Source organism: Dreissena polymorpha, chromosome 7, assembly GCF_020536995.1.
Source record: "Dreissena polymorpha isolate Duluth1 chromosome 7, UMN_Dpol_1.0, whole genome shotgun sequence".
NCBI classification, from domain to species: domain Eukaryota; kingdom Metazoa; phylum Mollusca; class Bivalvia; order Myida; family Dreissenidae; genus Dreissena; species Dreissena polymorpha.
The window spans coordinates 56,699,310-56,771,398 of NC_068361.1; the positions used below are offsets into that span (position 1 = coordinate 56,699,310).

At 34.8% G+C, this 72,089-nt stretch overlaps 3 protein-coding genes and 1 long non-coding RNA gene across 6 annotated transcripts; 2 read left to right on the plus strand and 2 right to left on the minus strand.

Moving 5' to 3' along the window:
• Nucleotides 1-2,783: 2,783 nt before the first annotated feature.
• Nucleotides 2,784-16,395, minus strand: LOC127838394 (vesicle-associated membrane protein 4-like). The gene is made up of 6 exons (XM_052366110.1): nucleotides 16,002-16,395; nucleotides 14,576-14,622; nucleotides 12,035-12,183; nucleotides 10,352-10,431; nucleotides 8,085-8,136; nucleotides 2,784-6,772 (listed from the first exon to the last, which is right to left on the minus strand). Exons 1-6 carry the CDS (start codon nucleotides 16,065-16,067, stop codon nucleotides 6,732-6,734), a joined length of 435 nt encoding a protein of 144 aa, XP_052222070.1. The 5' UTR covers nucleotides 16,068-16,395; the 3' UTR covers nucleotides 2,784-6,731.
• Nucleotides 16,396-22,734: 6,339 nt separating this feature from the next.
• LOC127838951 (nmrA-like family domain-containing protein 1) lies at nucleotides 22,735-30,545 on the minus strand. Of its 2 annotated transcripts, none has more exons than XM_052367087.1 (4): nucleotides 30,393-30,545; nucleotides 25,372-25,904; nucleotides 24,405-24,598; nucleotides 22,735-23,983 (listed from the first exon to the last, which is right to left on the minus strand). In XM_052367087.1, exons 2-4 carry the CDS (start codon nucleotides 25,895-25,897, stop codon nucleotides 23,789-23,791), a joined length of 915 nt encoding a protein of 304 aa, XP_052223047.1. In that variant the 5' UTR covers nucleotides 25,898-25,904; nucleotides 30,393-30,545; the 3' UTR covers nucleotides 22,735-23,788. The 2 variants fall into 2 exon arrangements, with proteins under 2 accessions (XP_052223047.1, XP_052223046.1); XM_052367086.1 differs by lacking the exon at nucleotides 30,393-30,545 and adding an exon at nucleotides 26,757-27,127.
• A 1,257-nt stretch (nucleotides 30,546-31,802) lies between these two features.
• LOC127838934 (uncharacterized) lies at nucleotides 31,803-35,499 on the plus strand. The gene is made up of 3 exons (XR_008030043.1): nucleotides 31,803-32,211; nucleotides 32,695-32,855; nucleotides 33,504-35,499. It is a non-coding gene; the product is annotated as an uncharacterized LOC127838934 (long non-coding RNA).
• Nucleotides 35,500-36,785: 1,286 nt separating this feature from the next.
• On the plus strand, nucleotides 36,786-46,075 carry LOC127839207 (testis-expressed protein 30-like). Of its 2 annotated transcripts, none has more exons than XM_052367478.1 (4): nucleotides 36,786-36,913; nucleotides 40,289-40,535; nucleotides 42,685-42,733; nucleotides 45,428-46,075. In XM_052367478.1, the coding sequence occupies exons 1-4, from the start codon at nucleotides 36,891-36,893 to the stop codon at nucleotides 45,931-45,933; spliced, it is 825 nt and encodes a 274-aa protein (XP_052223438.1). In that variant the 5' UTR covers nucleotides 36,786-36,890; the 3' UTR covers nucleotides 45,934-46,075. The 2 variants fall into 2 exon arrangements, with proteins under 2 accessions (XP_052223438.1, XP_052223439.1); XM_052367479.1 differs by having other exon boundaries at nucleotides 36,852-36,913; nucleotides 40,139-40,535.
• Nucleotides 46,076-72,089: the final 26,014 nt, after the last annotated feature.

A 72,089-nucleotide genomic window follows, 5' to 3' on the forward strand; every position in this document is an offset into this window, starting at 1 on the left:
GGATCAATGCCCGTTCGCGGCGCATGTGATCTTACCAAGTCGGCAGCATACCCGACAGATGTTGTTTTCTCTGGGTACTCAAGTTTTCACGAAAAGCAAAATATCACTTCAACAGCAGATGCCTGTCACTAAAACACAAGTAGCTGCAAGTTGCAGCCTTATTAAAAATTCATCTCAACTTTCGTGGATCTAGTAATTTAATTAGGTAGGAATGCTGGGACAAACTTCGGGTCCTTAAATCATACAGCCTCGTATGCGCAATGACCTCATAAATTTAAAAAAAAAAGTGTGCATTAACCATATTTACGAAAAGTTGCCTCCGTTTTAATACCCTTAAACGGATGAACATACAATAAAAAACCGCTTTTATTTAAATGTGAATGGAAATAAATACACGACATTTAGGGATTTGTTGACGGATTCTCGTTATAAAGAACATTGTCAATGAATCTGAATGCATTTATCACTTTTAACAAATTCATATTCGATTCATTCGGAATAATATTCAATATTATCAAAGCAGCACCTTTGAATATTCGAAATTTTTAAACATACCACCGCATTTTACATGCTTTGAGCGTTTATTCGATTTGTTTTCAAATTATCAATGAAACACATTATTATATCGTTTTGTTTTAAACATAATTTCTTATTGATTTTATCCCTAAATGAAACGATATATTTACTACATTATTACAGTCTATTAAAATATCATCATTAAAGTCGTGTTCTGAGAAAACTAGGCATAATGTATGTGCGTAAAGTGTCGTCACAGATTAGCCTGTAAGGTCTGCACAGGCTAATCAGGGACGACACTTCCAGCCTAAACTAGCTTTTTGCTAAGAAGAGACTTTCTTTAAACTGAACATATCAAAAGCGGAAAGTGTCGTCCCTGATTAGCCTGTGCGGACTACCCAGGCTAATATGGGATGACACTTTACGCACATGAATTAAAGGGATCTTTTCACGCTTTGGTAAATTGACAAAATTGAAAAAAGTTGTTTCAGATTCGCAAATTTTCGTTTTAGTTATGATATTTGTGAGGAAACAGTAATACTGAACATTTACCATGGTCTAATATAGCCATTATATGCATCTTTTGACGATTTTAAAACCTAAAAATTATAAAGCGTTGCAACGCGAAACGATTGAATAATTTGGAGAGTTCTGTTTTTGTCGTTAAATTTTGTGAAACTACGAAGATTGCTTATATAAGGTATAAAATACTTCAAGTAAATGTACTCGGCGGAATAGCTCAGTAGGCTAAAGCGTTTTTACTTCAGGACTCTGGCAGGACTCCAGGGGTTACTGGTTCGAAACCTGGTCCGGACAATGTTCTTTTCCTTTTTTAAATTTTATTCTTGATTTTTTACTGGAGATTTTACGATCCAATGTTTACATTTATCGATTTAAAGCATTTAATGAATAAGTTAAAAAATGCAAAAATCTGTGAAAAGGCCCCTTTAAATCCTCTTTTCACAAAACACGACTCATTTGAAGGACACTCGATCTGATCATGCATACAGGTCACTGCCAGGTATATGTATGTTGTTATGGTCTCGAATGCAAAGATTGGAAACAATCAATGCGTCAAATTCATGCTAATGGAGTTCGCGATGTTTGTCTATACGTGCGAAATTAACGCACATGTTTTGCCACTGTTTTCTCACCACACGATGAAAACATTGACAACGTATGCCTACTACATTGGCAAACAGTTACACACAGGCCGAAACTTGGTGATAGTGCACCTTCGACATTTCTTGTTTCGTAAGTCGCCGTCCCTACATAGCGCTTAACTGTCATATGCGACGGCTCTAAAACGCTTTCATCAAAAGAAAGCGCCACGTGCGTTTAAAAAAAAATAAATCTTCAACCTCGGGTAAAACGCCATCCGCGCATTTTAAAAAGATTCCTTTTTTCGAAGACCCAACTACGTTCTTTCCCAATCAGTAATCGATTACTGTACTTATTTGCAATATCCTACTCGCTTATTTTGCAACAAATAAAAACGCTGCTTTCATGGTTAAGATACCCATTTAGCAAGGAAAAGGTCACAGTATGAAAGCAGCATAGACAAATATTAAACTCATACAAGTCCTCTATAGATGTTTTCGAATACTCGTTTTTTTCTGCACACAAACAACACTCAATCCATCGTTATGAAATCACTTAGAATGTCACCGCAGGGTTAAACGCTTATGCATCAGAACCTTTACCAGTTCTTTATTGAGCGGTAAACAACGAACGAGTACATTTTACTAGAATTTCTTTCACCGATGAATGCATACTACTGAGTGTTTAAATGCGTCGCGTTCTGAGAAAACTTGGCATAATGCATGTGCGTAAAGAGTCGTCCCAGATTAGCCTGTGAAGTCCGCACAGGCTAATCAGGGACGACACTTTCCGCCTTAAATTGATTATTGGTAAGAAGGGACTTCCATGAAACTAAAAATACCATAAAGCGTACTGTCGTCCCTGATTAGCCTGTGCGAACTTCACAGGCTAATCTGGGAGATACTTTACGCACATGCATTATGCCCAGTTTTATCAGAACGCGGCTCATATTATCTAATCAAACGGTCTAAACATGGACAATATCAAAGTATTTCTTTTTTAAGTCGGACAAGCTAACTCAGTTTGAAGAGCGCTGGTCCCCAAATACCAGGATTCGCTCTTATGCCATTCTCCCCTATTTCTGATTCCAGTTGGCAGTTACTGTCACGAGCTCACGAAGGTGTCAGTTGGTAAACCGGCTGAACAACTGAGAACAATCCAACAAGACCAATATCATAGCATTTATTTCCACAATACATTTACCCTTAATAATGAAGAGCATTTGTTCAATAAATAATGAATAAATACATAACAAGAAATAAATATAAACAGAACTTGAATTGAATAAACATTTAATAAATATTTACAAAATTTAGTATTTTGTATCAACAGCCCCACGACGGATATATTATGTATAATGTTAAGAAGCTAACAACAGCTTTCATGTTAAGAAGCTAACAACAGCTTTCATATTAACAATCTCCTAAAGCTACATTTGTACAAATACAAGATATTATGCACGTAGGTTATTACCACGGACTCTAGATGACATATATACGCTCCATGTTGTTATGCATAAAGTGACTTAAACATATATTAGTAACACTGGTACCGAATGCATCACAAATACATGATTATAAAGACAAATGAAGTATGGAAAAGGATAAATATATGATTGTCATGAATTTAAAACTTCTTAATTTTGGAATGTCTTCTAAGTAATTTATGAATAATAAATATGGCATCCACTGATGAAAGATATATAGGCTTTTTGGAGAGTGATAAACACAAATAATGTGATGACAGAACACCATTAAGTAAAACTTTTGAAACACAGGGAACTGACAGCTTCCGGTACAATTAGCTGTGTTAAACTGCAATTTCATACACGAACATAAGTTGGTCAAACACACAATGTTATGTTTTGTCATTGGTGGCTATTGACAGTTTTCCATGATCACAATTTAAAAATGACATTTTTCATAAACAATATAAAACTGCTGACAAGGGACAAGGAAACATAATGGAATGACAGAGTTGTTTAAAAAACATCATCAAATTAAGTAAAAACTATATTATCTAAAGTGTTGGACCAATATATTAGAAATATATGGGTACAAATAACAACCAATACATTAGAAATATATGGGTACAAATAACAAGTTCATATAACTCACAACTAAACTTGTCCCTAAGAATATACATGCCGTACAGTAGCCAGGATTTTATGAAATTATAATTGAAGTTGTGTTCTTTTTGTAGTCCAGCTACATAATATTAACACTGTTTGTGTTAAAAATATTCTTAAAATATATGAAAAATGTGAAATGTTCTCTTATAAACTATACTTCTTGTTTTGGTTACTTTAGCTTTTAATCAATTATATATGCCTTCACCTCTATGAAGACAGTCAAAAGCACAGAACAAGGGCCTATAAACATGAAACTAGAGAACAAATATGGCTCAGTATGCATCAAAACATGCATCAAGCCTTAAGACAATAAAGGTAAATCTTGACACATCATAGAAAACAATACAACAAAAACACAATGACTCATACACTTATAAACAATAGAACAATATCAAATTTTCCAATTTAATTGTAGACTTCATCCAAACATATCAGTATCATTAATTTTTATATAAAATCACAACCCTAAAGACATTTGCTTGAAGCAGACACAAAGATCCTAGATATGAACTTCAGGTAAAGTATGTAGGCTCGTATTACTTTTTTTCGTTAGATATAAAATCTAACGAATACAAAAGTAGAAAATAAGTTTAGAAGAAGAAGAACAGAATAAACAATTATAATTTTATTTACTTGCAAATAACCTCTGTACAGCAGACAACTACTTCATGTACATGCAACATGTACACTGTTGGGAAAACCCAAATTTTCTGTGCAGATTTGTTCACGAGACACAGAGACACAACTTCGGTTGTGCAATTTGATTTAAGGTGCCATAACGATTGTTTGGAAATAGATATTTGTTTTTTAATATTCATATTCCGGTTTAAAGATTGGAGGATAATATGTTGACATCAAAATCCTATATATCTATTACACCTCAGAGATATTTGTCCTTGTATATCTATAGGACCGGTTTCAGTCTGTAAAATGGGATAGAGAAACCTAAGAGTATATGGACCGGTCACTATTTTTTGTATATTGACCGTCGGGGTTACGCACCACTAAATTTGCACTGTGTGTAAGGGTTTTTATTGAACAGCGTAGTATTTTGCTGTAACTGTTAGTAAAAAACATTGACGTCTGCTGCCAGATTCACAAAATTAACTGACAACAAATAAATAGAAATTTTAGACAATAAAGATTCTAAAAGCACACAATGTGCAACTAAGTATGCAGTCTCAATGTTCAGGGCATATTTAAAAGAAATGGATTATCTGCAGGACTTCTAAAACTCAGAAAAGGAAGAGGTCAGTGGTTATTGACAAAATTTTACACTGCACTAAGAAACAAGAATGGTGAATTTTGTAAACGTTCATCTTTGCTGGCAATAAGACTTGGATTTGCTAAGCAACAAGCGAAATTCACAATAGACATCATAATTTTTTTTATAAAATATATACATGTAATATAAAATAAACAATATTTATTTCTGTTATTTTTAAACATTAGTTGTCATTTATTGCATTCAAGATGTGCATTAAATGTTTAAAAAGTAAACTAGCTTTTTTTTTTTAAGTGAAAACTACAACATTATTCAACAAGGGACAAAATTGTCACAAAACCAGGTTTTCATTGTGAAAAAAAAATCTGATAAAGGGAGAAAACTCAAACTGAACTTTTGAAATGACCAAAAAAAAATAACCCCCTTTGTAAGTTTTTTTTTTTTTTTAAATCTATTTTTAGTCGTGGCGACCTTGACATTGGAGATATTGACGTGATTCTTTCGTGGGACACACCGTCCCATGATGGTGAACAAATGTGCCAAATGATTTTAAAATCTCACAATGAATGACATAGTTATGGCCAGGACAAGCTCATTTATGGCCATTTTTGACCTTTGAACTCAAAGTGTGACCTTGACCTTGGAGATATCGACGTAATTATTTCGCGCGACACACCGTCCAATGATGGTGAACAAATGTGCCAAATGATTTTAAAATCTGACGATGAACGACATAGTTATGGCTCGGACAAGCTCATTTATGGCCATTTTTGACCTTTGAACTCAAAGTGTGACCTTGACCTTGGAGATATCGACGTAATTATTTCGCGCGACACACCGTCCAATGATGGTGAACAAATGTGCCAAATGATTTTAAAATCTGACAATGAACGACATAGTTATGGCCCGGACAAGCTTATTCCGCCAGCCCGCCAGCCAGCCAGCCAGCCCGCCCGCATTCGCTAATCTAATAACCAGTTTTTTCCTTCGGAAAACCTGGTTAAAAATAAATTAACCTGCATTTCTTACAGTATAACAGGCCCAACATTGCGGACGTTCTGCAGGGCTACAAACTTCTGATATTCTATCCATGTTAAGGTACTAAACCATAAACAATCGTACAACACTGTACAATGGTACAGGGGACACTCTTCGGTGTAATATAAGAAATAGTAAACTCCACTTCCGTCCCAATGTGGTTTGTGGTTGCCTGGCTGGTCACTATAATGCCATAGAGACCTCAGTGGGGTTTACTATTTCTTAAATAATTTTACACTTGTATGTTAGCTGAATATTACAGATATTAATATTAATATGAGAAAATGTAATCAAAAATTAATGTCAGCAACACAAATATAACAGCTTGCAGTTTAAAAACAGGTTGATGAACAGACTCTTAGGAAACAATACTTTTTTTAAAAGCATAATTATAAACAACAAGCAAATAATACATAACAAAAACAGCAGAATTTAAATTTATTAAAGTATAACACACTAATTGTTGTACCATAACCATGCCACACCACTTTTTATGTACCAATAAACTGTTGGCAGGCTTAGTTATTAACAGAAAAAAACATTTAAAAAGAAAATCTCGTTTTTAAAAATACATAACAGGATTAGCAGTAAATACACCCCATTGAAATAAACAACATAATACATCTACACTAATTTTGTATGATTTGTTTAAGGGCTAATCTACAGTTCTCCTTCCATGAGCAACCATAGCTGTTGGTGTAGGGCAGTTCTGCAGAAGGATCAGGGATTCTTTTTCTTTGTCTGTGTAATGATAATTGGAACTGAAATAGCAAGCAGAAACATTTGATTCCCTCTTATTTGCAATGCACATTTTTAGTCCCCATGTATACCATTTATTTTTATGAAGCTAGTAACACTGACTTCACCGTTTACGCTATTCTTGTAGATGGCAAATATATGAAGCATAAAGCTTTTTTCCTTAATTTCTTTTATGTTTTATTGCACTGGACCTAGTTCTGAACTCAGCTGAGATTTCATTGGGAAAAATGATGCTACCCAATTTCATAAAGATTTGGAAATAAATGAGCTGTCTAGAGTGTTCACAAGTTTGTTTCCTTAATTTGATTTAGTCATCAATTGTTTTATCCCTAGTGATCCAGTTTTGAAATTGATCAAGAGATCATATGGACAAATATTCTGACCGAATTTCATGAAGATAAGGCCAAATAAGTGAGCTTTAGAGAGTATGCAAGCTATTTCTATACTTTGACCTAGTGACTTAGATTTTTTCCCATGTCACATTGTTTACAACATAAGCTGAGACATCATTGGTGCCAATCTTCTGTTACATGATGAGTAGACAATCAATGTGACCTAGGGTGTTCACAATGTTTTACTATAGCCATATGAGGAAAACTATCCTTTCCCCCCAGGTTGCCATATTTTTTCAATGGACAAGACACATTTTTTAACTTTACTGAGCTACAAAAAAATCAAATGTTCTGAGAAAGTAATTGACGATATGACAAAAATATAACATAAAGTGTGGTCACAAGTTTTAAATATAGCCTTACAAGGTGAACTGCCTGGTTCCCTTGCGGTTATGCTTTTCAACAGACAGGGACTATTTTTTAAGGGGGCCGAGATATCATCAGCACAAACGTTCACAAAAATGTTCATGCATATTGGACAATACATGTGACCTCTATAGTGTTTACATGGTTTCACTTAAGTCATACAAAAAATTGTCCTTCTCCTGGAGGTAATGTTTTTCAACAGACCAGAACCATTTATGAAACCAGTCAAGATATCTTAAGGACATATGTTTCAAGTTTCATTGAGAAAGGGCAACTAATGGGGCCTAAAAAGTATACACAAGCTTTTTATTTAATTTGACCTATTGAACTAGTGTTTGATCCTATGTAACCCAGCTTCAAACTGGGCCAAAATATCATTTAGACAAAAGTTCTGAGCAAGGTTCATGATGATTCACAATAGACAAATGGTGATCAAAGATCTAACCTTGAGCATGTTGTGCTCAGGTGAGCTGAAAACAGCAACAGATTCATATGTAACATAATTTACACAGTTTAATATATATGAGACTGTATAAGCCAGGTCTATGATACTTACTGATGACAATGGCCAATATGATAATGATAACCAGCACCAGAATCATCCTCATCTGAAATTACATAACTATATTAAATATTGGGTACCTTTTTGCACAAAATATATGCTATCAAGGAAATCTAGTACAAGGATTTGTCATCCATAAGTGTTTATGTCTCATTGATTTCTCTATTTATATACTGAAACATGTAGCTTGACAACCATAATACCAGTTTTGAACATTATAAATTTCACAGTAACTGCATGCTTTAAGTGTGTCCTATATCTACTCGTTTTTGAATTTCACAAGACAAATGGCAATACATCATTTAGTTAATGGGTCTCTATTAAACCCCAATACAGTACAGGCATAAATAATTATATATACATTTATTTTACAGAAGTGTTCTTTTCAGGCAAAATTTTGACTTTGTCATCAAAGTTTTTACTGAAATTTTTGTTTCACATATATATTAAACTTGCAATAAATTGCTTGACAATTCCTGGTCTTTGACACATTCTGTTAATAATATCCCTGTGTGTTGGTTGTTATATTTCAAAGAGGAAAAATATAAAAATTGATGAAGTTGCTTCTTTCAAATATCAAAATAATCCATTCATATTTTAAAGTATGTTGTATTAATTATACTTCTTATTAGTTATGCTGAGCACTTGTTTCTATTTAAATCATTTTCAAGTAAGTAACACTCAAAAATAAATTACGCGGTTAGATGAATCAAACATACAGATTTGTCTTACCCGGTTAGATGAATCAAACATACAGTTTTGTTGACATTTATATTTCTGACAGTTACAGCTGTTTGTGTTGACAGGAACTAGGATGACTTTGTAAATGTTTTGCGTTACAAATAACCAATAAATGTGGCTTCTAATGTGGTAACGAGGTTATTCTTAGATATGAGCCTGCTATGAAGATTTGAACATGGCCTTGATATTGTCTATGTAAACGATTTGACCAAATTTAATAAAATTTGAATCTTTAATATAGCCTTAAAGGGATCTTTTCACGCTTTGGTAAATTGACAAAATTGAAAAAAGTTGTTTCAGATTCGCAAATTTTCGTTTTAGTTATGATACACGTATTTGTGAGGAAACAGTAATACTGAACATTTACCATGGTCTAATATAGCCATTATATGCATCTTTTGACGATTTTAAAACCTAAAAATTATAAAGCGTTGCAACGCGAAACGATTGAATAATTTGGAGAGTTCTGTTTTTGTCGTTAAGTTTTGTGAAACTACGAAGATTGCTTATATAAGGTATAAAATACGTCTACTAAGTGTACTCGGCGGAATAGCTCAGTAGGCTAAAGCGTTTTTACTTCAGGACTCTGGCAGGACTCCAGGGGTCACTGGTTCGAAACCTGGTCCGGGCAATGTTCTTTTCCTTTTTTTAATTTTATTCTTGATTTTTTACTGGAGCTTTTACGATCCAATGTTTACATTTATCGATATAAAGCATTTAATGAATAAGTTAAAAAATGCCAAAATCTGTGAAAGGGCACCTTTAAAGTGATAACACATGTCTTTGAATCATTAATATAGCCTTTAAAGTGATAACACATGTCTTTGAATCATTAATATAGCCTTAAAAGTGATAACACATGTCTTTGAATCATTAATATAGCCTTTAAAAAGATAACACATGTCTTTGAATCAATAATATAGCCTTTAAAGTGATAACACATGTCTTTGAATCTTTAATATAGCCTTTAAAGTGATAACACATGTCTTTCAAGGATTTGAATCTGTAGCCTTTTTCAACCAAGTTGATTCGAATTAAAACATAAAAGAGATGTTGTCAAGATCAACGGTCAAACCAAATTTCATTAAGTTTTAGAAAAAATAATGAGGCTTCTGAAGTTTAACTTTTTTTGTTAAGATTTGACCCTAGACCAAGCTTTTGACCTCACTTAAACCAAGTTTGAAACTGGTCTAGATATTGTCGAACGTTCTGACCAGGCTAATTCAATATTGAGTTTTAAATTTTGTTCTATACTTCAGAGAGTACCAGGTAACTTTAAAAAAAAAAATTCCCTGGTTAAATATTTTTGAGATGAAGTGCTCTAGATTCAAACATGCATAGATATTGTCAAGTTAAACATTCTTATTGAGTTTTATTAAGATTGATCCTAAATGATGGCCTCAAGAGAGGCAAAGAGTTAAAGTTTACAAATCACATAACAGATAAAAATAGTTCAGTTACCTTGCTCAGGCGAACTAAAAACAAACAAACGTCATCTGGAAAAAGAAGCAAATGTGTACCTTGCAATTTTTCCACCACATGTTCTTGTGTAATGCTTTGGCTCGACTTCTAAACATGTCGGAATTATTTGCAAGGCTATCTGGAAACATAAACAACATGGTGCATTCAATCAATGCTGATGCCCTCAATGGAAGCTTTTTCAGCTTGGATTCATTGGAACATTGGATAAGTCTTAGTATAAACAGAGGTAAACGTCAAGGTGAAAATGAGGTCAGGTGATGTGGGTGTGTTGATAGTGTTCAAAGAAACAATCCAAGTATCAAAGTTTTGTAGGAAGCATAATGATGTTGAAAAACAAGCGCCTCATTTTTTATTTAGCAGGCAATACAAACTTCAAAAGTAAATAAATGTCAAGGTTTAAAGTGTAAATGGTAAAGGAAATGAGCAGATAGTGTTAAAGAAATCATTTATGCATGCATCAAAGCTTTGTAGGAGGCATTATTGATATTCAAAAAAAGGCGCCATTTTGGGTTAATCAAACATTTGGACCTTCTAAATTTGTCTTGGTCCAAAAGAACAGCTTTGCCAAAGTCATAATTAGGTCAGGTGTTGTGGGGATGTGTATAGCATTGAAAGACATCATGCATGTAGGAAGCATTATTTATGTTAGATGGAATGCATTTTGGGCTAACCAAGACTTTTGACATTCTGAAGTAACAAGTAGTACCGGTATAATTCCAAAAGTGGATCCATGTCAAAGTGTAAATTACTTCACGTGCTGCGGGTGTGTTGATTGTATTCATATATAAGCTATTTTGTCTCTATAGGGTGAGATCTAGGTTAACAATCATTGCAGGTTGCTGTTAAATTTGGCAGAATGAAAAGGAAAAGTCTTGTGACATTTTCAGATAATTGACATGCCCTCGTACTTTGAATACTTTTTGTTACAAGGACATAATAGCTTTCTCAAATGATCAAGGAACCCAACCCATATAGATTTATGTATGTACTTAAAACATATCTGTGCCTGCAGGAAACAAAGGTTGGCCCATCTTTGACTCTTCAGTCAATGTTTGTTGGGAAAGAATGAATTGCAAGATTTAATTCAGCAAAGTATGATATGTAATACCCTTGAATAACTTTTTGTATAACAGTATACATGTATTTCATGAATGTCTAATTATTATCCACAATTAAGTCACTTTTAAAGTTCAGTTAACATTTTTATTGAAATGCTTTTGGAAGCGTCAAACAAACTGCATAGTCAAATTTTTTATATATACCCCTGCAGCACACAATTTTGTGTGTCGATAACTGGAATTTCCATGCTAAGTTCCACACAATTTCATTCTTATTACCTTATTTTATGTTTCAGATAAAGGGATAGAAGGCAGGAAAAAAAAAACATGTGTAAAGATTTTTTTTTAAATTAAGTTCCTAAATACATGAACACATGTTTTTATATAATAACATAAACATTATAAATACAATTCAAAAATTGCAGGACAATCCAGCCCCCACAATAGACTTTGCCCTTTTTCTAAAGAAAATTCTGGGTAAGGGCTTTCACATTTACAAGTATATATCAATATATAGACATTTATTTGAAATTATGATATTTTATTTCAGACTCGAAAACAACAATAGGCACTATTAAAGTCTTCAAATGTCATTTTCCAAGGAGTTCAGTAAAAAAAGTTGTACATGCACACTGGAAAATGTTGCCTACAGGCCGCACGCACCTGACTTGTCCTGCAGGTCTTCCAGCCTGTCCCCTCGCTCTATGACTCGGGATACATTCTCCTTCATCACCCCCACCACCTCATCCACCTGGCCCCTTAGACGACCTATCTTGGGGTCTGGCAGTGCTCTTGTGTTCACTCCAGGGCCGCTGAATGTATATAGGAGATGATTATAACAAACATGCCTCCTGTTTTATAAATCTATGGCCTAAAACATCTGCATGGTTTTATATAACCTCATTAATATTAATGGTGTTGGTCTGACATCAAAGGTCTTGAATGCCATGTAACTTGATGTTGGGGTCAATTTTGGGGTCAATTTTAAGAAAGCTTACTAGTGAATACTGCAAGCACTGTTGATTAAGCATCAATGAGTTACCATAGCTTTATAGAGTCTAGGATGTATGAACAAGAAATGTGTTTGTCAGAAACACAATGCCCCCTACTGCGCTGCTTGATTTATTTATTTTTGTTTTTTTATTATATCTCTTTAAAAAATATTACTACCCTTGTAAAAATAATCTGTACCTGCCAAATGATAAATATAAATTATCTCCCTTTAAAGCTTGTTACAACCCTTGGATTTTTTTTTTCACATTTGACCTTGAAGGATGACTTTGACCTTTCACCTATCAAAATGTGCAGCTCCATGAGATACACATGCATGCCAAATATCAAGTTGTTATCTTCAATATTGCAAAAGTTATGGCCAATGTTAAAGTTTTCTGACGGACGGACGGACAGACAGACAGACAGTATAAATGCTATATGCCACCCTACCGGGGGCATAAAAATATCAGTTTAATACACTACATTAATTGGACTTTGAATGATTCTTAAGAATTCAATTATGTTTCGTTAAATTAAAATGGGAGATTGCTTCAAAGGTACTGTAGGATGTCAGGCTAATCAATTGTTATATTTTTCTTGACCATTATATAAGGGTAAAATGATTACCTCCAACCTCTTGAAACAAAGCAAAGTTAGCTTATAGGGAGAAATATTTTCGCCAAAGTCACCCACTTTGCAGACGCCTTTTAATAATTTAAAACAAGGGCTGTTTGTAAAACATGCATGCCCCCCATATGGGCTGTCAATTGTAGTGGCAGCCATTGTGTGAATACGTTTTTTGGCACTGTGACCTTGACCTAGTGACCTGAAAATCAATAGGGGTCATCTGCAAGTCATGATCAATGTACTTATGAAGTTTCATGATCCTAGGCGTAAGCTTTCTTGAGTTATCATCCGGAAACCATTTTACTGTGTCAAGTCACCGTGACCTTGACCTTTGACCTAGTGACCTGAAAGTCAATAGGGGTCATCTGCGAGTCATGATCAATGTACCTATGAAGTTTCATGATCCTAGGCGTAAGCCTTCTTGAGTTATCATCCAGAAACCATTTTACTATTTCGGGTCACCGTGACCTTGACCTTTGACCTAGTGACCTCAAAATCAATAGGGGTCATCTGCGTGTTATGATCAATGTACCTATGAAGTTTCATGATCCTAGGCCTAAGCGTTCTTGAGTTATCATCCGGAAACCATCTGCTGGACGGACGGACAGACATACGGATGGACAGACCGACATGTGCAAAACAATATACCCCCTCTTCTTCGAAGGGGGTTATAAAAAGAATATTCAACAAGAGCACCGCCTTGCGGCTGCAGACCGCTCATCTAATTTCTTTTTAAAGGTGAAGGGACTCTCAATTTCAATCACAAAGGAGGGGGGGGGGGGGGTGGAGTGAAAAGGGGTGTATAGTGTGGGGGTGTGGACATTTATTACATTATCTTCCCAAAATGCGAAAAAAAATTCGGGGGGGGGCGGGGGTGAGGGGGGGGGAGGGGATTCTTGGGTGCGATGGTTGGACGGTATTTCAAAAATATAATAATAAAAATAAATAATTGTTTCAAAAAAATTAATTTGGGGGGGGGGGTGGGGGGGGGGGTATAGCGTGAGGGTGTGGTGGTCATTTGTAAGATGATCTTAAAAAAAAAAAAAAAAAAAAAAAATGGGGGGGGGGGATTGGGGGGGGGGGGATTCTTGGGTGCGATGGTTGGACGGTATTTCAAAAATATAATAATAAAAATAAATAATTGTGTTTTTTAACCGTTTCAAAAGGGCCCATAATTCCGTCCAAATGCCAGTCAGAGTTACATAACTTTGCCTGCACAGTCCCCTTATGATAGTTAATAAGTGTTGCAAGTATGAAAGCAATAGCTTTGATACTGTAGGAATAAAGTGGACCTAAACACAAAACTTAACAAAATTTGCAATTTTCTAAGTATAAAAAGGGCACATAATTCTGTCAAAATGCCAGTCAGAGTTACATAACTTTGCCTGAACAGTCCCCTTATGATAGTTAGTAAGTGTTGCAAGTATGAAAGCAATCGCATTGATACTTTCTGAGAAAAGTGGACCTAAACGCAAAACTTAACCGGACGCCGACGCCAAGGTGATGACAATAGCTCATAATTTTTTTTCAAAAAATAGATGAGCTAAAAACAAATAATCAGGAACCTTATCATCAATGTCATACCTTAAGAAGAAATCATCTTCTTCAGATTCTGCATCTAAAAGAGCTTGCTGTAAATAACAACAAAACAACATTATGTAAGTATATTCCCTTGATTTGTACAGTTTCTATATGTCCTTTAGGGTTGCATAATGACATTGACAGAGAGATGTCAAATGCTCTGATTTCAGTGTTGCACTAAGAAACACTGCTCACAGTTTATTAATATTTTACTGATGTTAACAAGTTTTAGAGGCAAAACATTACCAGCTATGTTTTTTATTTGTCCGTTTATATCATTCAGGAAAATTGCAATAGGCGATCAACTTTTTAAAAAGATATAAAGCCACATAAATACCCAAAATCAACAAATATTTTGTAAGTTCACATGAGCTGCCCCCAGCCTATCTCGCATTTGCTCATAAATGTTCGTATATAGTTGCGGGAAATTCACATGGAATATATTCTCACACAAAGAATAAAAGCAAGCATTTTGTATCTTGTTATATCTATGTAACCCAATACCAGACCACATCTAGCATTTAAATTTTGACTATTTCTATAAGCAACACTTGATGTTTTATGGGTTTACTTTATTTTAATAAATATTTTATTAAATATTCGTTGATTTCGAGTATTTATGTGTCTTTAAATATGAATGTCAATTTATGTTTTGTAAGCCTACTTTATAACCTTTTATGAGTAAAGCAGTTATCTAGTTGCAATAATTCAACTCTCAGCTTTATGACCCAAAGGGTTGCTGACAGTTGCAAAGCGCCATCTACATTCCAAAAGTGCAAAATTTGATCACCAATGCAACTATTCCAGATTTCAACATAAAAATGTCAAAAAGAATAGTGTGTTACTGTTGAAACATTGTCTTTTTTTAAAGCGTGCATACAAAGGATTGCCATTCAGGTTACTGGTAAATTTAATGTGTTTTTGAAGTTTATTTATGGCTTTCCTTAATTGGTCACAAAAGACGTCTGTTTAGTGATGCGAACTGATCAGCTGCAGAAAACTTACTGTGTTTATGAAGGGGTGCATATGGACTCCCAGAGCGATCACAGCAAAAATTATCAAAAGTTCTGGGAGTCAGTTTATATAGACTAAGAAGGTATCGGGGGTCACCCTAAAACCTGTTTGCCCTAGGTTACCCCGAGTTGTTTGGCGCTGGGTCGTTTCGCCCTTACAAGTGGGTCGTTTCGCCCTAATCCAGGGCGAACGGTTATTAGACGAAACGACTCATGGGCGAAAAGGTATTAGGGCGAAACGACCTGAAATCGACTCAGAACTTATCCAACTTCAATCAACTAAAATTGCAATAGCTTCAGTAAACTTTTCTAGCTTTTGTTGATGCAAAACAGTCCATTAGAAGTAGCACTACTGGAAAATGTATTAAGTTTAATTGGATCTTTAACAATCCAATATTTTCATACACTGCACGTACCCTTTCAACATCTCTGGAATTGTGTCTGTCAGAACCGTCAGGATTTCTTGAAAATTTTGGGGGCATTTTTGATTTATTTCAGACTATGGTATTCGTTTTCAAAGGTGAATTCCCAAAATGACTTATATCAATAAATACTCAAGTTATTAATTTTCTCCGTGAAAATTTAAATGTCACTTGAGTTTCACGACAGGACAGACTTCTGTCAGCTGAAGATAATTGGGGGAAAGCTTGTAACGTTGGACTTCTATTTAACATCAGCCATATTCAGAAATGTTACAAATCGCAGACTTAATCTACAAATCATTTGTTATATTGGTTAACAGATTTGTTTTTGCCGGAAGTGACAGGTCTACAAAGAGTTTGCTTGCTTTAGTGCAAGTGGTTACATGCGACTATTACAAATATGCGCGCTACATTATTTAGGTCACACTATACTAAGCTCTCTCATTTTAGTTTAATGAAACGGTTAAAAAGCTTGAACTTAACATGTGTCCTGATTTATTATAATTATAAATAGAGTTTAAATGAACAAAACAACAACCAAAAGTTTTAACTTGCAAAACTTGATTTTTGTAATGAAAATTGGCTTGTAACCACAGAGGATAATCGATTTGATGTTGTGTTTTTTTCGGCGTGCTGTATTAAGCCAGCTTTTCACCTGACCTGACCTGACCTTTGTAAGTGTCCAATAATATATATATATAATTATTGTTAAATTAATCTAAAATAATATTTATCATTGTATTGTTGAAAACACATTAATAATCTATTATTGACATATCTTAATTATATTGCTGAATATCTTCATTTTACATATTTCTATTCCACTGCTCTTTATACATTTACATGTTAACATGTTGACATGAATATGGAAGTAAGTACTAAATATGAGAACATAGCCTTTATTATAAACGCTTTTGCGCTGGTAATTCTCTGTATAAAGAGCAGTGGAAGCGAGGCCTCACTTTAATGCATTGCATTTCCAGGGGTTTTTTTTAATAAGAAAGTGACGCCGATATTCGGCGTCTTCCCCTACCAGAATTTTTCCCCTTAAAATACAATTTCCCCACCAAAAATATCATTTTTCACCAAAATATAATATTTTCTCTCAAAGAATTGTTTATTTTCCTTGGGGCATTCGACAATTATCAAATTTGCACCATGTACAACGAATTCGCGCTCTCTCTCTCCAGACGAACACACAACATCTGGGAATCCCAGTTATTCTAAATATAGCTCTTAAATAACGTCATGTAAACTGGGCAACAAATCGTAATAATCATGTGACTATTTTACTGGATACCGGTCTTGCGCGAGAAGGGTGTTTCGTCAATTAATTACCGGAAACCAGTCAAATTTTCATCCGGGCTATGTGCAAGCCGAGGTATAAACGTGAAAACAGAAAAAAAATGTCTCACAATTAGCGTTCTTACACAAACAAAATAAAACATTCGAACTCGGAAGATACTGAACGCATCGAGGCATTTTTTAAGAAAGAATCATCGAAAACCGTTATAACCCAGCAGGATTCTGAGGTAATCAACATCGAACATTGTGAAAGTGAAAGTAGACAATCGGCAGCTGCCGCTCCTTTCCCTTCCAATACTGTAGCAAATCAAGATCGTCAACCCATTCATCATGAAATTGAAATCACAAAATTGACATCGTCCCCCGGCCCCAGTACAAAAATATAGTTGAAAACATTTCCCATTATTAGATCTACACCTGCAACTTTATTAAGGACTTTGACTTTAATACCTGTTAAATGTGTTTAAGAACAAAAAGGACAAAGACAAGTCTCTTTTGATGAGTTATAGACATTGAAATGAACAGTTTTTATTTTTTCCCCTAATATCTCTCTTTCGCACTCTTTTTTTCCCCTTTCACCCAGCGTCCAGCGTCTTCCCCTTTCTCTAAAAAAAACCCCTGATTTCAACCCGCGAGGTTTCGGGTCAATTCGCGGCCAGTGTGTGAAAGTCAGTGTTTATATACAGTTCATCACCGCAGTTCGCAGCCAGTAAAATAATCGTTATATAATAAAGACTCTATTCGTGAACTAGGTGACCTGGAATTTTCTTTAGAATAGAAATATGTTAAATGAAGATATTCAGCAATATAATTAAGATATGTCAATAATAGATTATTAATGTGTTTTCAACAATACAATGATAAATATTATTTTAGATTAATTTAACAATAATTATTCCACCATATTGACTATTGTATTAAGCATGAGCGCGATGATTCTCGATACTGTTAATAATCGAATCATATAGCAATGTCCGACAAACCACTAAAACAGGTTTGTTCGAAGAACGCGCCTATAAATACGGATACTTCGCGTGTGGCCGGGTGATGCAGCTAAGAACTGCACAGAAAAAGACATTCGCTATCATTGATCTCATTCATTAAACTATCAACGCCGTTTATCTTTTTTAAAGATATTTCTTGTTCATATTTAAGTTCCCATTAATTTCTGCATAAATCAGAGCTAAAACGAAATAAAAACACACTAAAGGGACCTTTTCACAGCTTTTTGCATGCATTGAAGTTTGTCATTAAATGCTTTATATTGATAAATTTAAACATTGGACCTAAAAAACTCCAGTTAAAAAAAAACAAGAATACAATTAAAAAAAGAAACAAAGTAACCCTCAACTGGGCTCGAACCACTGACCCCTGGAGTCCTTGAGTAAAAGGTCTTCCGCTTAGACCACTCGGTCATCCACGCTCATGCTATGAGGAGATGCATTTTTTACTTTTTATAAGCGATCCTCGTAGTTTCACAAAATATAACGACAACAACAGAACTTTCCTAATTATTCAATCGTTTCGCGTTGCAACGCTTTATAATTTTCAGGTTTTCAAATCGTCATGAGATGCATATACTGGCTATTTTAGAGTATGGTAAATGTTCAGTATTTCTATTTCCTCACAAATATCATAACTAAAACGAAACTTTGCGAATCTGAAACAACTTTTTTTAAATTTATTTTGTCAATTTACCAAAACGTGAAAAGGCACCTTTAATAAGAAATTTCGGTACAGAGGAACTCCTAGGTTGAAAATTTAGACACAGTGGTACTAATTTTTTGAAATTCAGACAGAGGAGTATTCCTGTTCTTATATTCAGGCACACTGGTTCCCGGGGGGGGGGGTAACTTACCAAATTTTAGGGTAGGGGTGTCCCACTGAGATGTGACCCATTTTTATACCGGAACTCTGATAAAGTAGACCCATTTTGATATAATTTTGTAAACGATACCATTGAGAAAGTGGACATCTGCATCTGCATGCGAAACAATAGAACCCGTGCATTTGAATTGTCTAAAAGTGCCTTCAATCCTGTTTGGTCCCTCTTCTGTTAATAGGTCCACTTAAAAGGAAGGGATTGCATACCAAGCTTCGACATCATCATTAACACCCGTTTCAAGTCATCTATTAAAAGCTTTTGATTTACAGAAATTATCTCCCCTTTATCCATTTATATACAAGAATGAAATTTATCATACCCATTTTGATACTGATACTTTCAAATCTATATGCATTTATATACAAGCACATTTCTGATTTCAATACCCATATCTATACTAAGATGCTCAAAATCATACCCATATCTATAATTTTAGTCGAAAAACACCCCCCATATATTTGGCACACCCCTGTATACCCGTATATAGGAAGTCACCCCCCCCCCCCCTCCGGGCACAGGTGACACTTAAAAGCACCTGGGGAAAGGCCAAAGTAGAATATCTGTATTTGTAAATAGCGTTATTGATAAAGAAGACAACACCTTTTGCGGTTTTATATTAGTCCAAATAAGCAGGAATCTCAGTATCTGTTGTTCATTTAATCATTTAGTAAATTTTTTTAATATATACAAGGAATACATTACAGTGTAACACATGTTTGTGTAAAAAAATGTTTTTTTTGTAGAATGGCTTTTATTAAGATGGATTCAATATTTTGTAATACGGCAAATGTGACCCTTATAATGTTCACAAGCTATTAATTTAATTTGACATAGTAACCAGATTTTCCCGATCGTGACCAAGTTTCGAAGTCGACTGAGATATAAGATGGAAAGATGTTCTTGCCAAGTTTCAATTATAATGGCCAATAGAGTGTTCACAAGCTTCCTTCTTAAATTTGACCAAATGACGTGTATGTTCACAAGCGTTTCTTAAATTTGACCCAGTGACCCCATTGTTGAGGTAACGTGATCAAGTTTCGAAGTCGATTGAGATATAATGGAGAAACTGTTCTGACCAAAGTTTAGGAAGATTGCGCAATAAATCCAGCTTTAAGAGTGTTTACAATGCAAATATTGACCACGCACGACGTACGGCAGTGAACGAACGACGGACAAAAGGCGATTGCAATTGCTCACCATTAATACATTGCGCTCAAGAGATGTTAACGAGCATCTTTTTGTCTTGGATTTGTTGACGATTGATCAGAGGCCGAATTATCTTCAGACTAACAACACTCATCAATGACTGGTGCATGGTGACTTGTTGGCGAACGGATGGAATCTGCACCCGATTGTATAAACAGTTAAACCGGCGGTTTACCACATACCGGCGGTTAAAAGTCGGTAACATGTTGGTTACTGGTCGGTAAGCGTTTGTATAAAATTTGGTTAGTTATACCGATCGGTTAAAACCCAGTGAAAACATACCCTGTTTCCCTAGGTAAGTAAGTACAAGTAACCGAAAGGTAACTTACACAAAATGGCCGCGGCGCGCAACATTATAAAAGCTAACCATCGACGACCTTCACAATTTCGACGAGTAAACAACAAATTGCAGCGACTGACACTTTATTTGACTTAATTTACAGGGAAATACGATTTCCGACTTCGGACGACGAATTTAAGGACGCACAGAACGTGTTTCTTATATTCTGTTATGGGTATGCCGTGTGTGATCCGATGCATCAATGGCGCCCATGTTAAAATCATTTCTCCGAGAACAGGGAACAACAAAAGTACACACAAAAAACAAAACACGTTCGAACTTGTATCTTACCTTTAATAATCCTTTAAAATCCATAAATAATCCATTTAATTCAATAATTGACGAGTTTGCATCTGGGTCTTTGATAATTATTTTAGCATAGTTAAATAAAGACCCTTATGCCATCATATCATTATATTCAAATGAGAACTCAATAAACTTTCTTCTTCGTCACACGCTACGTTATGTACTCTATGTACATTACTGCTGTTAAAATGAACCGGAGCAGTTTATAAAATGTGTCGTTATCTGAGAAAAATGGGCATAATGCATGTGCTTAACGTGTCGTCCCATTTTAGCCTGTGCAGTTCGCACAGTCTAATCAGGGACGACACTTTCCTCTATTATGACATTTTTTGTTAAAATGAAGTCCCTTCTTAGCAAAAATCAATTTTTGTCGGAAAGTGTCGTCCCTGATTAGCCTGTGCGAACATATTTAGCTAATCTGGGACGACACTTTACGCACATGCATTATGCCCAGTTTTCTCAGAACACGACACAAATAATAGCCGTTGGTGAACTCGGTTGGATTTGCAGATTTCTGCATACAAAGATATATATAAACTTGAACAATGTTTTATTTGTCTAAGGTAAATTCCCTTATTGTACAAGAATGTAAGAAAGTTTTTTTGTAGACATAAGCCAAATTAGTAGAGTAGTCTAGCATGTTACGATGGCCATGTATATTTTTTTTTTACATCTAGAACAACTAGAAGAATAGACGTCTTGGTAAGCACTCTCTTGCAGTTTGGAAGCACCAGGGATTCCGCTAAATGATGCAAATCCCGACATCATTATCAATTTGTCCCTGGTCATTATGATGAACTCATTGTTAAAATTTACACCTTATTTTATTGTGAATTCATTTTTAAATGAATTTGATAAAAAAAAATACATTTCGCTGTTTATAGGCGTGACACTTCGCGCGAAAATTACGTCATTAGAAAATGCATTGTGGGAATGTTTTGGTAAAAGTTACCGGTGGTTAAATTCCGCTATGCGCGGTTAGGTTACTTTGCGGTATATCGTGTTTATACAATCGAGTTACCTCGAAGGTTACTATACCTGAATAACCGCAAACTTACCAAGGTTTGAATGTTACCGAGCGGTAACTTTTACCAACGTTAATACAATAGGGTGCTGGTTGTAGATGCTCGGTTACCGGTATTTGCAATAATATTGCACTAAAAATGTCCGGACAGAGGAAGCCTTAAGGGTAGCGCTTTTTTGTTGGACCTTTTTGACCTACCTTGCTTATTTTAATAAACGATCCATCGTGTGGTTTCGGAACCCAGTACGAACACTTATATAAACACTATATATGAAATAAAACGATACTTTCAGCTTTCATGGAGTTTTTGCGACGATTAAAGGAAGTCTCTTCTAAATGAAAAATCAGTTTAGCGGAGAATGTCGTCCCTGATAAGTCTATACGAAAGCTACAGACTTATCTTGAACTATGCTTTATACTTTTCGCATTAGGCCCAGTATTCACAGAGTGTGGCTTAATTCAATCGGCCTTCCATTTACAAAATACATAATTCAATTGTTATATATTGCATAGTGTATTGTATGCGTACATCTATCTGGATGAGCAGCTGGATACTATTAAAGAGAGGATACCAATCACTTACGGTATGTCACATACAAGTATGACATTGTGTCTTTTAACAATAGACTCAATACTGGGAACATACAATGCAACACTTGTGTTGGCAGTGATTTTTTTATTGTAACAACCAATATAGGCACTTAATATGTGTGCTCAAAATTTATAAATATATGTGAATATTTACGTAAATTACGATGTTATGCATTTGTAAGAAAACACTGATTATAGCGGTACTGACAAACAAGATGGACACATTAATACTGATAAGCAAACTAATCATTCAAAGAAGACCAAAGCACCGAAGATTAATATGCGACTCGTTCTGGGAAAACCGGGCTTAATGCATGTGCGTAAATTCTCATCCCAGATTAGCCTCTGCAGTCCATGAGGGCTTATCAGGGACGACACTTCCCGCTTTTATTGAAACTTTCATTCACGTGTAGCGAAAAGCCAGTACAAGCGGAAAATGGCGTGCCCGAAAGCCGGTGCGGTACACAGGCTAATCTTTGATTACACTTTAGCACATGAACTTAGCCTGGTTTTCCTAGAACGAGACTCAAATACTGAAAAGGGATAGCAGACCAAGTAGCTTCTCAATTACATACGTTGTAAGCTTAAAATACTTTATATTCAAATTGACGTTTTAAATCCTCATTTTCTCGACCAAGGTAGGTACGCGAGAAAGAAATATGTTTTTCTATGGATCTTTTATCTGTCACGTGTAGAGCGCATTGTTTTACGTTGCTGCACGGTTTGAGAATCTATTTATCAGCAGATAAGAGAAAGGAGCTCGTGATCGATGTAAAGTTATCAATAAGTAATCATCTAACATAAAACAGATGAAAACGAAACCAAAAATGCTTATACAAATAAGTTTACCTGACAAAAGTAGTGTGTTCAAAATATCGTATACAAATAACGTTGTCACGAATTACATAGTATGTTTCAAACTAATTTACAGATGTGTTTCGCTATTTACTTGAACTGAAGACATGTCTTGAATATTTTGTGAATCCTAACAATACAACACAGATTAAGAATGCGCACACTTTCCAGACAACATGTCTCCACAATGCGCTGATAAATTCCACAACTGTCAAGACCACCGTGGGGTGTTTGGAAAATTAATCCATTAATCGGCTGAAAGTCCTCATTCAAATTTTGCTAAAGCTGTCAGCAAGGCGTCGCGCGTTGCGCTGCGCCCAATCCCGGAAGCTCTGGACCCCCGGGTGGATCTCTTGCGTGTGCTGCAGCTGGTACCGCTGGTCCTTCCGCACGAAGAACTCGAACATGTTGCCGAAGTCAACTGACCAAGGCTGGCCCAGTTTCTTGTAATCGTTAACCGTAATCTGCATTTAAAAAAACGTGCACGTAAATGTACTATGAAAATTTTAAAGTAATGGCAGAAATATTGTTAGTATAATATAGTAATTAAACATATGATGTATTTGTGTGATCAGGTTATCTGTACACGACCGTGTTTACATATTGGAACGCGAATATTTTCTTACATTCAGGAATAATTGATAAATATCCTATCTTTCGACAACACAACATTGGTATAATTGATCGGTCCGCTGAGGTCCTTGTTTAATCATTTTACGTGTTCATTTCATACGAATAGGTTACACGCCATCATCACTGGACAAGCATGCAGTTTAATTAATTCAATATGTCTCCGATTGCATTGGTTGTATTTTATAGATGTTTCACCAGAAAAAAACAACATTTGCTGTGCATGTATAAAACAGTTTGAGAATATGAACTTACGGGTTTGTCCTTGAACAACATTGGCGGCAGAGCTCGGGTCAGTTCCGCCGCGATTTCGCGTATGGTGATTTTTTCTCCGCACAGCGACAGGGTCTTGTCTAGGTAGGATGGTGTGTTACAGAACACCGTTCTGGCAACCTCCCCTATGTCTTCAACGCTGATCAAGTCTAGAGGCGTCTCTCCCATTGGGATTTCTAGATAAGAAACACAACACATGGCGTGTATTGGTCAAGAAGAAAAAACGCGGGGTACTTCGATCTTACAGATCTGAGATATAATATTCAACATAGATGTCTCTGTATTCAGGTATCGTATAGGACAGCTTTAACTGCAGCATTACGAAATCGTAAAAATTAACAAATGAACATATTTCCCTAGCATTTTATTCAATCACCCTAACGTGAAGAATCGTTTAATTACTGATAAGGAGATGTATTTTCCTTGGTTAAATTGTATGTTTTTGTTGTCACATGCGCATATTTGTGATTAAACATTAAATTATTATTTACCTGATTAGTTTGTATGCAAATTTGTAAGCACTGCTAAAAAGATTCTTACTAAGTATATAGGCCAGAATGTAATCATTAAATTATTATTTGATTGTTTCATTAAATTAAAAGTATATACAATTAAATTGCGTGTAGACTACAACGAAAAGAAGCGTTCATGAAGCTGTTGACATTAAAATGACGGTTTTCATGTTTTGTCATAGATTTCGACATGACATAGCTGAGTCTATAACGTGATTATGTATCCACTATGAAAATTATATTCGGAAATCCGGTCGAAGCGGTGTTACGGATATGATGTCCAACTAGCACTCGAGTGGTCCCGAGATCGATATCATTTGAAAGTATTTATTATTCCAAAAGAAATGCACCCGAGAGTTTATATTAAAGATTCTGATGCAATCGAGTGGATATAATTATGTTAAAACCTAATCGTTACATCCTTATCTCTAACTTACCTAATACACAGTTGTTTCCTTGAACCCGGCGTGGCTTAAGGAAGTCGTAGAAATTCTCGTAATAACAGGGAACCAGAAAACACGTAAGCGGAAGTCCAATGGATTTGAAATAGTCTTCAATTTCTGCTTTGGCGACTAGATGGCGAACTTCGATACCTTTTACACGTGTTGTGTGCAACTGAGTACTATATACCACATGAGGAATTTTCGCTAGAGCGCATGCGTCAGCGATATTTTTTCCTCGTCGTTTTTCCTTTTCTATACAGTCTGGTTCGTTAAAGTCAGTGTATGTCACCACGAAACAACCATCGGAGTCGTTAAGCGCCATTTTAATACTGTTCACGTTGTCAAGATCACATTGAAGCACCGTGACGCCGCTGTTTTTCAAATCGTCAATTTTCACGTCCTGTTGGACATCTCGCGTAATCCCGCGCACCACGAAATTCGCGGGATCTCGTGCTAATGCGCGCGCAACAGCCCCGCCCTGATGGCCTGTGGCACCGAATACTGTAATGGTCTTTGGCATCTCGGACCTTAAACAAAGACATTAATCTCTAATAGAAATATGGATCATATTTAACAAAAACGACAAAGTACAATTGCTACACAAAAGCTTAAATCGTACTTGTCGGTGGTTTTCGTTTGACAATACTGAAAAACAGTTTGAAATAATTATCAGCTAGATTGTTATTGGCTTCTATTATAGTTGTTATCAATAGAAAACACGTGTTCATCTTGATATATCATGGTAACTGGTTTCATGTTCTAAGCTCATGTGACCTTGACATCTGATTGGTTGACCTCTAAATTGATAGGCTACTTCCTTTCCTAAAAATTACCATTTAGATGGTCGCAGGTCAAAGTATTACATTTTTATACCGTGCGGGACCAAATTGCATATCAATGCATTAAGTCTCTATATATATATAACTGTAATCGTATGGGCTAAAATCAACATGCACTCAGGAATGATGTATCTATAAGCGGATAGTCGTTTTAACTATAATCAACTACCCTCTGTTATATTACAAGCAGTGCTGAGCAATATAATAAAAAAAACCTGCACGAACAAACCAGATATCCGGTTTTTCACAAATGCATGTATTTAAGTAAACATTCGAGACTCAAAATAAAAAAGATCAAAATAATATATCGATAATAATTCTTCACCAATCACCAACATGTTCATATACAAGTTCAACTAACACATAATGTTATCTAAATTGAAACTAATCTCCCAGGTTCTATTGGAATTGAGCACGTGTTGAAGACTCTCAATGTTATTTCAAAAGATGTAGCCCGTTCTTCTTGACATTATACACTGTGTTTGATAACATTAAAAAGTTGTTCGTTATAAACGTTGATAAAAAAAATAAACAGCTTACGTGTTTCCAATGTTCACCATTTTAAAATGCATATGCGGCTCCAATTCCATATTGTCTGCTTAAGATCAACACTTGTGTTACAAAACGAAAATTTGAGACTGAATAGATATATACTTTTAACCACACTCAAGAATCTTCATACTACTAGGTCCTAGCGAAATATTAATGAACCTCGTTCCTTTTCAATGCATCAAAATCACGATTGATAAAACCCAGTGGATTTCAATAGAATTCAGTCGCTATACTTTCTATAGAGTATCGATCTTTGCTTTGTACAAATGCTAATTTTCGAGACGCAGACTCGTTTAAATACAAGGTACAATTTTCACATTCTAACCTAATGCGTCAGCTTGACTGTACATTATTAAACTACTTATCTATTTCATGCTTTGATTAGGTATGTTGTTTGCGCGAACAAAATCTAGTAGATGACCCTTGGTAACTTGTGTGTAACGATCTCGACAGACTTACAAACCCAGCCAAAGATCTTATAGCACGCAAAATTCCAACGTTTCTGTCTTACAAAGTCGATAATATATTTGGTTTTTGTCCACTGATTGATTATATTGCCTCGGTCACACTGTCACGAATCATAGCTACGAATGAGCTACGATTCAATCGGCTACGAATGACTACGAAATTGTCAAAATTCGTAGGCCGCTACGATTTCAGTACGGAGCACAACGTATCTACCATGAAAATGTTCGAAAACGAACAAGGAAATGTACGGACCGCTACTGATTGACGCGATTTAGTACGGAGCGCCACGAATCGGAACGATCAAACTACGAATCCGCTACGGTCTGGTACGATTAAGTACGATGCAACGCGAATCAGTACGATCTAACTACGGATCCGCTACGGTCTAGTACGGTTAAGTACGAACTAGAACGGTCCGCTACAAAGCAGTGGAAATTGCGACGGACTTGTACGGACAGGAAGGAACGAACTACGATTGAACATTGCGTCCCCAGCATCTTGTATTGTCATACACAGAATGCCTCAAAAAAAGAGAACATGCAAGCGGCAGCAACAGCGCGTAACAGAAATAATAAAATCAGCCGTGTCAGGGGAAGAGTCCAACTCCTCCATCCAAAACCAAGAGCCAGGTCGTCTTAAAACCAGTCCCTTAAACACCACCTCCTTTTTCTTCTCTGACCTGATTTATTATGCAATTATTGATGTTCAAATATAGATTATGCTTAGGAAAGTATAATTAATTTTGTATTTTATTATGTCGGCTATTAATTTAACAATTATTAAATCACGTAAAAGTAAGAGAAAGATTCAAAAGGCATATGAGGCAGACACTTACCGGCAAAAAAATTGCATTACTACTACTAGTAAGTTCAAATTCTAATATTTTCAAAATACGTAACCTTTAGGACAAAGCTATACTAGTTATACGATATTGAATCATTATTACCTCTGTGCATGTCGTCGAGCAACTCGACTACGGCCTCTGCATTTTGTGCCAAATCAATATCCAAGTGTAACAAATTTATCGCAAACGCAATTTGCTGGCAGTTCATGATTGTGAACTCAACAAATGCAAGTACGGTTGCTTTGTAATTTCAATGATGTATTTCAGTAGCAATTTATTGTAGTGGACTTTACATGTCCGTACTGTTTCGTGCTGAAATGTAGTACATCGTACACGATCGTGCAAATTCCTGCCTATCCGTAGTACAAGGTACTATAGAACCGTGACTTTCCGTAGTATAGCCGTGGAATAATCGTAGCTAATACGTAACGTAACCGTACCGCTCCGTAGTTCTTCGTATCACTCCGTAGAAGTCCTTGAAAATCTTTGGGCTTACGAAAAGGTACGGACGACTACGGTGTCGTTACGAACTATTACGGATCAGTACGGTTTAGTACGGACTGCTTCGGATACGCTACGGTCGATACATTCGTAGCAATTTTTTGAACATGTTCAAAATGTGTCAAGAGTGACTACGGACATCCAAAAACTACTACGACTGATCACGGATCAAGTACGGAGAGCCATGGTCCAGTAAGGATAGCTACGAACTGTGAAGAAAAGTATTTGTAGCTCGTTCGTAACTCTGATTCGTGACAGTGTGACCGAGGCATAACCTTTCATATATAACGTTTCGTTAATGTATAAACGAAGGGATATATACAGTGAATTCACACTTGCATTCTCTGCCTTTATTAGGTAACATATCATTCTACAGTTGACCGCACCGTAAAGATAGACTAGATATTGAACTTGTATGCTGAAATGCTATTCCAAATTCAAAAGTATGCCTGTCAAGAATGACAATCGTTTGTATTTACAAATTAGTGCCACACCGAACGTTGTGACCCGTGCATTATCGGTATACGTGCATGCGACTTTCCATGAAATGCCGATTGAATAATGATTGAAGTTACAATATGTAAAAAATAAATAAACCTTTCTCACAATTTTAGCATTGACCTATAAGTATGACCTTGACCTTGTAGGAAGTAACACATGGTCACAGTCATTTCTATAGTTGTCTGATAAATGAGGCACACACGGTCTGCGCTATCTGCATAATACTCATATGGGAAAATTTACCTTTAAATTAGACATTGAACTTGACCCTTAAGTTAGAGATTCTCGCTCCAGATTGAAAGCATTTCTTTTGGCAACTTTTTATAAGCTTGTCCGATGAACGAAGATGTAACTTTCCGGATGAGATTCATCGTTCTCATATTAGACCTGTGACGTTAATCTTGGGAGACAGGGGGTTGCACACGATATGCCATCATCCCCCGCTGCGCATGTGTTGTATGTCATTATACGATTGAATGGATGAAGTTACAGTTCCAACCCGCCGCTGTATGACCACATTCGACGCTTGACCTCGAAATCTAAGACTATGGAACATGGGTCTAACACACAGCACGCAATTCCCACACGATGAATACTTATGCAAGTTATTTTGCGTGATGAATGATCAAGTCAACATGGTTTAATAAAATACTTTAGGTAAGCACTGTGTATAAGTAACACAATGTAACACTTGTCTAACAATTATTTATCTGCATAACAGGCAAATATAACATTAAGGGCAGTTTTTTTTACAGGAACACAACGTTTATTGTTTTACAATAATTAACTCTCAGTAAAGCGTGTCCAATTTCCAGTGAGTTAGCTTAGCAAAATAATAAGACAAATTAATAAGAAACTTCCAAAACAGATATACACACGTAACTTCATGCCCGATTCTATTATAAGATGAATACCATACGCCATGCAGAGAGTTATCAAATTATCTTCATTTAAGATCATTATATTTATCGTTATTTGATATACATAAAATCAAAGACCTATATATAGAGTGTATTATAGGTCTTTGATAAAATGTATGTCGAAGTATTGATGCCTCTTTTGCGCCTACGTATTGCTACTATCAATACAGCGTTTAAATTGCTTTCCTCTTGAAAAGAACCCTAAACATCATTTAATTCAATTTAAAAGACGAACGAGATAGCCGTAATCGATTTATGCGAGTCCGAATGAGTGGAAATCGTTATTTAAATAAGCAAATAATTTTTATAAGCGACCTTATTTAGCCTAAATACAAGCATATACGGCAGTCAAGATTTTAGATATGTTTCAAACAAAAAAGATTTACATACCTTTTAAACTTTGTATAGCCTTTGGCCCGAGATCAGAATAAAAATATATGTCTACAACTATAGGTTATACCCATTAAATCACAAAACAAATTACATGTATATAAGAATTAAACAAGACCGGTAGCAACAATTAAATGGTTGCGCATGCGCTGCGGCTTATGTCGGATTATTTTCAATAACTGTTCGTTTAACATATTGATAAATGGGTTTGTATTGATATCCTTGAAAGGCAAAATCGATTTCAGTATTTAATAGCCGACGTTGGATTTATTAAAGCAGACAGCACATCAATACATGTTTTCCGTGGATTTGTTTTAAACCTTTGGAACAGCTTAAAGGGGCCTTTTCACAGATTTTGGCAGATATTGAATTTGTCATTAAATGCTTTCTATTGACAAATGTAAACAATGGATCTAAAAAGTTCCAGTAAAAACTAGAATAAAATTAAAGAAAGAAAAATGTTACCATAAACTGGGCTCGAACCACCTACCCATGGAGTAAAAGAAAGTCAAACACTTTGACCACTCGACCATCCGTGCTCATACAATTAGTGATGTATTTTATACTTTACCTAAACTTGAAAGGCCCCAGTTAAGTATAGACACATAAATCACAAGTAAATAAAAATTTACAATAAATGTGATACATTGACAAAAGTGAAAAAAATGTTTCAGATTTACTAATTTTCGTTCTAGTTATGTTTTTTTTCGCTAGCAAACAGTAGTATTGAACTTACACCATGCTCTAAAATATCCATTATACCCGGTATGCATCCTTTGACGATTTAAAAGCCTGAAAATTATAAAGCTTTACAAGCGCGAAATATTGTATATTTGGAAAGTTCTGTTGTTATCGTTATATTTTGTGACATCCCAGCAAACATGCCCATATCGGCCCGATATCGGCTAAATGATGGAATATCGGCAGAGATTTGCCGATGTTGGGCCGACATCGGACCGACATTTATGTTAAACAAAAAATATTTTGTTAAGAGATGAGAACTTTTTGCAATTTTCAATTTTAGTGAATCCATCTTGTTTAATAACGTTTAATTAGGTCGCATATTATTCAATTTATATTTATAGGACAATGTCGGCCCGATGTCGGCCCGTTGTTATAAAAAATACTTATAACTCCACAGTTCAAAGTATGATATCGGCCCAACATAGGCCCGATATCATAATTAACACTCAAGAGAAAAGGTAACTTTGATTATTTTCTTTTTAATTTCTTGTTGCGTTAAATTTAATTGTCTATGTCTCTTTTAAAAACCGTGAAAGATAGGTCGCATATTATACAATTTATATTTATAGGACAATGTCGGCCCGATGTCGGCCCGTTGTTATAAAAATACGTATAACTCAACAGTTCAAAGTATGATATCGGCCCAACATAGGCCCGATATCATAATTAACACTCAAGAGAAAAGGTAACTTTGATTATTTTCTTTTTAATTTCTTGTTATTAAATTTAATTATTATGTCTCTTTTAAAAACCGTGTAAGATACTTGATATAAAATCAATATTATCATGTCCAGGAAGAGTAACCGTTGTTAAAAGGAAATACACAGGTTGCTTCCCTTGGCTCTTGTGCAGTGAATCTGCCCAGGCTTATGAAGTAAACAAAATAAAGTATGTCAACTAAATTTATATCACATAATGTTATAAAATACCTTTCATTTAATAAATATATTTGTCATATTACTTTTTATGTAAATATGCGTTTGAAATATTTGACTTTAAAATATATTCAGTCCTGTATGATCATACAAATAGGCGCGCGACAAAGCTGCATTGACTCAATTTCGAAATTATCAAGGTAGAACTATTCTGTCCTGGACTTTTTTATTTATTTTTGTTCGGAAACAATTTTATTTCTTTATTCACAAGATCAGACCATTTTTAGAGTGCTTTTTTTCTGAAATTGCTATCTGTCATCAAATGTCACATGTTTTCGCGACTGTTCAATGTTTGTTTAATTTCATGAATGAATAGCTAGTCAGCTATAAGTTGTTTCATAAAATTCTTTCTAATAAATTTTGGTGAAACTGAGAACACTCCGTGTATTATATTAGCAATGTCAAAATCAAGGGATAAAACATACTGGCACTCGTACAGACAGGTAAAAAAAAATGTTTCACTTAAATCATGTTTACAATGCTAAGGGAATCATGTTCCAGTACACCCAATGCAACAGGCCATTTGGCAGCTATTTCTTAGGTAATTACTTATTGTTCTTTTAGTATACAACATAAATTAATGAACTGAGAACTGTGTACAGATGCTTTGTGTTTCTTTTCAGGTGAGCCATTTGTCTGTATTGGGTGGCCGAAACCGCGCTGATGTGTGCCGGCGCATTCTGAAGCATTGCATGTCAAATGAGGTGGCCAACCAGTACAGCTGGCATGGGAGGAAGAAAAAGGCAGAATTTGGAAAACTTTCTATTGGCTGATGCTGTGCAGAGTAAGTTGTCATAGTATGTGTAAAAAGATAAGGTCACAGTTAGAACTAATTCATAGTGCCAGTTACGCGGTCTTGGTAGTTTTCAGACTATACCTAAGGGGTCAATATAAAAAAACGGGTCTGTATACAACCACGCGTTCTAGGCACCTTTAATTACTATGAGGGGGGTGTAGGGGAGGTAATGCAATCAAATGTCGCAATAAGGTCTTATATCGAAAACCACAATCACGTCTGAAATTGAAATTTCATGAACCTAGCAATTAATGTCGCTATATATTTCCTTGTATGAGACGTAAAATAAATGACGTATTTATATATAATACTATATAAGGTACCCCTATACACCTTAATTCGTGTTAATATCGGGTAAAAAAGGGTATGGAGATACATGTATTTAAAGTGGGAACCCCATGACCTATTTCTTAATCAGAGACCCCGTAACTGGCCATATGTGTGAATATATATATACATACAGAATTACATCCGGCTGTTTTCCTTTTTCAAAAGTAGTCTTCATATTGTAATTTAAAAAGGGTTAAGAAATAATATTGGTTTATAAACTGCCCAGTATCGTTAATTCTTGCAACACTGTTTGAACATATAATGGATATAGAATAATATGAGCCTACATGTCATTACCATTTTCAGAAGCTGTCATGCGGTCCTTGAAATGCACAGCTGCAGAAGTTGAACATGAGTGCAGGGAATGGTTTAGAACAGCCTCTGACCGTGACGGTGGAAGAAAAAAGAGGACAGCCAAAATAAGTGATGAACAGTCCCAATGAATTTTAACTCGTGTGTGTTTTAACTTTTAATTTAGTCTCCTGCTGCAATTTGTTATGATGTAAAGGTCTCTTTGAACTTGAAATTAATGATTTTACACAACTTTTCTTTTAATATGTATACTGATGGAAGCAGTGTATATTTTTTTTGTTTTTTTTTTTGCCTTTATTACCTAAATAGCTGTAACTCTGTGTGTTACTTAGGTAAACGTAACTTTTCAATATATTCTTGTTCTAATTGTTTTCATTTGTCATTTTTGAAGAAAACAAGTTTCATGTAGTTTGTATTAATATTGAAGACAATTTTCTTGTAATATTTTTTATTCAAAACTTTCTAGAAATGCCCATAATTTATGTCTAAGTTCAGGGGACATACAAGGTGTTTATTTCTGAAAATACTCAATTATAAAAATCAATTCCCTCAATTCATTTTGAATTTGATAAGTGACAGAACTCAATTATTTTTATTTTCAAGTGATCATTTCCTGGTGAAAACAACAAATAATTTTAATATATGTTAGTTTAAGGTATTTATATGTAAATAAGTCCCAGTAAACTACTCAATTATATATCATTCAGCAATATATTGCTCTGTCCTACTGCAATGTATTCATTAACAAATACTGGCTGCTTTATACTGCATATCATTATTAGTTCTCTTTAAAGGAATGGTCTGACTTAATGGCTTTTTTTTCAGTATTTTGGGGATGTGATCCCATTCCATGAAATTGGGAAATGTTGTGTCAATATATATATTTACCTGCAGTTCAGAAAAAGTACAACTGATTAACTACAAGTCTTATTCCACATTTCACAGCTAGTATTTACCATTTAAGACTATTCAACAATGAGGAATTGCTTGACTTGATTTAGGGGGAAAACATGTGTTCTGCCATTGACAACATGGCCCATTACCTTAAAGTGAGATTTCTAGTCACTTGTACATTTACATTTTGTGCCATTACTATGTTTTGTTTTTTTTGCTGGATAGCAATTTCCTGAATTTACTTGTTACAATTTTTGTGTATCGTATGACTGCTATGTTGTATTTTGCTGACTAGTCTTGTTACTATTTTTTGTGTATCATATGACTACATTGTTGTATTTTGCTGACTAGTCTTACTTGTTACTATTTATTGTGTATCGTATGACTACTATGTTGTATTTTGCTGACTAGTCTTATTTGTTACTATGTTTTGTGTATCGTATGACTACTATGTTGTACTTTGCTGACTAGTCTTACTTGTTACTATTTTTTGTGTAAGGTATGACTACTTTGTTGTATTTTGCTGACTAGTCTTATTTGTTCTTATTTTGTGTGTATCTTATGACTACTATGTTGTATTTTGCTAACTAGTCTTAATTGTTACTATTTTATGGGTATCATACGCTATCCATTTTAAAGAAAGGGTTATTTTATTAATTGCCAGGGTATATAGACCAGTTTTGATAATATGGGTGATATGAACCATTTATACATGCATGTTTGGTTATTTTTCATGTATACAATATGCATGTTGGATACGTTGGTTTTCTTCATAATTCTCTTATTTTATTTTCATTTGCTGAATATTCTATTACCAAAATACAAAACTCAAGTCATTTGGTCATTTAACATTTTGTTTCAATGTGTTACTTTTTCAGTTTCTGTACCTGTAGAATTATAGAGTCTGTTTAAATAATTTCTTTTACATTTGTTGTTAGTCAATGTATATATTAATTAATTTTACCCCATTAGAATAAAAATGTTGGAATTAGTAATAAATCAGTTTAATATTTTCAGTTTCAAGACAGTAGTATAATTAGCAAATACTGTATTCCAGTTTGGTTGAAAAGAATGTAAAAATAAAATGTTGTCTAAAGAAAATGTTCTTTCATTTATTTAAGAAACTGTTTTAGGCCCTTAACACTACCAACAACAATTAAAAACAATTGAGGCTAGACAGGGACTGAGGAATGGTTAAAAGTATGTCGGCACCATGCTGGCTCAAGAAGGTTTCGCCGATATACATACCAATGTCGGGCCAACATCGAGCCGTGTTGCACTCCCGATCTCGGGCCGATATACATACCAATGTCGGGCCAACATCGAGCCGTGTTGCACTCCCGATCTCGGGCCGATGTAATTACCGATGTCGGGCCGATATACATACCGATGTCGGGCCAACATTGCGCCGTGTTGCACTCCCGTTGTCGGGCCGATGTAATTACCGATGTCGGGCCGATATTGAAATAAATATCGGGCCGACATCGGACCGATTTAAAATGTTTGCTGGGATAACGGAGATTGCTTATATTAGGAATAAAAAACATGCATCGGTTCGTGAGCACGCCGAAAAACGAAACAGACAGTTCAGTTCAGACCGGGAGTTCAGAACATTAAAAACGGCAGTATATCTTATAATTATATTACTTATATTTATTTGTATTTGCCCAACCAACAACAGCAAGCTATCTTAAGATGTATTTAATAACTATGTTTACTTATAAATAAATACACAATTTAAACTATAAACATTTATTTGTAACGGAATCGCATTACTACGGTGGCATAAAGGGGACATAGGCAATATTTCATTTAACAGTCTCTATGACGTGCGCACGTCATAGCTATGACTTGCGCACGTCATACAGTTGCATAAAGGGGGCATAGGCAATATTTTGTTTGACAGTGTCTATGACGTGCGCACGTCATAGACATGACGTGCGCACGTCATAGTTATGACGTGCGCACGTCAAAGCTATGACGTGCGCACGCGATAGCTATGACGTGCGCACGTCATAGAAATAGTTAAATAATATAACATAGGACATATTTTATTTAACTATTTCTATGACGTGCGCACGTCATAGTAATGACGTGCGCACGTCATAACTACGGCGTGCGCACGTCATAACTATGACGTGCGCACGTCAAAGCTATGACGTGGGCACGTCATAACTATGACGTGCGCACGTCATATCTATCGCGTGCGCACGTCATAGCTACGACGTGCGCACGTCATAGCTACGACGTGCGCACGTCATAGCTACGACGTGCGCACGTCATAGCCTTGACGTGCGCACGAAAATAGTTAAATAAAATATTTCCTATGTCCCCTTTATGCCGCCGTACATTACGGTTGTCATAATCGAGCATCGAGCATTAAGCTCGAATAAGTAACTCTCGTGTTTTTTTAGGGAAACCAAAATTTGCCTCCCTTGTTAACAATTTTTCCATTGAATTTTTCCGCGTTCAACAAAGCGAAATGAAATGTCGCCAATTGTGGATAAAAGGTAAAGAAATATGTGCCAAATTAAAAATAAGTAGTGTTATCTAGCAAATTATGTTTTATACTCGAATATTCGTCGAATGGGGAAGTACATCATTTGTTAAACTACTTCTTCGATGTTGAGCAATCCATATATGGTTACACTCTACTAATATATAGACGCGGTCATTGCGTTTCTTTTCCGAGTTGTTGATATTTGAATCAAAATGGCTTTCAAAGGAAGGAGAGTTTTTAATTCGAATTTTCGTCTAACTGGAATTTCTATTTTGCGCATGTGCTTTATATGACAAAAATATTTAAAAAATCATAACCTTTTCGCTGTATATTTAAAAACTTAAGGGCTTAATTGACTTTAATGGGCTTTATCCTAAATGAACACAATTTTAACACCAGTAATACATTTAATGAATATAAATGTAAAATTTAACATATTTACAACAAATTAAAAGTTTGAGAATCAAACTGTTCGTTAACAATTAAAGGGATCTTTTCATGGTTTGAAAAATTGACAAAATTGAAAAAAGTTGTTTCAGATTCACAAATTTTCGGTTTAGTTATGATATTTGTGAGGAAACAGTATTACTGAACATTTGCCATGGTCTTATATAGCCATTATATGCATCTTTTGGCGATTTAAAAACCTAAAAATTATAAAGCGTTGCAACGCGAAACAATTGAATAATTTGGAGAGTTCTGTTGTTGTCGTTTAAATTTGTGAAACTACGAAGATTGCTTATATAACATATAAAATACACATCTAATGTATGCTTGGCAGGATAGCTCAGTTTGCTAATGCGTTTTTACTTCAGGATTCCGGGGATCACTGGTTCGAGCCCTGCTGCGGTCTACTTTTTTTTTCCTTTATATCCCCATGTTTTCGGACAAAAAGTGGGGATATTGTATTGATGTGCGTCTGTCTGTCCGTCCGTCCGTCCTGGCCACCTGCTCCTATTAGCACTAGAACCTTGAAACTTACATTAATGATAGCTATGAGCATATGTGTGACGGTGACAGTGACGGAATATTTATCTGACCCCTGGGTGACCAAAAGTTATGGGGGTTGGGGCGGGGCCGGGTCAGAGATTTTCACTCATTTTTGTATGTTATTTTACATTAACTTCTTCATTTCTGCACTGATTTACTTCAAATTGATACTGAGCCTCTCTTTTGACAATAAGGTCAATCTTAACTATGCATGGCCCCATTACCAACCCTTGGGAGCCCCGGCCACATAGGCCACGCCCACCCAAAATTGCCTTTTACCATAATTTCTTCATTTCTACACTGATTTGCTTCAAATTGATACTGAACCTCTCTAATAACAATATGGTCAATCTCAGCTATGCATGGCCCCATTACCAACCCAAGGGCATCCCGCCCACATAGGCCATGCCCACCCAAAATTGCCATTTACTATTATTTCTTCATCTCTACACCGATTCACTTCAAATTGATACTGAACCTCTCTTATGAAAATACGGTAAATCTCAGCTATACATGGCCCCATGACCAACCCTGGGGAGCCCCGCCCACATAGGCCACGCCCACAAAGGCCACGCCCACCCAAAATTGCCTTTTACTATAATTTCGTCATTTCTACACCGATTATCTTCAAATTCATACTGAACCTCTCTTATGACAATACAGTTAATCTCAACTATGCATGGCCCCATTACCAACCCTGGGGCGCCCCGCCCATTTAGGTCACGCCCACCCAAAATTGCCTTTTACTATAATTTCTTCATTTCTACACCAATTCACTTCAAATTGATACTGAACCTCTTTTATGACAATACGGTCAATCTCAAATAAGCATGGCACCATTGCCAACCCTGGGGCGCCCCACCCACATAGGCCACGCCCACCCAAAATTGCCTTATACTATAATTTCTTCATTTCTACATTGATTTACTTCAAATTGATACTGAACATCTCTTATGACAATACGGTCAATCTCAACTATGTAAGGCCCTTTACCAACCCTGGGGCGCCCCGCCCATAATAGGCCACACCCACCCAAAATTGTCTTTTACTATAATTTCTTCATTTCTACACCGTTTCACTTCTAATTGATACTGAACTTTTCTTATGAAAATACGGTCAATCTCAACTATATATGGCCCCATTACCAACCCTGGGGCGCCCCGCCCATAATAGGCCACACCCACATATGCCATGCCCACCCAAAATTGCCTTTAACTATAATTTCTTCATTTGTACACTGATTCACTTCAAATTGAAACTGAACCTCTCTTATGACAATACAGTTAATCTCAACTATGCATGGCCCCATTACCAACCCTGGGGCGCCCAGCCCACATAGGCCACGCCCACCCAAAATTGCCTTTTACTATAATATCTTCATTTCTACACAGATTCACTTCAAATTGATAATGAACCTCTTTTATGACAATACAGTCAATCTAAACTATGCATGGCGCCATTACCAACCCTGGGGCGCCCCGCCCACATAGGCCACGCCCACCCAAAATTGCCTTTTACTATAATTTCTTCATTTCTACACCGATTTACTTCAAATTGATACTGAACATCTCTTATGACAATGCAGTCAATCTCTAATATGTATGGCCCCTTTACCAACCCTGGGGCGCCCCGCCCATAATAGGCCACACTCACCCAAAATTGTCTTTTACTATAATTTCTTCATTTCTACACCGATTCACTTCTAATTGATACTGAACTTTTCTTATGACAATACGGTCAATCTCAACTATGCATTGACCCATTACGAACCATGGGGTGCCCCTGGGTCAAACATGCGGCGTGGGGATACGTGTCGGCCTCTGCCGCGCCATTTCTAGTTTAAATTTTATTTTTGATTTTTTACTGGAGCTTTTAAAATTTATTGTTTACATTTATCAATATAAAGCATTTCATGACAAACTTCAAAACATGCCAAAATCTGTGAAAAGGCCCCTTTAATGTATTCAAAGAAGGCACTAGTATCAACCCTTATTTTTAAAATAAATAATTTAAGTCTTTTCATGTATCATTTTGATAGGAAAACACTGAACTTTTATTAATATGTTGACATTATTCATCAAGCACATCACCTGAATACAAATAAACACCAACATACTGTTTCAAAACTTATATTTACACAATTATTAACATAAATTTGCACATCATGTGTAACCAATTTTGTTAAATTTTTAACAAAATGTATTTTGAAACTCTATGAAAGATATCAATTTTATTTTTTGAACAGATACACAACATAAATGTGATACAATTGACAATTGTGAAGACCTAGGTTTTAAAAGAAAATTGTCATACAATCCAAATTAAGTGTGTGGCTAAATCTATAGGAATGGATAACATTTTAGTAAAGAAGGATATTAAGTTAACTTCAATTCAGTTTGATCCAGATACAGTTTGATGGAAAACTCATCGACACTTGTGTAGAAAGAAAAACAGGGACTAAGCTCCACTCCGAGAGTTCACCCAATGGAATCGTCCTTACCCACGGAGCTGGTGGGGACATGAACCTGCCCCAGTTATCTGCCCTTGCCCAGCTTCTGGCAATGGATGGTTGGGTTGTAGTGCGATTCACGTGCAAAGGCCTTAACCTTGCTTACCGAATCAAGGTTTATATGGCGGTGCTGGTAGGTGGATTGAGAATCTTGTTTTCTGTTGACTAACATTTTTTGTGTGTAGCATTTGAGTACATTCAATTGCATGTAATTTGTATTAGGGGTGTTTCAGAAATATGTTGATGTTTGTTATAAAACTGTTTGGTCTCTTCAAAAATATCAATGGCTGTCCCATGACAGGGCGCTTAACTTCTCTTCTGCTCAATTGTATAATTCACATTTTCTGTCAGTCACTTATAATAACCACTAACACTTATTTGAAGTTGCATATCTGTAGTTGGTATATACCCCCGGTAGTAAATATAAACTTAAAGCTAGCCTCAACACCAACATATTGCTTTATCAGCCTGTAACTTACTTACCTACACCAACATTTCAGGACTGTATGTCTCCTTCCTAACTGAGGTTAGGTGAGTGCAATTTTTATGTCCCCCACCACTACAGTGGGGGACATATTGTTTTTGCACTGTCTGTTGGTCTGTTGGTTTGTTTGCGCCAACTTCAACATTTTGTTATAACGTTTGCTATATTGAAGATAGCAACTTCATATTTGGCATGCATGTGTATCTCATGGAGCTGCACATTTTGAGTGGTAAAAGGTCAAGGTCATCCTTCAAGGTCAAAGGTAAAAAAAACTAAATCAAAGCGGTGCAGAAGGGGACATAGTGTTTCTGACAAACACATTTCTTGTTAAAAATAAATTTAAGCAACAGTGGCATTATCTCAACAGGCCCCAAATGCAAGCCCTTGCTAAGTCTGCATGTCAGCTACAAATATTAGTTGCACCAAAAAGTTATCCTTTATATCCTGATTACAAAACGGACAACAATTGGAATATTTCTGGAAAACTGCAGCTCAGAGTTATGGACCTTGATCTATAACCTATAATGATGATCCCAAAGACATTGGCGAAGTTTCAATTGAATATCTGTAGCAGTTAGACTAAAATGTGTTATTTGATTGTCAACTTTAAACCACATGTATTTTTACATGCAAACTTAAACCCAAATTTCATCGTGCAAACAAACCTTAAACAAATTTTTATTAGTAAAAAAGGGAGAATAATCATGTTAACAATCTGGTCACAGTTATAGGTCTTGGAATATTAATGTTCATAAAGACTCTGAACAGATATGCACCATTTTATTTTAATATTTGTTGTAAATGTAGGATTGATTGCACACACAGGCTAAACAGACTTTTGTTAAAGGTTAAAAAGGGACATAATTCTGCTAAATTGAATGGAACAGTTACGGAACTTGGTCAATGACCTCACACATTGACTCCCAACAAAGTTAATGAAGTATCATTTGACTGAGTATAAACAGTGATGTAAACAGTCATATGTAGTTGTTTCACCTTTACCTGTTTATCAAAGTACTTTAAGGGCTATAATAATGCTAAATTGCAAGTTATAATTACGGAACTAGGTGACTGACCTCACGGAAATACTTTATAAAGCCATTGAATGTTTATTTCAATTTCCATATGCTTGAAATGATTGGTCAGCGTTGATTACACCAGTCTTTTAATTATAGGCATACTTTAAGGAAACTTATACGAAAAAGTTTTATGCTGCACACTGAAATGAATTGTTGGAAAGCACTGATTTTTTTGGCTTTTATTTGTTACAGCCTGTGCCATTTGAATTGGGGAAAAATAGCGTGATAAACCAAGAAACTGAGAAAAATAGCGTGATAAACCAAGAAACTGGGAAAAATAGCGTGATAAACCATGAAATTGGGAAAAATTAAGCATTATAAATATTATTATAAGTAACACAATTAATATTGTTTTTAAGTGCAATGTTCAGAGGGTTTTCTAGCCATTTTGGGAAAAGGAGTCTTGTCAAATCAGGATTTTTTTAATCAATAAAAGTGACAAATTTGGGCACTATTTATGACAAAAAGGACTAAATTAGAGTTAAAAACTTTGTAGGATGTTTAAAAAATAAAGTTGAGATCTAGAGTTAAGAAATCACAATAAAGTCATAAGAGACTTCTTTAAAAAAAAATTGTGTGGAAATTGGCTTTTTTGGGGGAAATTTTGGTCAGATTTTTTGGAAAAAACGTGGAATTTTGCGATTGGGAGGTAGCCGAAAATCGGTGGTAATTTGGGGCAAAAAAATATCACTGGAATGAAATTATTTTTCTGTTTTCAGGAGTATGTAGTGTCACAGATTGTCGACGTTAAGTCATGGGTAATTGGAGGTAAGCAAAATATTATTATTAGGAGTGAGTTATCTCTATAAATGAAATTAAAGGAAAAGTAAAGAATGTGTATTTGTCACCGCCAAACATGCATTTAACTAATAATTATTGTAACAAGAGCACCGCATAACGGGTGCCACGCTCGGCTACGGGTGCAGTTTTGAATAAATGAAAGCTTGTCAGATTTTTTAAAAGGTCACAGTGACCTTTAACCTAGTGACCCCACAATGGGTGTGGCGTGTAGAACTCGTCAAAGTGCATCTGCATATGAAGTTTTAAAGTTGTAGGTGGAAGCACTTTGATTTTAGAGCCATTGTTCAAAACCTTAACAAAATGTTAAGGTTTTAGCACGACGCGGACGGCGGGCGGTTGACGACACGACAAGCTGTCTATGACAATACCTCGGGTATTCTCCGAAAACGCTGAACTAAAAATGATAAGGGGTATCGTTTAACTTTTAAACCCGTTTTAAATGCACATAAATGAAGTGTCTTTCTGGATCAGCCTCATCGTCCGCTTATATATTTTCGGCGTAGCTTAATAAGTTTTGACAGATTTCTTGCGATAATTAACTGCCAAAAGAATAGCGCACATTTTAGAACATGAAATACAACGCCATTAAGCAACGCCAAATCACTCAGGCTTCTCACTCGTGATTTAATCCCTTCGCATCAAAACTTCCAGCCGTTGGTTATTTCACAACAAACTGTGACTTACACGTATTATTTCTGTAAACAATAACAATGATACGAGTCTTTAGATAACTAACAATTTAAAATTAAATAATTTTATCAACATGTCTTCTTTAACTGAACATATTGATGATTTATTGATTGACAATTTTATGGCTTGTATTTTGTTATCAGAATGCTCAATGCGTACAAAGAAAAATAACTAATTTGTATTAGACTACAAAATAGGACACTATTTATACATCACAATTTGAATGCTGCAAAATTATGTAGTGGGAAACTGGCAACTATTACATGCGCATTACATCTGCCTGTTACAATACAGGCCCGTATCCAGGCCCTATGCCCCGGGGCCCGCCCCCACGCTGGCTTGTCTAATGAGGAATTTTTTTAATAATGGGCCTAGTACACATTTTTATCACACAGTACACTTTTCCTCAATACAAAACAGCAGATGTGTTTTATTGTCCCTGATAGACAAGGTGCTTAGCGCTCATTTACTAGAAAGTAGAGATAAGCCCCTAGTGAATATTGTCTATTCGCCTTGTACACACATCCACCCCAATCAGACTCTTGCGATCCTGAATGCTTCACCTATCGATGGTTGTAACACTGTTTGATTGTCCAATGGAAGAGAAGCGGCTAAAGGAAACAACTTGTACGGGATGTCGTTGGTGTAAACATCGCTGACGCTTATTTTTTGTGAAAAAAACAACAAACAAATAATATTGGAAGCAATTAGAGAGGTGATTGGGATAATTGTCATTAATTTGAACCGGTAAGTTTCTTTGTCTAAGTCCAAGGTCCGTAACATCGCCGAAAATCAATGGACCGGAACGAAACTCATGCTTCATCAGTAAGTCGTGTGGATAGACTCACACACCAATTATCCGGTCAATATCTTAAAGCATCGTGAAAAAACAGACAGTCGGACGGACAGATCTACTGCTATATGCCATCCTACCGGGGGCATAACAATCAGCTCAATACCTTAACGAGTTTCACAAAAACAACCGGAAACGGTTATTGTAGATAAATTGTTTAAGTTCAATACCCATAACTTCGCCAAAAATCAATGGGCTGAACGAATTTCACACTTCATCTGAAGTGCATGTAGGTAGCCTAACATACCAAAATCAGCTCAATATCTGAAAGCGTTGCGTAAAAAAGCTCCTGAAAACGGTTATTATACACTAAAGTCCAGTCTAATGTCTGAGTTGTAGACGATTGTGATGGTTCATCTGTGTTGGTGATGGTGAAAGTAAAAATGTGCAATAGACATTTTAGGAATTTTCTTTGAAACTTGAGAAGGAGGTTTGAATTAAAAGAGAAAATGCTATTATGGTTATATGTCAGTCATACTTAATGATACATTTCATAAAACATGTAAATGTTTTTGATTATCAAAGTTTTTTTCCTTCTTCAGCAAAGATCATATATTAATGAAATCTGAAGCTTTTAGCATTGGTGTGAATTTTTACACCCATGTTTAAAGCTTTAGACTTCAGAAAGGTGCTGATTTACCTGTTATATTCCATACATTTAATTTACAAAATAAGTTTTTTCAGGCATGAAAAATCACCTTGAAAAATAATTAAAAAAGAAGAGGGAGGGAAGACCCCTTTTACTTCTTCCCCGGTTGGGCCACAGTCAGAAATCATTAAATGAAATGCAAAATTAATCATGAAAATATTACAGTTTGTTTTTACTCAAAGCGTTGTACAACTTATTAAGCTTTATATATATATATAAATTATGTACATACATACTAACATATATTGTAGATGTTATTACCGGTAATCAACAATAGTAAAAACATTTCTTTAATAAAATGTGTTGTAATACGTTGAAACGCGTTTATTTAATTGTTTTACCTAGCATACATAACTACATGCACTCTCGATACGAATTATGCGTATAACTATACTATAAGTTTATTTACTGTTCACCAATCGTACGTCTTTTAACATAAGAGTGCGTGCACTATCAAATGTCGTTTCAGGCAGATCCATGGGTGCGCGCGCAGCCGTGGGTGTTGCGAACGACATTGCTGGAATCCCATTGGACGCCAAAGTAGCGGGAGTGGTCTGCATCTCCTACCCACTCCACCCCAAAGGTGATACCGCCAGCCTGCGAGATGGGCCTCTGAAGGAGTGCGTTAAATCGCTGTGCTTTATCAGCGGAACCCGCGACGAAATGTGTGAGAAATGTTTACTTGAGAAGGTGTTGCAAAATGTGAAGACTTTCAATGTTAATTGGATCGATGATGCCAATCATGGCTTATCATTGCGAAAAAAGGCGAAAGGAGATCAGCAAACACAAATTGAACAAATCATGAAAGAGACGATTGTAAATTGGGCTTTGCAGTTAAGTCAAGACCGTACGAAAGCCGTAGACGTAAGAGACGTTGATGACAAAGTAATTGATGAACTTGGAGAAACAAAACGCAAGAGGGATACGTCAAAAACTGTCAAGAAAGTAAACAGAAAGACAAAGAAGCAGAAATAAATGGATAAGCAAACATTACTAAAAATTACACATTGACGTCTAGTTATTTCTTCTTTAACGTATATGCTTGTATGAACATTTAGAAAAACAAACGATACAGAACTACAACAAAAATGGTTGAAAAAAAGTCTTTACTACAGAAGCCATTGTTGTATTTGCCCTCTCGCCCAAGTATACACATGAATAATCATGTGTAATATCTCTTTAAAATATCTCCATTTATCTTGTTTTTGCCAGTAATTTATTAGGAATTGTAAACATGCACCATTAATTTAGGTTAATTAAAAGTTAACATATTTGAGATCAATACCAACTGTATGTATTGAATCATGTTATGGAAGATAACATACACTACAATTGTAATCGAAGTATGCAAAAAGTAGTTCTCCTTGCAATTGCGAAACTATTGAATGACTGCCAAACTTGATAATATTCAGGTAATCGAGTTTTTCAACTAACTGTCTTTCGTTTTTCTTAAGATTTGTAAAGGCGTCTACGAAGTTTCTCACAACGAAAGCAATTGATTAAAAAGGAATAATACTAATGTATATTTAAAGGGTGCTTATATTTTTGAAAAATGTAAGTGTAAAATAGGAAGTTTGTTGATTACGATAACGGTGTTTTATGCATTTCTACTCATTGGAGAATGTGATGCCCTGATCAATGGTTTGGATAGCAGATAAAATGTTAAAAGAACTAGAATTACATTATAAGTGTTAGCAATGCGAAATGGAAATGGCGACAAACGTGTCGTCAGCGATAACACAAGCAACATCAATAAAAAGTTTCAAATATGACAATTCAGGAAATGCTAAATATGATCATTATATTGAGCCATCGATTGGTAAAACTGCTAGTGACCTAAAATCACATAGTTAACAATGCAAATAAATTAATGGACGATTTGGAGCGGTCATTTATTTAGTCGTGACGTTATTCCGTCTGGTAAAACTGTGTGGTGTCTTTTAACGACGAAAGTTGTATGAATTACTGAAGCAATTTGATAAAGCAATACAAATCCATGCGTTGAAAACAATTAGTTTAAACCTATTTATTTTAGCTCGATTGCATCGAAAGCCTAAGGCTTATATAAACGCTCTCGAGTCCGTTTCCTGGGCCTAGAACCAGTACTTGGTGTCTTTGGGGAAGATCTCAAGAACGCTCCCACGGTGGGGATCGAACCCGTGACCTCCCGGTCGCTAGGCGGACACCATATCCATTACACCACGGCGACTTAAAAAATGAAAATTGAAAACAATTAGTGAATTAAACGGAATGAAAGCAAATAAACTTACAAAATCAAAGACTGAAAGATGAAAATTACCAAATGCCACCTCCTTAAAGCGGACCTGGAACCCCTTCATGTGCACGTAATGCTTGATTCGCACTACAACATGTACATCGAATATTTCAACCAAAGTACGAGCGAAAGACGCAGATTCATTTTTCACCAGGATAATCAGCAGACAGACAGACAGACATATTTTTTTTTATTCAAGACTTATACAAAGTACATCGTCTATATAATTATACAATCGCACATATATATTGTCACGTGATGAAATAAATAAGCAGAAAAATAAATAAGCAGAAAAAAAAGTTAGGTACAAAAAATCTACACTGAAAGCAAAACTCGTGGTTTTTTAAATCAGCCATCGAAAGGTCAGCTGCGAGGAACGACCGCAGGTTACGAAAGTGTTGCCAAATGCGATGTTTTCTTAATTAAAAAAAGTATATGAGTGACAAGAAGCTTCTGAGCTTTTGGTGGCGTCAGCACTGGGGCACGCTTGGGGCACATGATTTTTTGTGTAAAGGTTGGTGCATCGGTGTTCACGTTTTTGTACATGCAGTAGTACATTATATCTGGGTCATTTGTGAATTGTATGTGGTTCTATGTTGCCAGTTATGCACGTTAAATGGTATTTGCGTTGTTGTTTCTGGGCTTGGTGTGAGGTTTGGCATGCCTTTAAACTGGTTTAAACCCAAAATGCTTGGTATTAATCGTTCTTAGGTGGCAACACCAGCATTTATCAGTCGTCTATGATTTATATCGTATGTTTTCTGTCGTAATGTAGTACAGGCAATCGGTGTTTGGCCTAAAGTAAAAGACTTGCGGACGGGAATTTCACTCCTGCTGATTTTTCGTGAGTTTCATTATTCTTATGTATATGAATCATGAAAAGACATTGCCTACAGTTTGCATAATATATATTTGTATCACCATTTAATATAAATGATATACATGCTAATATTGGTGGCACTGTACACCGCATCTTATAGCGTTTTTCATTACTATTAAGGTGGTCATACGTAGTAAACATGGCACATGGGGTTTCTTTTCCCAACAAATTTTACTCTTCTAGTTCGTATAGTGATTGAAACTGTAACTCTGATAATCGCCCCTATGAACTCATAAATACATATTATAATTTCCTTTCAACAGTTAGAACCATATCAATGGTTAAGTTTCCCGTACAGCTATGAGCTTGACAGAAAGCTCTCCTCTGATTTTGATATGGGATATTGACAGCGTAGTAGTAATCTTATTTTGTGCTTGCCAAACACAAATATAGTCAGGCATGATTTTTTTATTTAATGAAAGTTGGTTTTATTTTATGGGCAAATTCACTTGTTAATTATTATTATATTATTTTAACGTGTTACAATGGTGGTCCGACAAAATAACGTCGCCAAAATAAACAAAACAGCAAACGACGGGTCAGTCTTATTTAGTAAACAAGTTCTGTTCTAGAAAAAAAACTCGGATGCATAAATCCTATTAAGCATCGGAATGGACGTACTTGGTGTACCTGAAAACGACTGACTCAAATTAAAGATAGTATAATATTAACATAAGTAAACACATTAATTTGAAAATGAATAAAAACGTTATCAAATTTATTTGTTAACACTCACTCGTTAATTTGCACTTTTTGATATGCGAGGAAAATATCATATTAAAAAGACACAAATAACGTCGTATTTTTCTACAATATAGATTAAATTACCATTTATAAGCATATATATGAATGCGAGAATGCAATAGGGTACACATATCATGTTAGAATACTCCCAAAAATGAACAACTGCTGTAACAAATTGACGTTTACAGAGTCTTAGGACCATCCATGCTTTGTTTTTTTAATAGGTGGCCATTATAGGGCTTATTTAATACTTAATGTAAGGCATTTTAAGTACCAATATTTTTCGTTGCGTAACGGTGGAAATAAACAGCTAACGCTAATGCATATTAACGTACCGTGTTACTTGTTTACAACAGCACATATAAACAAAGATATGACAGTAAAAGTTTAAACACGTGTTTTGTATTTATATACTGTTATGTTCACCTTTGAATTATGATACACCTGTGCTACTAGCATTATGCATCTTTGATTAAATGGGCTGAATGAATTTTTTGTCTCACAAATTATATCAAGCAATGTGGATTAAAATCGGTTTGAGAGCTAACTTAATGTAACGATTAGCCAAGAAATAATTGCAAGCCAAACGATCGTCTTGAACGACCTCGATCAAATGTGCCTGTGTAGACAATAACGGAAAAACATGACTGCCATGACGTATGAGTCGTGTTTGAATCTGGATTAAGGGTGTTCAAAGGTTAGCTAACCAGCTAAAATCTTAAAAAACTAATATTACTAAACGAGAAGCAACATTTATGATACAGTTTTGGTGAACCTTTGTCGCAATGTTTTGCTTTACAATAACAAGGCAACGTTTGAGTTGGTTCAAATTGTGTCACCAGGTCAAGATTTCGACTCTTCACGTATCTTAAACTCAGATGTGCGCTTTAAGGCCACACACCGTGATTTGTTGTACATTTTTAAATCTATCAATCAAAAGCCGCAAGGATTCACAATCATAGCTATTCTGTATCCAATATGGCCGTACTTATCCAAAGAGGCGGACTTAAAGAATAATTCTGAATTCATCTCGCGAATTGTAATGATTGGCTCGCATGCGAACGTCTGATAATCGCAGAAATATGTGCATACTACTAATGGTAATGGATTAAGTGACGCAATCATGTTGAGTGATATAATGAAACATGAAGAGAAATCGACATCACGAGGTTTTTCTGTTTGTAGTGAGAGCCTTTTAGTGTGTGCAATTCAACATGTATACTGGAACAAACGCGGTAGGATGTGTTTTTTGTCAATGTTAAGTATGCGTATCATCTTTCTGTCTTTTTTTAAATACATTTTTATGATATCAAGTAACTATTACTCAAATGATGATTATGGGATTCCTTTGTATTTAACAAAGACAATATATCTGCAATTTTATTTATTTACAATTTCATGTTGCTTTAAGACACTTGTGAATATCCGCCCTGTTTAAATAGTTTATACATTATATGATTTATACGACCTGATTAACTACATGTACATGAAATCAGTTCATTACTTGATAATTAAGTTCATTGCAATAGACCAAGTTCTTAGTTTGATTAGTTTTGTTATTTTTACTTTTGAATGGTCATATTTTATTGTAAATTTTTAAACGATTTATATATAAAATATCTTGTTTGCAAAACATATGAAATATTCTTCTCTAATTGCCTTCAATATTGAAATGCAGTTGAAGCATAAAAATTTACGTTGAATTCAATGACTTTTATTATAAATTTCACATAACCAGAAATTATCGTTATTTATTCAGAATGCAGCGAACCGATCTTTGTGTCTGTTACATATTTTGTATAGCAAACCAGTTGTTCCTAACTGACTCGTATCTCATTTTTTTGCAATACATGATATATATGTTGGTCAGCGATAATCAATGATAAAAAACTAATTATTTACTGGTGCCGATGTTAAAATCTGAAACACGCAATTTTCATTAGAAACATATCCTTAATCTAAGGCAAAATATATTTTCTTATTTTATTCAGGGCAAATTAATAGTACATAGTAAAACAACGACAAGAACTGTTAAGCATACACGTACTTGTTATAAAGCTCATCGGTGTTTTGTGTGTGCGTGAATTTACTTTAAAATTATGTTTTAAATGCAGCTTGAAAACTAAATGTGTTACTTTTTTTAATAGTATTATAGGTGACGAATATATTTGTATACACATATTATGTATACATACCTAATGCATGCATACTTTTAATTTTTATGATCATCAACATAAGTTTTACGGAACGTGTGCTCATACATGTATATATTTATCAGGGACTCAAATCAAAAGCTTTACAGCCAAATCTGATGTTTATTTGTATGCATTCGAAACGTTTCATTTCAAACGCATCCAAATTAGAAAACTAATTTATTGATCAATGCTTGCATGCTTATAAGGAAATATAGGAATTTATATTAAACAAAAATACAATTTTGTGTAGATTCTAATAAACGAAAGTTGTGGTCTTGTGTCAAATTTTATAAGAAAAATACAAACGCCTTATGAAATAATATCAAAATGACTTGAAATATTAATGATAAAATGAGTTATATAAGTTTAATAATCAATAAGAAAGGCACCATATATCAAGAAATAATAGTACAAAGTCGGTTTGCTGTGTCTGAAAGTAGTATGGGCAAATTGTAGGGCGCTCAATACCGCCCCGTTTATAAATATTTATCGACTTACTTATCAGACGCAACAATTTAAACTCAAGTAATAACTATTGAATACATTCATATTCCTTTTAAATTTAAACAGGCAAAGTAAACCAGATTAATCGGCTTCAATAAACATAGACAACACACAGTTAATTTTGACAATGTCTCTGATATTGATAATGTTTCAAATTACATTATTTATTCTTCGTATGGAGCCGTTTATTACAATCTCATTCCGCAAATGTTTCTTTCATTACTTGTGTAAGTGAGCTTTCTCGCAAGAAACATTGCATACATGCAATTAAATGGTGTGATGCTGGAAGCATGGTCTAAATTAATATATTCAGTAAGGTGATGCATTTAAATCATACTGCGAAAGCTGCCTCTTCGATAACAAAATGATACATAACCACACACTCAGCGTTCAATATTCCTAAATTATGTTTAACACCTTAAAGGGATCTTTTCACGTTTTGGTAAATTGACAAAATTGAAGAAAGTTGTTTCAGATTCGCAAATTTTCGTTTTAGTTATTATATTTGTGAGGAAACTGTAATACTGAACATTTACCATGGTCTAATATAGCCATTATATGCATCTTTTGACGATTTAAAAACCTGAAAATGTTTCAGCGTTGCAACGCGAAACGATTGAATAAGTTGGAGAGTTCTGTTGTTGTCGTTTAATTTCGTGAAACTACGAAGATTGCGTATATATAGTGTAAAATACGTCTCTCATACATACTTGGCCGAGCGGTCTAATTGGTTTTTACTCCAGGACTCCAGGGGTCTCTGGTTCGAGCCCTGCTGCGGGCTACTTTTTTCCTTTTTAAAATTTTATTCTTGTTTTTATACGGGAGCTTTTTAGATCCAATGTTTACATTTATCAATACAGTGCATTTAATGACACACTCCAAAACATGCCAATATCTGTGAAAAGGCCCCTTTAATAGTTGTACTATGCCTTGACGTTATCAAGGTGGAACTTCAGCAGGTATTGTGTTATATTCACGATACTATAACTAATTCATAGCGGATTCCAATAAGTTAGGCAGTGCATATAAAATTTTGTGTGTTAAAGGTACATTTTTCATAAAACGGGCCACACACCATGAACTTGGCATACAATTTCAGCTGCCATTAACTTTTAAAACACTGTCAGCTGCCATGAACTTGCCAAAGACTGTCTGCAGCCATGAGCTTTTGATACAATGTATTCTGCCTTGTTCATGTCATACAATTTCGGCGGCTGTCATATACCACGACCATGTCATACGATGTCTTCTGCTTGCGTGTATGCAATAAGAACCGACAGTAGTTTTTATTACACATTATTTAATCTCCAAAAAGGAGTTCAAACAACTTTTGTCTGTTAATTGATTCAATGGAAATACAGCCAATTTACAGTAAATAAATGGAAGTTTATAGACAAATATATATTTTGATATTTCTATTGTTTGCCATGAAAAAAAAACACCCATACGCATTTCCCCTCTTTTTGCCTTTTAAGCTCACCTGTCATTAAGTGACATGGTGAGCTTATGTGACCGTGCGATGTCCGGCGTCCGCATGTGCGTGCGTGCTTGCGTGTGTGCGTGTGTGCGTCCGTCAACAATTTGCTTGTGTAGATAGTAGAGGTCACAGTTTTCATCCAATCTTTATGAAATTTGGTCAGAATGTTTATCTTGATGAAATCTGGCTTGGGATTGTATTTGAATCATCTGAGGTCAAAACATAGGTCACTAGGAAAAAAACTAGGTCAAATAATAGAAAAACCTTGTATAGACAATAGAGGTTTCAGTTTTCATCCAATCTTTATGAAATTTGGTCAGAATGTTTATCTTGATGAAATCTGGCTTGGGATTGTATTTGGGTCATCTGGGGTCAAAAACTAGGTCACTAGGTCAAAAACTAGGTCAACTAATAGAAAAACTTTGTGTAGACAATAGAGGTCGCAGTTTCAGTTTTTTAATATAATCATATTTTACGGCATTTCTTACTACAAGAAAGGACGAGGCTGTCCAGTAACCTGGGATTGTTGGCTGCATTGCACCCCCTCTCTTCCCCTTTGACACCCCACCCTTTCCCCTTCAAACTCGAAGAGCCATGTCGGACAGGAGTGCACGGTGCAGGGCCTTATACCATGATAAACACTTATTTAGCCCTATCTTGAGTAATACCTAATCCCTTGGTATTATTGTCGACTTTGTCGATACTGCTAATTTTGTACCTTGTAGTACATTAAATCTTGTTATAACTGCAAATTTCCTTATTTTTGTGTAAAACTGCTATCTTATATAGCAAATTGCCTTATTTTTTTCTCAATACTGCTATTTCTACACCATAGCAAACATTTTACTCTGTATTACACTAATTCATGTTCAAATTGCTATTTTATATAGCAAATTTCCTCAATTTTATATTAAATTGCTATTTTATATAGCAAATTACCTCGGTTTTTCTGTTTAATTGCCATTTTACATACCAAACAAGGTACTTTAGTACTATTCCCTCCATTGTTATCACCAATATATTAATAATATTGGTTGGATTGGAGCCTTTTGAGTTGTTTTACTGCATCTAGGTAATATTTGGTCTTTTTACGATTTTACATCTTACCTTTTTCAATTTTCCTCCAATAGTATACAGACTATTTTTCATTTACCGTGCACTCCCTCTGGTCCTGGGGAAACACCATTGTAGACTCCATCCCCACAATTACCTCCCTTAGTTCAACTGATTGACATCACCCTGACTGGCTCTTTCTCCCCCCCCATACACACACCGGCCTACACTTCCAAAAATCTTTTCTTCTTTCAACCCCCAGGGTGGCAACATGTATTTTAAATATATAAACGCATATAGTTCTGTACATATTGTAAATAATGTACTTTTTGTACAAATTTAGTTGTTTTTGTCTCATTTTTAACTGTAAAGCACATTGTCTTACCTTTATTTTTATGTGGCCCTATAAAGGTGACCGTTTGGAGACACGTAAGTCATTACCCTCAACATATAAGTTTTTTTTACTAAACTCACTTTTAAATATTGTTTTAATGCCACTCTGGGGGGACTTCCCTTCTCCATAGCCCAATCCTCTTTAAGTTCCATACAGACAGGGTCTTACGTTGGAGCATTACGGCTATATTCCCTGTCTGCAAGTGTTTAACATTGAGCCACATGCATAAATTTATACACATTACATTTTTAATAACTCAATACTCAATTGCAACATTAATATATATTTGAGAGTTATACTCCCTATGTGTTATTATATATTATGTTTTTTCTTTTCTTTTTTCATATAATTGCATGTATACATGCAAATTCACCTTACATTTGAGAGCTATTAAATCAGGCTCTGGTATCCCCACTAATTAATGTTCATAGATAGACATATCTCTCCAACGATTAGATCTTGTTGTGTGGCATTTCGTTTAAACCTTAAATATACACATAATAATGGTACCTGACTATTCATGTAAATATATAGTGGCAATGTTCAACCACTTTGTGATCTGGAAAACCCTCAAGTATTATTATTTTGTTTCTCAAAATATTACACATCTGTGTATTCCTTTTTCTATAAGCATTATATTAAAATAATCCTATTTGGATTTTAACATTTAAAACACAGATCACAAAGTCTAAAGACTCCAACAAACCCATTGCAGTATATACTGAAAAGTGGGTCTAGTAATGATGATGCCACATACAACAGTATGTGTTTTCACCATCTTTACTTATAAAAATTGGGCTAATCTTTCTCTCTCTCCTCCTTAAAAAACAAAACAAACAATAACAATACAATAACAACATCATATTTATAATAATAATTAATAATAAGTACAGTAACATAACATAAACATTTTAATTTATAACTATAAAACAACTCCAAGTTCTTTTGGATTTATTCATCCTTTTCTTTCATTTATATTTTCTACATAGAAACTATTATTGTTTACTTTTTGTTAAAGTGCAACGCTAAGGTCGTCAGCCGTGGGGAAATTCTATTTATAAACGGATTGACCTACTTGCAATCCTTAATAAGAAATTTCGGCCAATCAGCGCCATCGTTTTAAAAGTGTATCAACCAATAAAAACGCCGCCTTTTAACAGCGTTAGGCCCAGCCAGTGTAAAGTAATGCGTTTTTAACGCTTCTTAAATAAGGATAGATATTTTTAAACCAATAGATTTTTATTAAGGCACCGCACCAGCACTGCAAAGTTTTCTATTTATATCAATGGAACAGCCCATTTAAAATCGGGCTGTCCATTTTATGGCCGTTTTCGACCTTTTTAAGCAGAGTTTTATGTTAAGCAGTTTGCTCGGGCAATGGTTTTTAACCGAAGTCCCGAGGGTAAACAATCCCATTTGTTGTTGTTGTAGAGGTCGCAGTTTTCATCCAATCTTTATGAAATTTGGTCAGATTGTTTTGATGAAATCTCGGTTGGGATTGTATTTGGGTCATCTGAGGTCAAAAACTAGGTCACTAGGTCAAATAATAGAAAAACCGTCAACAATTTGTTTGTGTAGACAGTAGAGGTCACAGTTTTCATCTAATCTTTATTAAATTTGGTAAGAATGTTTATCTTGATAAAAACTGGGTTAGGATTGTATCTGGGTCATCTGTGATAAAACACCGCAGTCAAATACGGATTAAAAACGACATAAACAGCAGATTCTCATTTAAACAAGATGACAAAGTACATTAAAAACGTACATCTTCACAATGTGTAACTAATTATCATGTGAATATGACCTTACGTCCAGTTACTATAGTGTCTTTTAATTGGACAAGCTTTCGATTTATAATAATGCAAAACCATTATAACAAAGAGACGTCACACACTTGTTTAATACGGAAAAGGGATGTTTATTTTATGGTTACACCCTCATGTATTCTTTTATGATGGTCGAACATATAAACCATGAATAAAATTTGTTAACATCGCATTAAAATGTAACTGTTTATTTTTAGGAAATAAAATTTCCAATAAAGAAATTTTCTTAATTATGATTTCAAATTTATGATACGTACTAACGCGACAATCGACACAAGTTATTCAAATATTATCTGTGTACTTTATTTGTTTGCAATCTATCTATGTTTCTTATGGCGTGTTCAAAAAATACGGTTTGGTCTTAAAAAATGATGGTTCCAGGTAAGTTTTTGGGTTGTCCTACATATAATTAATCAAAGTACTGGCAGTACTGGTGTGACGATGCTTTTCAAGAGGATGGATATAAAACATCAATTTAAGTTTATCTATATCACCACAATTGTGTATGTTGATACGAACATTTGGGTACGATAAAAAAATTGGGTACGAAAATTTGGGTACGAAAAACTATTTGGTACGAAAAAAATTGAGTACGAAACATTTTTGGTACGAAAAAAAGTTTAGGGGTACGGGGAATTAGTACCCGTGGATAACTTGACCCATTGAGCGAAACTGGGAGGCGGGTCACATACTTGTTCATTAAGTATGGCAATACCTTCATGATGATTCTCGAAAGTAGGTATGAGCTCATAGCCGGACCATGTGAGCTCAATCGTATGAGCACTTGACTATCCGAGTTCGCCCACGAACATATGGATAAGTTAACTTATAGCGAAATGACCTTATACATGTATATGCTGAAATCTAACAATCGAACGAAATATCAAACATGGTATGTACACTTAGGTGGTTGTGTAATATCTGTTAGAATATCGTATTCAATATGTAAATTTTAAATGATTGTGCCCGCACTTGAGCGTGTTGCCTTATTTGAGTCTATACGCGCCTAGGATGCACCCAGTGTGTGTATTTGTGTTTTTCCAAGGTAATGAGTTACGTCCGCGCTGATGCTGCATAATGTTGGGACCCGGAGTGTGTCCAGCACTCCTACCTAATAAGATTAGATTGACGACAGTTGGGACGAATTTTGAATGATAGCTGCAATTTCCAGCTATTTGTTTTGTACTGAAATACTTTTTAATTTTTTATATGGTCAAATGCTGCGGGGGGGGGGGGGATGAGCTTATCCGGAAAAAACACCTGTCCGGAATGGTGGCCACAAAACAGACACAATATAACATTGCGCCGGGAGCGGAATCGAACCGGTGTCGTGAAGGTGAAAAAGCGAACGTCCTTACCACTGCGCTAGCGGGACGGACAATTACGCAAATAAATGTTGTTTTATCTATATATATCATAGCAGTGCAGCGTTTACAATTTGCAGGTTCGAAATTGTTCGCATTCTTTAGTTTTTTGATCACGTAAAAAATTAATTTTACATGTTTTTATTCGCAATTTATATACTAAATCGAGAACAAATATCAAACAAAATAGAGAAAATATATAGTTGTTTCATTGGTCCATAAAAATAAAATGGATGTAAAATTACTAATTTGAAATTAACGTTCTGATACACTTATTGAATCTGTTTCCCCAGGATATGCTGTTCTATTAATATTTACCTTTATCAACACGAACGACAACTCTGCTAGGAGAATGTTATCAATGAAAATCAACGAGCAATCTCCTACGCAGTGGCGAATGCCAAGGGAAGTAACTTAAAAATCGAGTTATCTCAATCGGACTGGCTCGGTCTTTTACATAGGTCGCCATTGTGAAGAATTGTTTTACTGGTTATCATACCTTAGACGATGCTGTTCCAGCATCGTCAAAAAGGATACAATTATACTATTCATGACTTCAGTACATACTTTGCACTTTGTACAGGTTAACATAATTAATTATAAACCTGCGTGTCCAAAGGTCACATCAAAGTAGGAAAATTGGGAAGGCGATGGCATTACTATGGTACACAATATGCTGTATTTTGAAAGTGTTCTTCATGTTTATTCAGTTCGTCCATTTTGTTGGAATTAATTTATGAAGTTGCGTAGAGAATATTAGCACATGCATACTCAGTAAAATTGTGTTTGACAGTGTCAACTTACTTAAAACTCCTAATATAGTTTCTGAGGTTTGATTGTGTGTTCTGTCAATTAACTAAAACGTGTACAGTTTTTGTGTTATATACCACCTGCTCATGCGCTTACCTTTATTTAACATGTATTGATAAGGGCAAGTAAAAAACATATAGTTCAATCAGACAAATTACTCTTGATAATCATTTTAGAATGTAACTAAAAGTACGACCTTTCAGATAATGCAATTGATATTCGATTGAAATTACTAAAACAAACTAATGAACACAATCAATAATACCTCAGCTGCTATATAAAAAAAAAACATTGATAGTTGGTATACATTTCTGGATAGCAATTCGTGTTTACACATATGAAGCTTTATTATGTGCACACATCATCAAGCCCTGTTATTTGCGTCACACAATTACGCAGGCAGTAAATCGATACCTGTGTCTTGATAAAAACAATCCCTTATCGATCAATTACCTAAGAATACTTCGATTCGTAAAAGAAAACACTAAACTGAATGTTAAAAATAATTCCTTTACTCAAACTGGTATGTGTCAACGGATGATAATTCAACTGCTCTAAGATTCAATATCTGCATTATAAGAACTCATTGTTAGGTCGAAGTCCTTGTTAGTTTAAGGGAATTTTGTCTGTTGTCCCGATCAAAAACTAGAGTAGGTTCATTATTTCATTATTGGACTTCGTTATAATAAACATAAAACCAAATGCTCATTTTCTCAAACAATTAACGTGAAATATAACAAGCAGCATTTTATCTAACATTGTTAAGTTATTTAAGAATGTGTTTGTGTTTAAAATAAACACCTCGTTTAAAGAGTCAGTATCATTAAATTTAAATTAAAAACTTGAGCGTAAATGCAACGGTCATTAAAAAACTTAACATATGCTTGATCCAGATCACCGCCATATCTATTCGTTAGTTAAATAGACCATTTGCAAATTAAACGCTTAATGCCAATAGTTCTTGCAAATAAACCGGGGTCACAGCTAACGTTTATTGTATTACAATCATATGACGTGTTTTCGATTGGCTGATACAAATCATTGCTTATACACAAACACTAAGAAACCTGTTCTGTCTAATATTGTTTTACTATTTTATACAAACAAATATTGATTAGCAAATCCAAATATGGGTTAAACATTGCATTAACTAAGAAAAAACAATTACTCCTGAATGAGCTTGATTTTGAAAAAAAACTAGTAATCTGCCGGTACGTACAAAATCACATACCATAACAGCCAGCATGATTGAACGTAATGATTATTAGTTGATACAATGGGTCAGTGTTGCTTGAACCTACACATAGGATTGGTCTTGTCTCACAAATTGATGAGTTTCAGCTATTAGTGTAAGGCACATGACATTGACCCATATTGAAACTGTTACGTCATCTGAAAGAAGCATTTACTATTTTAAAAGTAGCTTATACAACTACGATGTTGTATACTTGTGTTTCATTGTTGAACATACAGACAATTTAGTTAACTTTTTATTGATTGATAAAGATTAAGAAGAATCTTAATGGTATAAAGCTTCCATTCATATATTAAAAATAACTGTACTACATTCGTCTATTTAATGTTTAGTATTAAGTCTCATAATTGATTGCCGACAAGTCGATAGTTTCTGTATTGTTACGCAGACATGCTTAAAGAACAACAGCAGGTGTTTTCTTGGTCTTGCGCGAAGGAACCTCTTATGGAATTGCACTCAGTTTAAATCGATATATATATTGTACATATCAAACACGTTTATTGTTTACCTCGCTCATTTTATTCTCTTGCAAATAAAAAAGTTTTTATTTGCAAATGAAAAAATATGTTTTGAAATTCATCATATCTTTCTTGACCGACATTATATTTAAGAAGTGGGAGCTTATGGGTACTTTACCAGAAACAACTTATTGCATTTTGTAAAAACTTTGTACCTGCCAGTTTACTTTATACTTGTTTACATACACCTATCCCTTGACTCGGTTTGGCGTTTTGTTTGGATTGATCCTATATCCAAAATGTTAAGTTTTTGTAAATGGGATATACATATATTTTGACAGTTAACTTAATAAACGTTCTCAACTGGAGTGTGCTAGTAGATAAAGAATTTAAAAAAGTGGCATTGAACGCGAATTGTGCCTTTAATTTCCAATAATATATGCACTCATCTGGATAAAATGGCAAAACGACAACAAATCGTTCAGAGACCAGAAACTTTAGTTACGTTTTATGTCACTTGAAGTGGGATGAAATGAATATATTGTAAAACTGTAGTTAACACAACATATTTTCTACATACTTAATGAATTTCATGAAGTTTTACCATTTCTATCTCAAGAAATTACACCTTGAGTATGCCTTCCCCCATTTATTATCATGAAATGGGGGGGGGGGGGGTTCTAATTACTTACTAAAAGCTACAGTTATAAACTCCGATATATTATGAAATTTGTCTTAATATTGATATAATAATACATTTTTAATGCAATATTAAGGTCACCCTATGTCGAAGGCATCCCATGCATATTGCCGGAGTTCACAACAAAATGTCGAGGTACATAGCAATGGAGACACTATCCAAATTGCCACCATTTACAGACTGAATCGTTTCCATAAGCATAAATAGAGATGCCATCTACATGCTTGGCTTCAACAGAATTCGGCACTCACGGCTTCACTTATGTGGAGAAGTTCGAACCCGTTTTCAAATCCGCGGCATCAATTTGAGTTATATTCGGCATAAATGTACCTCGAACTGTAATAAAAACGTAAATTCACACAATGATTTTTCATGAATTCAATTATCCCTGTTTTAAGTTTCATACAGACGCCCTATACGATTGTTTATTATAAGAAACAATCAATTTTAAGGAAAACAAGCACTTATTCAAATTGACGACTCGTTGACCTAAAATTATCAAACATGCCAAGACGTGTTGCATCATATCATATCATGAAATGTTAAAACTCTAAACAATATAACCTTCTTGTAAAAGAGTTGTGTTTTATGCAAATAGAAAAATTCCCAAAACATATTTGTCTTACTTAGATCCGTTGTTCCAATGTCAAAGGTTACTTAGGCGGGCTCTGACGCAAACTTGACAAATGGACATTGCCTCTGTTAACTGCTCCAGGCAATCCATCCACATCGACATCTGACAGATCAACACCAAAATAATAGGTATCCAAAATGCAAGTCCATGTGAAAATAAGTCAAATAAATGTTACATCAAACCGTTCTTACACGTCGTAATTCAGAATCAACAATTGATAAGAGTATTGTTTGTTTATGTATAAAAAATGTAAAAATGTAAAAAAAATCATACCGTAATATTATTGTGTCTGCAAAAAGCTGACGTGGTCTTACAGCAGAACAACATTGGTGATTGGTATCACCTTCATTTTCGTGTTTGCCGATTGCCTGCTCTTTTGACGCACTTTCATTTTGCAATAGAATGTCAACAGTTGTGACATTATGAACATTTTTTTCAAACGAATAATAATATAATATTTGTTTTTTTAAGTAAATAAATCATTAGGATTTTAAAATATTAAGTTCTGAAATAAATTACACACCTTTATCTAAAAACGCCCTCATTTATTTCGTGTTTGTGCTATGATGTTCATTTATTTTAGAAATCACCAAGACGTGATATTCCCTAATAAAATGGAAATAAGCAGCTCATGTATTTCAGTGTCTTTTGCGAAAACAAACATCTTGCAATTATTCCAGACTCGTGATCACACAATATAATAACACTTCTTTTGAAATACAAAAACTTTGGTTGATATCAATAACGTAACGACCAGAAATCTAAATCAATGCAAACAATATGTAATATTGCTAAACAAATGTCGTTAATGTCGTGAAGGTGTGTGTTAATCCATACCGTCACGTGGTCACTTATTTGTTATTCTTTCTCGAATATTCGCACGCTTATATAAATGCGCGTACGTCAAAGTATAACAACTCGTTTAATAAATTAATTTCCACTAGAAAAACTTATCATAGTGACTTGTGGCCGGGTATAATCTGTACAAAAAAGTGCAATTTGAAACAAATACAATGAAATGTATTGCATACGTAATTTTCAACATACAATCTTCGATCCGAACCCGATGTTAATCAAAGAGGCAGATGGAAATTGCTTTAAATAGTAACATCTGAAACTGAATGGCTATTTTGCGCAAATTAATCTATAAGAAGAGTAAATGTGCATTCCAGAAATTATATCGAAGATTTAACACTATTGAGATGCTTTTGATGAATGGTCAAAATTAAGTACACACATATTTTACTAGTTGCAAAACAATATAATTGATTTAAAGATAAAATACGTTTCTGCTTATTACATTCGTTTTGAAAGTGTTTTCTCAAATGTCTAATCTATTTTAGGATTCCTGGATCTTTCAATGCAGAAGAAGGAATAACATGTCACAACTCATCAAGATCCTAAAAATTTAATCCAACGAACCTATAAGCATTATGGTAAGTAAACACTACTGTAAATATTGCAGTTGTTAATGCTTCCGATTGACGATATCGTTATTCATTTTTTCAAATCTTTGCGTTTTGAATGACTGTAATTGACTGTTAAAACACACTCAATACATAGTTGTTACGTGTCCATATTTCTTATTCACATTACAATTATCATATTAGTGATATCATTAAATACATTTGAACACATAATTACACATGATTTACATACAGTCTTAACAGATTGTTGGTTTAAATGTCATTGTGATGTAATTGTTTTTAAATGTCTTCAATTTTCATTACAAAATGCCTACATTTACATGTTTGTGTTATATTTTATAAGTATATGTTGTTAAGTCATACCATTGGTATAAAACATTTCATTTTATATTTGTGGTACTTTAAATGCTCCAACGATAAAATGCATCGTCAATATAAAAACTTTACAACATAGCAATAATCTTCTTAGATCCCAAACGCCAAGAAATACGTTGGTATGAAATAAAACTGTTTTGCTTTTCGCATGCATCGATTGGCGAGTAGAGTCGATATATAGCTAATTAATACAAATCGTCGCCCGGTAATAACGTCTAATCAAGATGGCTCTTGCACATGTATTAATTTGTCACACAAACGCGGTTTATTTTCTCCAGCATTCATTGGAAACAGACCATAACAACCGTACACGAAAACACTATTAGAAACTCTTTTTTAGTGATGATAATGGAATTCATTACTGGATATTACCAGGCTGATTCTTATAATGAAGGTAATGTATTTCGAATGGAATGAATAAAACCTGCATGGTTACTAACAGTTGTTGACATAAAACCAAATACTTTTAATAGTGGGACATGAAACACGCTATGTTGTTTGTAACGAACTTTTTTCCAGTAGGACCTGTTTAAGGTGTGGCATTTAAGAGAGGTTAACAATTAAATATATACTGGATTGCTGGTCTTCAGTGTTTTTATAACAAATATACCATAAATAATTTGAAATCAATTACATTTCACTTTATTTAGTTATTCACACATGATCTAATTTAGTTAGAGCTTTATTTTAGGAATTACTGCGAGTTCCGGAAACCGAATATAAAACTTTTGAGAGACCAATTTATTCCTCCGGCCGTTTGTCGCGTATTGGTATGATACCGGAAGAAGAATTCGAGATGTCATCCGATGACGAAATAAGTATCAGTGTTCCTCATGCTTTAAATCGAAAAAGGACAGAGATGGACATATCAGCTTGTGTAGGCATTGAACATTCAAGTATCAATTATATTGATTTTAATTACGTACAACCATTAAATGAACAACCTCTACACAATCATGTTCATTCTTTGAGTGAAAAGGACAATCTAAATATGGAGCGACAAAGAATTAATTTAGGAGGTACGACACGGTCGGGATCGGCTAATGAAATTATAAAACAACCGGACAATAGTTCTGAGCAAAGCAACAAAAAGACGTCACCAAAACATGATAACTCCGTATTTTATGTCACGACACATACATTGGTAACTCCAAGCCCGATGCAACAGATAGAGTCTTCTGGAAAAGAATACGCTGCCCAAGAACAAAGACAACAATTCCAAACAAAGTCTGAAGTTACACAATCCCTCGAAAAACGAACGACAGGAATGACATCGCTCTTTGCTGAAACAAACACTGATAGTAATATATATGGGGAACTGCAGTTGCAGGCTTTGATACTCAAACCTAATTCGCCATTTACTGACATTGAAAAACAGTCATTAAGGGAAGACACAGGCGCGTCTTCGGATTTTAAAGCTGATATTATTACACCAATTATCGAAAATGAGAACAATTTAACTAATAATGAAATGGAGGATTTTGGCCGAACTTTTGTTAAAACAGAACTGGAGGACACGATACGGAATGCATATCTGGATCATAGAATAGAAAGTTATACTGGGCACAATTGCGAAACTGACAAAATTAATGAAGAACAACTCAAAACGTGCCATGACATAAGAGGGAATGCAAGCGAACTATATATGGATGGTAGAATATCTCGACATATGCTTCATATAAGTCAAACGCACGAAACATCAAGTAACATAATTAATGATTCTAAAAGTTCATGTGTCGAAAGTGATGAAACCTTCGCAACTACCATTGATTTCGCCGACAGAAAATGTGATCTCGCAAAAATGGACACAGACTGGAACGACATTTTCTTAGATGAAGAATTGTTAACAGTTTTTTCAAGAGTCAACACGCCAGAGTCAGGAGAAGAGAGCGATATTGAGATTTTAAAATCAGATAAAGTAAAACAGAATAGCGTGAGAGTGAGTAAAATATCTGTACCATCGATAACCTTTAGTGAAGCGAGCGATTCCTTAACAAGTAGCGTGAGCATTGTCGAAAACTCCAAAGAGTATATTGCTATGAACGAAATTAATACGGATGAAAGTGATGATAATTCTGATGAGGGAACTGAAATTGATGGCGAAGATAATGACGATAAGATGGAGGAGGAAGAAGAAGAGGACGACGATTATTTTTGTGATGATAACAATACACATAATACTGATCAAAGCATTACTGACGCATCTGATGATGATGAAGTACATTCATTACAACATGAACGCACTTGTAAACATGGAGTGGATAACGTAGTTTATTCACCAAATCATACGGCTCCAACTAATGTCGCCGACCTGTCATACGAGGAGGTTGTCAATGGCTCGAATGATAAATCATACGCAGATAACGGAAAGTCATCAAGCGAGACTATTAAAGCAACCAGTGAATGTAATACGAATTGTGAAAATCCAGAAGCACACAGAAACATTAACAAAACTGATAACATTTCGAAAAGCGTACAGAATATCAAACGTCATTTTGTTGTTGCTGCATTCGCATCAATGAGCAAACGTAAGATTGGTTCACAAAATGATAAAATAAACAGTATGCGAACGAAAAAAAGTGAAAGGAAAGACAACAGTCAATCACTACGAAAGATAAAGCTGAAGTCACGTGTCAGGAGACTTCAACCGGATACTGAACCATACGCAGTTAAAGACTCTGAAACTGATAGTATGGATAAAACAATCTTAATACGAAGGCCAGATTTGAGCACACATTTACCAGTTGTGTCAAAACAAGCTCAAACAGTTAGTTCGATCACAATACAGGAGTTAAAAATCAACACAAGAACAACTAAAAGACTAGAAAATACATATCTTGATAAAAATATGCTCGTAAAACCAGTCGCACCAATAAGCCGATCTCAGACGAAGCTGTCAAGTGCTAAAGGTAAAACAGGAAAATCAGTTAACAACAACGTAACTATATCCGGAAATAACAACCACACTAAAACAAATGTTTTATCATATACGCACGGAAATGAATATAAAACCAATCGTACAGAATCTGATAAAGACAACGTATTTGAGAACTCGAACAAATACAACTGCACTCAAAATGCGGAAATACGTGAAAACGCAATAAAGCCGTCGTTTGATAGGCGTTTATTGTCTATGGAAAAGGAAATAGGAAATTGTCCCATAAAACGCTGCGTCCCCCACACAGCTAGTACGCAATTCGTTTACAAGAAACACGATCCGGCAATTTTATCTTTACGGCGAATTTATCAGAAAAACAGACCTCGCGAGAAAGCAAATTCATCTATCGATTATGTTTACACGGGACCACTCCAGACAAAAGAGAACTCTTTCAAAATGAGGTCTTCATTTCGAAATATGAGTACGCCATCCTTTTTAAGGACTAAATCACTTGCTTCAAAGAAAGTAAAAAGTGAAAAATCGGCTTTGGTTCAAACAACATCGAATAGAGAAAAAAACAATGATGGTCAACAAGTGAATCATGCGATGGATGTCATGACGCCAAAAAATACAAAATATTTTGAAAATAACGATATAACAATTAAAAACGAGATTAAAGATATGATTTTGGAGAACGTAAGTCCACTTACTGAAACATCGATAAGACATGATGAGATGGGATCATCCCAGATCAATGAAGAAACAACTGAAGCGACAAATTCTAAAAGAATCGTTATGACTGTGGACAATAACTCAGATTTCCCATCGACTTCGTTGATGACGAGTCGAGATGTTTCGTCGCCGTTTACAGATACGGCCCGCTTGCTGAAAATACGACGCCTGCTTCAATTGCCATCAGATGATTTCCAAATGTCGACACACGAATATGTGGATGAAAAAGGTAAGTAGTTATGGTTTCTGGACATTGCCATTTATATCACTTGTTCAGTTTTCGTATCACAGCTCAATATTGAAGAGGCGAAAAGTTTTTTTTATAACTATAATTCTTCAAAACAGGTAAAAATAATAATATTTGTAAATGGACAGTCAACCAGATTGACGAAAAGAGAAAAGTTCCTAAAATACAGTGTTTTTTTACAATTATTAGTTTATATTGATCAAAATATCACGACTGGTATAACATTTTACAATGTCTACCAGGTAACTACCAGGTAACTATAAAAATGTAAGTAAGTTGATCATTTTATATATAAAATATATACAATAATATACAATATGCGCATGCGCATTGTGCATTCCTGGGTTTACCACGTGACGATGATGATCAATCTACTTGCGTTATCTATAGTTAACTGGTAGCTACCTGGTAGACATACTCAGTAAAATTATATTACCGAATATACTGAAAATATGAAAACTTAAACAACATTTTTCAAGTAATGTAATATACCGGTCGTGATATTTTAATCAATATAAACTAACAATTGTAAAATAATACGGTATTTTAGAACTTTTGTTTCGTCAATCTGGTTGACTGTCCCTTTAAAGCCATGAATGTGTATAGGCTGCAGTATTGTTCTACTTTATGATATATTCACCAATAAGTGTATAGTGATCTCGACCGTGTAATAACGTATTAAATGCTAATAACGAAACAAAACAAAACATCTTCTGCTTAACCCATGCACACACGTATCTCTTTTAACGGCTTTTAGCAGAAACACTATTTGAATAGATTTGTTGTTAACATACACTGTGTGTATTCTTGCAGAATCCTACTCAATAATTCAGGGTATTTTGAAAGAAGTCGTACAAAGTGCACTCATACTGGCAAAGCAGGTGAATCAGAACGTTAAAAGGTATAAATATGTTCATATTGATAAATTTTAATTAAAAAAACGTATGCTTTGTTTTGTTATTGTATGTTTTCGCTTAAGTAAATAGGTTTTTCAGACACAATGGAAAGAATTCGTTACCTCGTGTTACCTCTCGTAAAAGTTTCTCATTTTAATTTATACAACACCCATAAATGAATTGAATATAAAACAAAACTGTTATTCAGAACTTAAGTATATATTTTGGTCTTGTTTTTTATATTCTTTTGTATGAAATAACTTAAAAAGCCAGACCACTTTAGGGAAAAAACAACTGGTTGTTAGGTAAACAAAGGAGTGATGTATATTTAATATATCATGATAATATTCTTGTTCGTGAAAGAAACCTTCTGAAAGGACCCATTCATTATTCAATGCATGCTTCCGTTGGAATAATTCTTCTACATACTTGCAGATATTCAAGCTGTCATCATCGATAACAACTGATTTACAGTTGCATTGTATTATACGTTTCTCAAACGAGTAACGTTAAATTAAGTTATAACAAATATACGTGAAGCAACTAAAAAACTGTACATATTTTATGATAAAAATGAGCAAACATACGGATTTAAGTCTGCTGATACATATCGACAGGTACTTTACACATATTACTTTATTATAAAAATATATATTGTATTCATGTAATGTGTAAATAATTGGTCAATGAGTAATTCCGTCTTAAAAAATGTTAAGACGAAAGCATCGCATAATCTTAGGCGGTTAGATTTACTTAAAATATACAAAAAACGAACATCCTTAAAAGTTATATCCGATATATGACATGTGCAAATTCATTATTCATTTCCTGTATGTACTGATTTGTTTGCAAGATTTGATAACAGACTGTAAAAAGATTGTCATTACTAGTATAATTATCGATAAACGTTTTATATATCATACGAAGCGAAATTAAGTGTTCGTTAGAAATGTCTTATCGACAAACAGATGTTGGTATTTTTATAATAAAATTGGTCTACGTATTTACCCAGTGTCCTGTGATTAATGTTATATTATAATAATGTTCTATATAAAGAGAACAGTAAATGTTGTGCAAATGCAGAAAACCACTATGTATCCATTGATTTTAAAAGAGCCTTTGAATATATTTCAAACTCTAGAGTGAATTTACGGGATGCTATCCCTGGAAAATATTGGGTTGTAATATTACGGATTATAACCTAAGACTTGGTAGTATGCTTGAACTGCGTGACTCAGTAGTAAAATGTCAGTACTTGTTCTGAGTACGTGAAGATGTTATAACGCATTCCAAACAATAGCTTCCGTTACCAACATGTTCTGAATAATTACGTTTTTCGTATGTATGTAAACCAAAACTGCTTGATGAAATGCGTGGGTAAACGTTTTGTTTTACAGACCAAGTTATCTTTTTGAGAGTTTACTGTCTTGAGCAGCACACATATTCACACATATTAATAGCTCCTAACACAAAGCACCTTAGGAGAAATATAATATAATGCAGATAAACAAGAAGATTATATTGAGCAAAACTGTTATTCGTAAAGGTCGATGAATTGAGCGCAGTTATATATCATGCAATTGCGATTCTTCGTTAAGAACATGCTCTTAATTATTTAGATTTACACTTAATGACTACCATCCAGCGATTGCATTTGTTAAAGTTAATACAGTCTGGAAGTTTATTATAAGCAATACCTTAATTATATTACGGAAACTCTTGTTTTAACAAATAATTGCAGCGAAGGCTAACACCCGTAAAGAACAGCTCTTAATTACCATTCGTTTAACTTAATGGATGCAATTCCGATATGTCATTACCATATTCTACTATTGGTTATCGTTTTCAGCTGTTCAACGACAGACGAGCACGGCGATGAAATTCTCGGTTGTCAGCTTCTGACGTCATCGAACTCTGTCGATCCGGGAAGCTTTTCGTGTGACGTTATCGATCCGCTTGACGTGACTCCTGTGACCAAGGCACATGAGTACCTTATCAGCAGCATCATTCGTGTCTCATCGGAAAACATCGGCCAGGTCACATCGGTGGTAAGTGAGCAGACAGCAAATAATACAAATAACGAAAGCAATTATTCAACGTTTCCCGTAAATATCGTCAGTTTTGTGAAATTGCGTCAGTAGAGCTATGTTTGTTATTTGGATGAAATATAATCCTTTTTACATTTAGTTGTTTGGATACATCGCTAACTTGGTAGTTAAATATAATTTATAGACTAATCATATTTCTGTGTTAATATTAACTTTAAAACCTATAATCTAATCGTTTTGATAGATTTCTTATACTTACGACACTTCGGCACTTAAAAGTGAAATATTCGATTTGCGCGTCATGATGACACTTCATATTGCTCATTTTCTATAGGTACATCTTTTATTAAAATCACCAGATGCGCATTTGGTTTGTAATTAGTTATAAGGTATATTTGAAGTTCCTCTAGCCTTAAAACCAGTTTAAACCTCAAATACTATGCATTTTTTGTTTATAGTCGAAGTTCTGTTATAACAGAAATGAATACAAATAAAATTTCTCCCCTGAAATTGTTTCTGAAGTTATCATTGTTTGCTATATTCAAAATAGTGTTTTAGTCCATGTTTCCAGTCGTGCAAATGGAACATTATATTGATTTGAAGCAAGCTGTTAATGCGTTTAAAGGATAGTTCAAAGTTTTATTTTGCATTTACTATGACAACACTGAATCAACTATTACTTAGTCTGCTGTGTTTATTGTATTGAGCAATGAATACAATTATAATAAAGACTATTATAGGCACACTTTAATTTCTATGTTTTCCCTTCTTAGAACGGGCTAGTGATCGGTGTACCGATTGTCCACTGGTACGTGGAGCCATGGGAGGAGCTAGTGATCAAACAGATGGATACACACGGAAACTGGCGCGAGATAGATAACCAACCGGAAGTAGTGAAAATCAATTTTAAAAAAGTGGTATACAATTGATTGTTTTTGAAAAAAAAGCCATTTGAATGTTTCATTATTATAAAATGTAATTAAAATCTCTCAATATTAAAATAAAGCAAGTTTTTATCCGGAATCATAAAAGTCCAACAGTGTTTTTTTATACTACAATGACACTAAAATTCTTATTTGTCTTTGAAATGTAATATGATCACACATATTTACTTCAAAAGTAAGTTAATTATTATTATCATTTATTTCTGAATCTGTGATGAAAATAAGTTAGGGAACAAAGCAAATGCCTTGAGCTATTTTGTGATTTTTATTTCAATACATGACATTTTTTTTTAATTATTGCATATTTACTGAGTAATTGATACTCTTTTATTTTCCTCACACATGTTTTTGTTTAACTTACCACCACAGTAACACTAATAAATATTTAAGATCGTAAAATTGCTCGCAAATCAAATATACCCGTCCATTTCAAGGTCTATTATGGGGTGCAAGTATCGCTTACAGAGCTGGGCTGTATAGCTGTTGTGAAGCGACCGAAACTAAAACAGGTTACAGTTTCAACCAACGACCAAATTGTGACGTCAGCCTCTGATGATCGCGTGAAAATGAAAACGTACTCTTCTGACTTTACAAAGAAATCACTTTACAGGTATATTTCATGTATTTATTTCCAGCTACGAATGAATTTCGTTCATTGTATCGTATTCCTTATATAAACTGTTTCAATCTCGCCGGTCATTGTAAGGTCTACATTTAACGAGCTATTACGTACGTATTTTTTCCATATGAAGTACTCATGAATATAATAATGTATAAATCATTGACATGCACGTTGTTATACCATGTCAAGTGACCGCAAACATCCTCTTGCGAGATAAGTTACTTGAACATATTTTATTTGTTTGAACATAATAAGTAGATCGTTTAATAATTAAGTACTAACGAGTAACACAAAGTTGCTTCATACATCATCACCAAGAGCGCGTTTTATCAAACATTGTACGAAACATACATTTACAATACAATGTGTTAAGAGGGGGTAATCGCAAAAAAA

Coding starts and splice junctions, on each gene's coding strand:
- LOC127839207 (XM_052367478.1), top strand. CDS start 36,891: ATGTCGCCAATTGTGGATAAAAG. Junction 36,914..40,288: donor TCGCCAATTGTGGATAAAAG/GTAAAGAAATAT, acceptor ACTTCAATTCAG/TTTGATCCAGATACAGTTTG. Junction 40,536..42,684: donor AGGTTTATATGGCGGTGCTG/GTAGGTGGATTG, acceptor TTCTGTTTTCAG/GAGTATGTAGTGTCACAGAT.
- LOC127838951 (XM_052367086.1), bottom strand. CDS start 26,806: ATGGAATTGGAGCCGCATATGCATTTTAAAATGGTGAACATTGGAAAC. Junction 25,905..26,756: donor ATGGTGAACATTGGAAACAC/GTAAGCTGTTTA, acceptor TCTTTGTTTAAG/GTCCGAGATGCCAAAGACCA. Junction 24,599..25,371: donor AGGAAACAACTGTGTATTAG/GTAAGTTAGAGA, acceptor TTTCTTATCTAG/AAATCCCAATGGGAGAGACG.
- LOC127838394 (XM_052366110.1), bottom strand. CDS start 16,067: ATGCCCCCAAAATTTTCAAGAAATCCTGACGGTTCTGACAGACACAAT. Junction 14,623..16,001: donor ATTCCAGAGATGTTGAAAGG/GTACGTGCAGTG, acceptor TGTTATTTACAG/CAAGCTCTTTTAGATGCAGA. Junction 12,184..14,575: donor GAAGATGATTTCTTCTTAAG/GTATGACATTGA, acceptor ATATACATTCAG/CGGCCCTGGAGTGAACACAA.